Source organism: Bos indicus, chromosome 7, assembly GCF_029378745.1.
Source record: "Bos indicus isolate NIAB-ARS_2022 breed Sahiwal x Tharparkar chromosome 7, NIAB-ARS_B.indTharparkar_mat_pri_1.0, whole genome shotgun sequence".
NCBI classification, from domain to species: Eukaryota; Metazoa; Chordata; class Mammalia; order Artiodactyla; family Bovidae; genus Bos; species Bos indicus.
Window position 1 is genome coordinate 14787519 of NC_091766.1, and position 51893 is coordinate 14839411.

General features: G+C 51.5%; 4 protein-coding genes and 1 long non-coding RNA gene across 10 annotated transcripts; 1 reads left to right on the forward strand and 4 right to left on the reverse strand.

Moving 5' to 3' along the window:
- Nucleotides 1-15765: 15765 nt before the first annotated feature.
- On the reverse strand, nucleotides 15766-18169 carry LOC109561198 (uncharacterized). The gene is made up of 2 exons (XR_002181004.2): nucleotides 17859-18169; nucleotides 15766-16114 (listed from the first exon to the last, which is right to left on the reverse strand). It is a non-coding gene; the product is annotated as an uncharacterized lncRNA (long non-coding RNA).
- Nucleotides 18170-18322: 153 nt separating this feature from the next.
- On the forward strand, nucleotides 18323-26925 carry ATG4D (autophagy related 4D cysteine peptidase). Its single transcript, XM_019964158.2, has 10 exons — nucleotides 18323-18848; nucleotides 19676-19759; nucleotides 19839-20012; nucleotides 20642-20915; nucleotides 20991-21055; nucleotides 23767-23897; nucleotides 25187-25265; nucleotides 25348-25424; nucleotides 25506-25625; nucleotides 26384-26925. The coding sequence occupies exons 1-10, from the start codon at nucleotides 18617-18619 to the stop codon at nucleotides 26564-26566; spliced, it is 1419 nt and encodes a 472-aa protein (XP_019819717.1). The 5' UTR covers nucleotides 18323-18616; the 3' UTR covers nucleotides 26567-26925.
- Nucleotides 26595-36222, reverse strand: KRI1 (KRI1 homolog). 3 transcript variants are annotated; one of them, XM_019964157.2, is made up of 19 exons: nucleotides 36071-36222; nucleotides 35881-35954; nucleotides 35169-35274; nucleotides 34374-34479; nucleotides 33683-33737; nucleotides 33548-33594; nucleotides 33133-33229; nucleotides 32964-33041; nucleotides 32386-32522; nucleotides 31237-31363; nucleotides 31039-31134; nucleotides 30779-30949; nucleotides 29877-29952; nucleotides 29700-29788; nucleotides 29494-29620; nucleotides 29279-29409; nucleotides 28295-28359; nucleotides 28081-28179; nucleotides 26595-27454 (listed from the first exon to the last, which is right to left on the reverse strand). In XM_019964157.2, the coding sequence occupies exons 1-19, from the start codon at nucleotides 36162-36164 to the stop codon at nucleotides 27115-27117; spliced, it is 2115 nt and encodes a 704-aa protein (XP_019819716.2). In that variant the 5' UTR covers nucleotides 36165-36222; the 3' UTR covers nucleotides 26595-27114. The 3 variants fall into 3 exon arrangements, with proteins under 3 accessions (XP_019819716.2, XP_019819715.2, XP_070648918.1); XM_019964156.2 differs by having other exon boundaries at nucleotides 33548-33597; XM_070792817.1 differs by having other exon boundaries at nucleotides 33548-33597; nucleotides 36109-36145.
- Nucleotides 36223-36636: 414 nt separating this feature from the next.
- Nucleotides 36637-39090, reverse strand: CDKN2D (cyclin dependent kinase inhibitor 2D). Of its 2 annotated transcripts, XM_070792818.1 has the most exons (3): nucleotides 38989-39090; nucleotides 38556-38711; nucleotides 36637-37587 (listed from the first exon to the last, which is right to left on the reverse strand). In XM_070792818.1, exons 2-3 carry the CDS (start codon nucleotides 38694-38696, stop codon nucleotides 37228-37230), a joined length of 501 nt encoding a protein of 166 aa, XP_070648919.1. In that variant the 5' UTR covers nucleotides 38697-38711; nucleotides 38989-39090; the 3' UTR covers nucleotides 36637-37227. The 2 variants fall into 2 exon arrangements, with proteins under 2 accessions (XP_070648919.1, XP_019819718.2); XM_019964159.2 differs by lacking the exon at nucleotides 38989-39090 and having other exon boundaries at nucleotides 38556-38934.
- Nucleotides 39091-40593: 1503 nt separating this feature from the next.
- Nucleotides 40594-51410, reverse strand: AP1M2 (adaptor related protein complex 1 subunit mu 2). Of its 3 annotated transcripts, none has more exons than XM_019964163.2 (12): nucleotides 51252-51410; nucleotides 49830-49986; nucleotides 49566-49633; nucleotides 47437-47567; nucleotides 47178-47325; nucleotides 46946-47072; nucleotides 46111-46253; nucleotides 45959-46030; nucleotides 43256-43414; nucleotides 42565-42690; nucleotides 41445-41520; nucleotides 40594-41015 (listed from the first exon to the last, which is right to left on the reverse strand). In XM_019964163.2, the coding sequence occupies exons 1-12, from the start codon at nucleotides 51291-51293 to the stop codon at nucleotides 40993-40995; spliced, it is 1272 nt and encodes a 423-aa protein (XP_019819722.2). In that variant the 5' UTR covers nucleotides 51294-51410; the 3' UTR covers nucleotides 40594-40992. The 3 variants fall into 3 exon arrangements, with proteins under 3 accessions (XP_019819722.2, XP_019819721.2, XP_019819719.2); XM_019964162.2 differs by having other exon boundaries at nucleotides 46111-46259; XM_019964160.2 differs by having other exon boundaries at nucleotides 46946-47325.
- Nucleotides 51411-51893: the final 483 nt, after the last annotated feature.

A 51893-nucleotide genomic window follows, 5' to 3' on the forward strand; every position in this document is an offset into this window, starting at 1 on the left:
CCAGATGCCATGATCTTAGTTTTTTGAATGTTGAGTTTTAAGGCTGCTTTTTCACTCTCCTCTTTCTAGTTCCCTGGCCAGGGAATCAAACCTGTGCTCCCTGCATTAGGAGCTCTGAGTCTTAGCCACTGGACCACCAGAGAAGTCCCTCATGTCAACTCTTTAGTGCAGTTCCTGGCACGGAGTAGGGGCTGTATTTATCGGGATTTGCTTAGCTGAAAGTTCCAGAAAAAAAATTAAGGCCAACTCAAAAACAGCTCAAACAAGCATGGAAGCTGTGGTTAGGAATGAACTGACTCCTGTAGCTGAAAATCTGGGGATCTGGGAGTTGGGTTAACTTCAGGCATGGCTGGATCAAGAAGCTCTGATAGCACCAGAAATCCAACTCTCTCTTGACTCAGCTGAGCTTTCATCTCATCAAGCTCCCCTTTGGGTGGCAGAGATTCTTCCTGGTGCTACAGATTCATTATTCCCACTCAGTAGCAATTTGGAAAGAGATATCCAATTGCTCTAGGGTTCCACCGGAAGTCCCAGTACTGAATCTCACTGGCCGTTCTAGGATCACATGTCATAATTTAACCAATCTCTTAGCGCGGGGTTGGGGGTGGGGTGGGTGGGGATGGACTACTCTGATTGGTCAGGCTGGAAAATGTGGGCGGGGTCAACCCAAAGTTGATCTGAGCCTGTTCATGTGGGCCATTAGGAGTCCCCAAATCTTGCTAGGTTGTTTTTCAGGAATCTGAGATGGGAAGGTCACGGAACACAAGAAAAGGCAAAAGTTAAATTCTGGGAGTTCAGTTTAGGGCCAGTTCAGTTTGAGATGCCTCCCAGCCATCAGGTGGTATCACTGAGTCATCAATTGAATATGAGACATGCATTCATCTGGTGTCTTGGTGGCGCAAGTTGTTTTTTTTTCTTTCAGTGTTACAGCTCCATTTTATTCAAGTTGTTTTTATTGATTTTATGGAAATATAATTTCCTTTTGAAGGATACCCTTAAGTGTAATTATTATGATATATAATTTCTCCACTGGAGTTAATTTCCTTTTTTTTTCTTTGGTTCTCTTTCTTAGAAGTTCTAGCAATTTATCTCAATTCAATTTTCCATATGATAAAATTCATCCAATAATCTAGAGGTGAATGTGTGCCTGCTAAGTCGCTTCAGTGACGTCCACCTCTTTGTGACCCTATGGACTGTAGTCCTCCCACCCCCAGGCTTCTCTGCCCATGGGATTCTCCAGGCAAAAATACTGGAGTGGGTTGCCATGCCCTTCTCCAGGGGATCTTCCCGACTCAGGGATTGAATCCGTGTCTCTTATGTCACCTGCATTAGCAGGCAGGCTCTTTACCTTTAGTGCTACCTGGGAAGCCTAATATAGACATAGCATTCTGTTTTCCTCCTGGGTCCTTTTTGTTGGGGATTTCTTCCTGTCATGATCCTAGGAATTCTCTTTATTGTTTAACTGGGTTTTTTCCCCCAATCAGTTAATTTATTTTTGCTTGTGTTGGGTCTTAGTTGCTCCTTGAAGGATGTTTGTTTCCCAGCATGGGCTCCAGAGTACTTGGACTGAGTAGTAGGTGCTTGGACTTAGTTGCCCCAAGGCAGGTGGGATCTTAGTTCCCCCACAAGGAATGGAACCTGAATCCCCTGCATTGGAAGGTAGATTTTCTTAACCACTGGATCACCAGGAAAAGCCCCCAGGAACCCTCTTTATCCCTTTCCTAAGTCAGAATTCTTTCCTCACTCTCCTGTCTTCTCTTTTTCTTTGTTTATGCTTCCGTTGCTGTAGACTGCTGCTGCCGTGCTGTGCTCAGCTGTATCTCACTCTTTGCGACCCCGTGGACTGTAGCCCACCAGGCTCCTCTCTCCATGGGGATTCTCTAGGCAAGAATACTGGAGTGGGTTGCTTTTCCTCCTCCAGGGGACCTTCCCAACCCAGGGATCAAACCCAAGTCTCCTGAATCTCCTGCATTGGCAAGCGTATTCTTTACCACTGAGCCACCTGGGAAGCCCTGGTGGAGTTCATCCCACAGTAAATTTCGAAAAACATAAGGGCGCGAGAGAGAACATTTTTGAGCCCTTGTTTTGGAATGTCTTTACTTGCGCCTCATGTTTGGTTGACATTTTGGCTCTAGATAGTGATCTAGATGAAATATGGTTTTCTGTCAGAATTTTGAATCCATGTCCCCATTGTCAAAGTCTGTAGAGTCAAAACTGGGGTTTTTCCAATAGTCATGTATGGATGTGAGAGTTGGACCATAACGAGGGCTGAGTGCCAAAGAATTGATGTTTTTGAATTGTGGTGCCGGAGAAGACTCTCGAGAGTCTCTTGGACAGCAAGGAGATCAAACCAGTCAATCCTGAAGGAAATCAACCCTGAATATTCATTGGAAGGGCTGATGCTGAAGCTCCAATACTTTGGCTACCTGGTACAAAGAGCCGACTCATTGGAAAAGACCCTGATGCTAGGAAAGATTGAGGGCAAGAGGAGGAGGGGAGGACAGAGGATGAGATGGCTGGATGACATCACCAACTTAATGGACATGAGTTTGAGCAAACTCTGGGAGATAGTGAAGGACAGGAAAGCCTGGTGTGCTGCAGTTTATGGGATTGCTAAGAATCAGACACGACTTAGCGACTGGACAACAACCCATTGTCTCTTTGTTTCTGGTGTCTTTGAATGTGTTATTTGTTTTACCAGGAATGCACTTCCTTCCTCTCTTTTCTTATTTATTTATTTGGCTGTGCTGTCTTCATTGCCGCATGTGGGCTTTCTCTAGTTGAGGCAAGTGGAAGCTACTCTCTAGTTGTGGGGCTTCTCTTGTTGCTTCTCTTGTCCTACTTCCCTGGTGGCTCAGACGGTAAAGCGTCTGTCTACAATGTGGGAGACCAGGGTTTGATCCCTGGGTCAGGAAGATCCCCTGGAGAAGGAAATGGCAATCTACTCCAGTACTATTGCCTGGAAAATCCCATGGACAGAGGAGCCTGGTAGGCTACAGTCCATGGGGTTGTAAAGAGTCAGACACGACTGAGTAACTTCACTTTCTTTCTTTCTTGTTGCTGAGCACCAGCTCTCGGGCATGTAGGCTTCAACAGTTGCAGCACTCAGGTTCTAGTGGGTGGGCTCAGTAGTGGTGGTGCACGGCCTTAGTTACTCTGCAGCATTGTGGGATCTTAATTCCCGGACCAGGGATTGAACCCATGTCCCCTGCATTGGCAGGCGGATTCTTATCCACTGGACCACCAGAGCAGTCCTCCTCTCTTTTTCTAATTCCCACCATCTTTTAGCTCCTATGATAAACATTTTTAGAGATCACTATCTTTTGAATGAAAAACAACTTCAATTCGGTGACTCTCTTGACTATTTCTGGCTATTAAAATGTGAGTGGAAATGACACTTCACTTCTGTATGTCAGTCACTTCTGAGGAGGCAGGAAAAAGCCCATAGAAGCTTCTCCTGTCTCTCTCTTGTCCCTCCGTGGCAAATGAGACAGTGATTTCCTCCTGATGGTGCAGCTGCAAGATGGTGAATATCTGGGCAACCTGGACCCTAGCATGACTGTGTGCAGCTAAGCCCCTGCAGCTCATGTACAATGAGTAACACGAGGGAGAAGTAAACTTCGGTTGAGTTGAACTACTGAACTTTGAACTTGTTTGTTACTGCAGGGAAATTTGACCTTTTCTGACTAACGTCAGCCTCTTCTGACTAATAGGCTTCCTCAGAAGTCCTCCTGAATCGCAGCCCACGAACTATACTGTTTCCCACCATTGCAAGCTTTCATTTTCCTATGTGACCCATATTGTAATCATTAACTATGTAATTATCTGTGTAATGAATTCAATATCTATCTCCTGGGACTTCCCTTGTAGTCCAGTGGCTAAGACTCTTCATTCCCAAATCAGGGGGCTGGGGTTCAATCCCTGGTCAGGAAATTAGATCCCACATGCTGCAACTACGTCTCAGTACAGAAAAAACGAAAGAAAATAAAGAAAACATCTATCTCCTTTATCTCACCTCCAGAACCCCAAGAGGAGACAAAGGTGTTTTTGTTCTTGTTAATACCTAGCACAGAGCTTGACACACAATAAATGCTCAGGATACACTTGTGCTTTTTTTTGGTTTTTGTTTTCATAGCAGTGTTTTAATTTTTATTTTAATTAACATTTGTATTGATGTAGAGTTGATTTACAATGTTGTATTAGTTTCAGAAGAACAGCAAAATGATTCAGTTATATGTCTATATATGTATGGGCTCAGATGATCAGTCGTGGGTATATGTATTCTTTTTTAGATTTTTTTCCATCATAGGTTATTAAAAGACATTGCATATAGTTCCCTGTCCTCTTCAGTAGGTCCTTGTTGGTTGTGCTCAGTAGCTCAGTCATGTCTGACTCTTTGTGACCCCATGGACTATAGCCCGCCAAGCTCATCTGTCCATGGGATCTTCCCAACTCAGAGATTTAACCCGGGTCTCCTGTGTCTCCTACATTGGCAAGTGGACTCTTGACCACTAGCACCAGCTGGGAAGCCGCATTTTATTTATAGTAGTATGTATATTTTAATCCCAAACTCTTAATCTGTACCTCCCCACAAGATACATTTGCTGAATGAAAGAAGAGTTTGGCATTCTTTCAGCCAAAAAGGGGAGAAGGCAATGGCACCCCACTCCAGTACTGTTGGCTGGAAAATCCCATGGATGGAGGAGCCTGGTGGGCTGCAGTCCATGGGGTCGCTTAGAGTCAGACACGACTGAGGGACTTCACTTTCACTTTTCACTTTCATGCATTGGAGAAGGAAATGGCAACCCACTCCAGTGTTCTTGCCTGGAGAATCCCAGGGATGGGGGAGCCTGGTGGGCTTCCGTCTATGGGGTCGCACAGAGTCGGACACAACTGAAGCGACTTAGCAGCAGCAGCAGCAGCCAAAAAGGCAGCTGTAAACAGAGAGCTTCCCTGGTGGCTCAGATGATAAAGAATCTGCCTGCAGTGCAGGAGATGCAGGATCGATTCCTGGCTTGGGAAGATCCCCTGGAGAAGGAAATAGCAACCCACTCCAGTATTCTTGCCTGGAAAACTCCATGGGTAGAGGAGCCAATCAGGGTACAGTCCATGGGGTCACAGAGTCGGACATGACTAACACACATATACAAGCAGAGTTCATTTCTAAAACATTCTCTCATGCAAATCTCATGGGTAATAGAAGCATGAAAGACAGAACAAGGTGGCTCCAACAAGCCAAGGAAGTTTGATGAGGAAAATGATCTCTCATGAGAAAGCATCTTTGCACGTATTTGTATTTCTTTCAAGAGTGTGTAATTTAGTCAGCTCAGCCTGGGGGTGGGGGAGGTGATTATTGCAGAAAAGAGCATGGGAACTGGGTGGAGAGACACAGAAACATTCCAGAAACATTCCTGGAATTGCTGAGGAACCCAGGATGAAATTCATGCACTGAAGCCAAAATACAGTCACCAGAAGACAAGCCTACCTCATTGGATTCCACTCAAATGCAATTTTGTTCCTGTGTCTTAATGTTACCATAGCGATTTGTTCCTTCCGCTTTATTGGGGTGTCACTAACTTATAAAAAACTACCCCACTTTTTAAAAAAAATTTATTTCATTTTTTGTCTGCACTGGGTCTTCATTGCTGCGAATCGCCTTTCTCTAGTAGTGTGGGCTTCTCATTATAGTGACTTCTCTTGTTGCAGAGCACAGGCTCTGGGGTGTGTGGGCTTTAGTAGCTATAGCTCGCCGCCCGGGCTCTAGAGAGCAGGCTCAGTAGTTGTGGTGCACTGGCTTTAGAAGCTCCGAGCGGTCTTCTCGGACCAAGAATTGAACCCGTGTCCCCAGCATTGACAGGGGATTCTTATCCACTGGACCACCAGGGGAATCCTCTTCTTTCTTTTTCTTAATTGAAATGCAGTTGATTTAAAATATTAGTTTCAGATGTACAACATAGTGATTCAGTATTTTTGTAGAATACTCCATTTAAGTCATTATAGGAGGACTTCCCTGGTGGTCCAGTGGTTAAGAATCCACCTGCCAATGCAGGGGACAGGAGTTCAATCCCTGGTCAAGGAAGATTCCACATGCCTTGGAGCAACTAACCCCACGTGCCAGGATTACTGAAGCCCATGCGCCCTAGAGCCTATGCTCCACAACAGGAGAAGCCACTGCAATGAGAAGCCCACACACTTGCTGCAATTATAGAAAAGCCCACGCAGCAGCGAAAACCCAGTGCAACCAAAAATAAACAAGTATACAAAGTCATTGTAGGGAGTTCCCTGATGGTCCAGTGGTTAAGACTCCATGCTTCCACTGCAGCAGGCATGGGTTCAATCATTCGTTGAGGAATTACTACACAAGCCACGTGGTGCGGCCAAAACATTTCTTTTAAAAAGTCATTATAAAATATTGGCTATCTTCCCTGCATTGCACAATGTATCCTTGTAGCTTATTTATTTTATAGAGTAGTTTATATCTCTTAATCCCCTATGCGTATGCTGCCCCTCCCTCCTTCCCCAGCCCACTGGCAAGCTCTAGTTCGTTCTCTACAAGTTTGTTTCTGTTTTGTTATATTCATTTATTTGCATTGCTTTTTTAGATCCCACCTGTAACTTTTTTCTTTGTCTGTCTGATTTATTTCACTAAAGCCTGATACCCTTCAGGTCCATTCATGTAGTTGCAAATAGCAGAATTTCATTCTTTGCCAGGGATGTTCTTGAAAGAGTAATGGAGTTAGGACCACTGTGATTCTTGTCTTCATGGAGCTTCTGCTCTCACAGGAGACGCTAGGATTAATAAGCAATGACACAGTTGATTGTAATGATGGAAGGTGGCTCAGCAGTGAAAGAATCTGCCTGCAATGCAGGAGACACAAGTTCAACTCCTGGGTCGTGAAGATCCCCTGGAGAAGGAAATGGCAACCCACTCCAGTATTCTTGCCTGGGAAATCCCATAGATAGAGGTGCCTGGCAGTCTACAGTCCATGAGGTCGCAAAGAGTCGGACATGACTTAGCGACTGAAACCATCACCACAGTAATTCATTTGTGTTAGGAGGGGCCTGAAAATAAAGAGAGCCTGGCCCAAGCTGGAGGTCAGAGCAGATCTCTAAGAGCGTGCGATAGGCAAGCCAAGACCTGATGAAGAGAAGAAATAAACAGGCTGCATTGGTTTCCTAAGGATGCTATTCCCACGGACCGTGTGTCTTGAGACAGAAGTAGATTCTCCCACAGGGCTGAGAGTTGGAGGTGCAAAGTCAAAGTTATCAGCAGGGCTAAACTCTCTCTGAAGGCTTGAGGGGAGAATCATTCCGTATCCTGTCCTAGCTTCTGGTGGTTACTGGCCTTCTTTGGTTTGCATGCAAGCACATCACCCGCGGAGAAGGCTATGGCACCCCACTCCAGTACTCTTGCCTGGAAAATCCCATGGACGGAGGAGCCTGGTAGGCTGCAGTCCATGGGGTCGCTGAGGGTCGGATATGACTGAGCAACTTCACTTTCACTTTTCACTTTCATGCGTTGGAGAAGGAAATGGCAACCCACTCCAGTGTTCTTGCCTGGAGAATCCCAGGGATGGGGGAGCCTGGTGGGCTGCCGTCTATGGGATCGCACAGAGTCAGACATGACTGAAGCGACTTAGCAGCAGCAGCATCTCCCGAATCTTGGCTTCTGTTCACATGACCTCCTTCCTCTGTGTCTGTCTGCATCTCTGTCTTCTCTTCTTATAAAGACAGCAGTCATATTGGACTCAGGACCCACTCTAGTTCAGTATTAATCTCATCTTAATTAATTACATCTGCAAAGACTCTATTTCCAAATAAGGTCCCAACCATAAGTACCTGGGGTTTGGATTTCAACACATCTTTTTTGGAGAAACAATAGAGACCTGAAGACAGGCTGGTCTGTGACAGTCATTGTTATTTGGAATCTGAGGTAGTGGCCCCCCGGGTGGATCCAGACAAGCCTGGGGTGGCCTAGTGGGGGTGCCTGGCATCTGGTTTGCTTAAAGCAGTGGGACCTTGCAGAGGAGGAGAGAAAAGAGGAGAAGGGGTTCAAAGAGCAGACTCAGCACCTAATTGACTCTGTTAGAACATCTCAACTCTGCCTGGCCATATTTCAAGTTCTCCATGACCACATGCAGCTAGTGGCTAGTCTGAAGGTACAGACGGGGGCATTTCCCTGGTGGTCCAGTGGTTAAGAATCCACTTGCCAATGCAGGGGACACAGGTTCAATCCCTGGTCTGGGAAGATCCCACATGTTGCAGGCAACTAAGTCCAACTGCTCCAACTGCTGAGCCTGAGCGCCACAAATACTGAAGCTCATGCACCCTAGAGCCTCTGCTCTACAGCAAGAGAAGCCACTGTCATGAGAAGACCTCTCACTGCAGCTAGAGAGTAGCCCCCTCTTGCTGCAACTAGAGAAAGCCCACACACAGCAACAGAGGCCCAGCACAGCCAAAAAATTAATAAATAAAAAATTTTTTAAAAAGAGCAGTCAGAACCTTTGAAGATACAGCTTGGGTGCCAACCTTATAGCAGGTGGTCCACCCTGACACAGGCAGAGGTTGTCTGGGAACATAGAGGGAAGAACCCAGGGTTCCAACTGTACCTGGCACGTCTCATGTCATCACCTGGGCTGTAGTTACATTTTCCGCACAAGTACAGTAGCCACTAGCTGCGTGTGGCCATTGAGAACTTGAAATATGGCCAGTCCGAATCGAGATGTTCTGTGGTTGTAAAACACACGTGAAAGGTTATCAGGCTTAGAGAACACTACCAAGAAAAGATAAAACAGCTCCATAATAATTTTTATACTTGTAACATGCTGAAATGATCATATTTTGTGTATATGGGGTTAAGTAAAGAGAATTATTGGGAATTTCCTGGTGGCCCCTTGGTCAGGACTCCGTGCTCTCACTGCCAAGGGCCTGGGTTCAGTCCCTGGTGGTGGTTTAATTGCTAAGTCATGTCCAACTCTTGCGTCCCCATGGGCTGTAGCCTACCAGACTCCTCTATCCATGGGATTCTCCAGGGAAGAATACTGGAGTGGGTTGCCATTTCCTTCTCCAGGGGATCTTCCTGACCCAGGAATTGAACCGGGTCTCCTGTATTGCAGGCAGATTCTTTACTGACTGAGCTACAAGGGAAGCCTGTAATCCCTGATTGGGGAACTAAGATTCTACAAGCCATGTGCTCCTCCCCCCTAAAAAAAAATAGTATTAAAATTAATTTCACTTCTTTAATTTTTTTATGAAGTTGGAATTGACATGTAACACTGTATTCATTTTTAAAGTATGCAACAGTACAATTTGCTATATGTATATAATCTGGAGTGTTCACAATAAGTTTAATTAACATCCACTACCATATATTTTGGGCTTCCCTCATAGCTCAGTTGGTAAAGAATCTGCCTGCATTGTAGGAGACCCAGGTTCGATTCCTGGGCTGGGAAGATCCCCTGGAGAAGGAAATGGCAACCCACTCCAGTATTCTTGCCTGGAGAATCCCATTGACAGAGGAGCCTGGCGGGCTACAGTCCATGGAGTCGCAAAGAGTCGGACACAACTTAATGATTAAACTAAACCACCACCACATATTTGGACTTCCCTGGTAGCTCAGCTGGCAAAGAACCCACTTGCAATGCAGGAGACCCAGGTTCAATTCCTGGGTCGGGAAGATCCTCTGGCGAAGGGATAGGCTACCCACACCAGTATTCTTGGGCTTCCCTGGTGGCTCAGACAGTAAAGAATCCGCCTGCAATGTGGGAGACCTGGATTCAATCCCTAGGTTACGAAGACCCCCTGGGGAAAGGAACAACTGCCCACTCCAATAAAGGGCTTCCCTTGTAGCTGCCTGTAATGCAGGAGACCTGGGTTCGATTCCTGGGCCAGGAAGATCCCCTGGAGAAGGAAATGGCAACCCACTCCAGTATTCTTGCCTGGAGAATTCCCTGGATGGAGGAACCTGGCAGGCTACAACCCATGGGGTTGCAAGAGTCAGGCATGACTTAGCAACTAAACCACAACATATAGTTCAGTTTTATTTCTTGTGATGAAGATTTTTAAGAACTACTCTCTTAGCAACTTTCAAACACAATACAGTATTAACTATAATCACCGTGCTGTACATGACATTCCTTTGACTTATTTGTCTTACAACTGAAAATTTGTACCTTTGACTCTGTTCACTGATTTCATCCACCACTCATTGCCTCTGGCAACCACTTATCTGTTCTCTGCATCTGAGTTTGTTTGTTTGTTTACGATTCCACATATAAGTAAGATTCTGCAGCATCTTTCTCTGTCTGTATATTTACACAATATAAATTTATATATATGAATATATTTATATTGTTATTGTTCAGTCGCTCAGTCGTGTCCGACTCTTTGTGATCCCATGGACTGCAGCACGCCAGACTTTCCTGTCTTTCACCATCTCCTGGAGTTTGCTCAAACTCATGTCCATTGAGTCAGTGGTAACATCCAACCATCTCATCCTTTGTTGTCCCCTTCTCCTGCCTTCAATCTTTCCCATCATCGTTTCCAATGAGTCAGCTCTTCACATCAGATGGTCAAAGTTTTGGAGCTTCAACTTCAGCATCAGTCCCTCCAGTGAATATGCAAGGTTAATTTCATTTAGGATTGACTTGTTTAATCTCCTTGCTGTCCAAGGGACTCTCAAAGTCTCCTCCAGCACCACAGTTCAAAAGCAGCAGTTCTTCAGTGCTCAGCTTTCTTTATGGTCCAACTCTCACATCCATACATGACTACTGGAAAAACCATAGCTTTGACTAGATGGACCTTTGTTGGTAAAGTAATGTCTCTGCTTTTTAATATGCTTTTTAGGCTTGTCACAGCTTTTCTTCCAAGGAGTAAGTGTCTTTTAATTTCATGGCTGCAGTCACCATCTGCAGCGATTTTGGAGCCCAAGAAAATAAAGTCTGTCACTGTTTCCGTTGTTTCCCCATCAATTACCATGAAGTGATTGGATCGGATGCCATGATATTCATTTTTTGAATGTTGAGTTTTAAGACAGTTTTTTCAGCCTCCTCTTTCACCTTCTTCTTTAGTTCCTCTTTGCATTCTGCCATAAGGGTGATGTCATCTGCATATCTGAGGTTATTGATATTTCTCCTGGCAATGTTTCTCCTAACTTGTGATTCATCTAGCTCAGCATTTCGAATGATGTTCTCTGTATATAAGTTAAGTAAGCAGGGTGACAATATACAGGCTTGATTCCTTTCCCAGTTCTGAACCAGTCTGCTGTTCCATGTTCAGTTCTAACTGTTACTTCTTGACCTGCACACAGATTCCTTAGGATGCAGGTAAGATGGTCTGGTAGTCCCATTTCTTTAAGAATTGTCCACAGTTTGTTATGACCCATACAGTCAAATTTATATATTAATATATACATATATATATAACTTTTCCCCCATACTTCTTGGCTTGTGGGATCTTAGTTCTCCAACCAGGGATCAAACCCATGCCCTGGAATGGAAGTGCCAAGCTCTAACCACTGGACTGCCAGGGAATTCCCCTATATCACATTTTCTTTATCCATTCATCCATTGGTGGAAATTTATGTTGCCTGCTTCCACATGCGGGCTACTGTAAGTAATACTGTAATAAACATGAGGGTATGCATATCTTTTTGAGATAGTGACATCATTTTTTTCAGATAAATATCCAGAAGTAGTTGGATCATATGATAGTCCTATTTTTACTTTTTTGAGGAACTGACATAGAGTTTTCCATAATGGCTCCACTAATTTGCATTCCTACCAACAGGGCTGAAGGGTTCCTTTTCTCCACATTCTCACCAACACTTGTTATCTCTTGCCTTCTTGATAATCATCATTCTAACAGGCATGAGGTGCTATCTCATTGTGGTTTTGGTAAGCATTTCTCTGATGATTAGTGTTGCCCAAGCACCTTTTCACACACCAGTTAGCCATCCGTATGTCTTCTTCGGAAGACTATCTATTCAGATCCTCTGCCTGTTACTGGAAAACCTGCCTCTTGGTGAGTGTCGAGCCCAAAGACACAACCAGGGATCTTTCTCAAAGCAGCAAAATTGGGGACCTTTTATGCTAAGATTTTGTACATATGCATGAAGCGGGTTGAGCAAAGGAGAATTCAGCATAGAATTTGGACAAAGGTTAACAGAGTCCAAGCTTTGAAAATGAAAGTCGCTCAGTCGTGTCTGATTCTTTGAGACCCATGGACTATATAGTCCATGGAATTCTCCAGGCCAGAGTACTGAAATGGGTAGCCTATCCCTTCTCCAGCAGATCTTCCTGACCCAGCAGTCAAACTGGAGTCTCCTGCATTGCAGGTGGATTCTTTACCAACTGAGCTATCAGGGAAGCCTAGTCCAAGCTCTAGTTAATTGAAATCAGGAGGATTAGAAAAGATCAACATCATTGTTCCTTCAGTTCAGTTCAGTCGTTCAGTTGTGTCCTACTCTTTGCAACCCCATGAACCACAGCATGCCAGGCCTCCCTGTCCATCACCAACTCCTGGAGTTTACCCAAACTCATGTCCATTGAGTCGGTGATGCCATCCAACCATCTCATCCTCTGTCATCCCCTTCTCCTCCTGCCCTCAATCTTTCCCAACATCAGGGTCTTTTCAAATAAGTCAGCTTTTCGCATCAGGTGGCCAAAGTATTGGAGTTTCAGCTGCAACATCAGTCCTTCCAATGAACACCCAGGACTGATGTCCTTTAGGATGGACTGGTTGGATCTTTGTGCAGTCCAAGGGACTCTCAAGAGTCTTCTCCAACACCACAGTTCAAAAGCATCAATTCTTTGGCACTCAGCTTTCTTTATAGTCCAACTCTCACATCCATACATGACTACTGGAAAAACCATAGCCTTGACTAGACAGATCTTTGTTGACAAAGTAATGTCTCTGCTTTTTAATATGCTGTCTAGGTTGGTCATAACTTTCCTTCCAAGGAGTAAGCATCTTTTAATTTCATGGTACAGCCATGAAAATCACCATCTGCAGTGATTTTGGAGCCCCCCCAAAATAAAGTCAGCCACTGTTGCCACTGTTTCCCCATCTATTTGCCATGAAGTGATGGGACCAGATGCCATGATCTTTGTTTTCTGAATGTTGAGCTTTAAGCCAACTTTTTCACTCTCCTCTTTCACTTTCATCAAGAGGTTCTTTAGTTCTTCTTCACTTTCTGCCATAAGGGTGGTGTCATCTGCATATTTGAGGTTATTAATATATCTCCCGGCAATCTTAATTCCAGCTTGTGCTTCTTCCAGCTCAGCGTTTCTCATGATGTACTCTGCATAGAAGTTAAATAAGCAGGGTGACAATATACAGCCTTGATGTACTCCTTTTCCTATTTGGAACCAGTCTGTTGTTCCATGTCCAGTTCTAACTGTTGCTTCCTGACCTGCATACAGGTTTCTCAAGAGGCAGGTCAGGTGTCTGGTATTCCCATCTCTTTAAGAATTTTCCACAGTTTATTGTGATCCACACAGTCAAAGGCTTTGGCATAGTCATAAAGCAGAAATAGATGTTTTTCTGGAACTCTCTTGCTTTTTCAATGATCCACTGGATGTTGGCAATTTGATCTTAGGGTCTAGTTAATCTGGTGGTTGAGTGCTTGAGGGAGGTTTGAATTTTACAAAATGCTTCAAAAAGTGCTTCAGGCTAATCCTTACCACTGAAACAGAACTGAAGTCTTTACAACTAATTTATTACCTTCACTGTTGTTACTTCTCTTGCCTGATAACAGTTGTATGTTTCTCTATCTTTCCTTCCCTTACAATCATTAATTACTGAGACTTGATCAAGGGCAAGCTTGTAGCCAGGTTTAGATCACAAAATGACTCAGGGAAAAAATAAATGGCTTCTCTTATGTCAAAGGGCTTCCCTGGTGGGTTAGACAGTAAAGAATCTGCCTGTAATGCAGGAGACTTGGGTTCAATTCCGGGTTGGGAAGATCCCCTGGAGAGGGGAATGGCTACCCATTCCAGTGTCCTACCTTGGGAAATCCCATGGACAGAGGAGCCTGGTGAGCTACAGTCTCTGGGGTCGCAAAGAGTAGGACATGGCTGAATGACTTTCAGTTTCACTTTTCTTATGTCAAAAAGGGGTATTTGGTTCTTTTCCTCCAGGGATCTCTACCCTGTCTGCTTAAAGCCCACTTAAATTTTTTTTTTAATTTAGCAGTAGCGGGTCTTCCTGGAGAAGGAAACGGCAACCCACTTCAGTATTCTTGCCGGGGAAATCCCATGGACAGAGGAGGCTGGTGGGCTACAGTCCATGGGGTCTCAAGAACTGGACATGACTGAGCACTTGTCAGCAGCAGCGGGTCTTAGTTTCGGGATCTTCATTCCTTCACACAGTATCTTTCGCTGTCTCACTCGGGCTCAGTTGCCCCAGCATGTGGGGTCTTAGTTCCTCATGCACGCATGCTTGCTGTGTCACTTCAGTCCTGCCCGACTCTTTGCAACCCTATGGACTATAGCCTGCCGGGCTTCTCTGTCCATGGGACTCTCCAGGCAAGAATACTGGAGTAGGTTGCCATTTCTTTCTCCACTTAAATGCTCAACCAGGATCAGACCTATGTCCCCTGAATGGCTAGGCAGATTCTTAACCACTAGACCACCAGGGAAGTCCCACATGCCCACTTTTTAATCCAATTATCCACATTTTTTTTTACATGGCTACTAGAATATTGAAAAATGTACTTCATGTTTCTGTTGAACAATGCTGCTCTAGATTTTTGTGTGTGTGGTGGAAATTGTTCAGGAAAATAATTTTATATATAGGCATGTTCCTAGGACTTCCCTGGTAGTCCAATGACTAAGACTCTGAGCTCCCTATGCAGGGGACCCAGGGTCTGATAACCTGGGAACTAGATTCCATATGCCACAACTAAAGACCTCACGTGCCACAACTATCAATAATAATAAATGAAACAAACCTGCTTGCCATGACTAAAACTCCCACATGATACAACAAAGATCAAAGATCCTGCATGCCACAACTGAGACCCAGTGCAGCCAAATAAAGAAATATTTAAAAAGAGTTTTTTCCAACTGTTGTGTGGTTTTGAAGGGTCAACGATGGCATGCAGGAGGCCAAGAAGGACACAACAGTGGTGGTGGGGGCCGGACCTCAGAGGGCAGTGGTGGGAGTAAGAATGACAACAGCAGTAACAATTCACAGTAAAGTGGTAGTTGCTGTGTTTTAAGCATTTTGCATGTTAATTTCATTCTTCTCCGAAGCCCTAGGAAGTAGGAACAATTACTACCCCATTTGGCAGATGAAGAAACTGAGGTACAGAGAAGCAAGATCATCTGTTTAAGACACCTGGTTGCAGCCTATGCCCCTATGGGGACATGAGGACAATTACAGACAGATTAGTAGGTGGACTGAGAGACCCTGGGAAGGGAGACAATGAAGCCTGGGTATGGGGGAGCCAAGGGCATGGAAGGAAAAGCCAGTGGTGGTGAAAGACAGGATCAATTAAGGGTGCACCAAACCTGGGGAGCCTGGAGGACCTCCAAGGGGGGATACAAGTGGCAACTGGATGCTGGGTGGGGACAGACACCAGGTGGACAGCTGAGGTTGTGGCTATACTTGCATGAAATGGGGGTAAAGGGAAGGAATTGAGGGTCACAGTAAATCACTGCCCTCCTCCAGGTAGAAACTGTTGCAGGAAGGGGGACCCCTTCCAGGGCCCAAGAATGGGCTCTTGTCTAACACTTGGAAATGAATTGTCTGAGGAGACACATGTGGTGACAAAGTAGAAGACTTTATTGGCAAGGCGCACCCAGGCAGAGAGCAGCAGGGTAAGGGAACCCAGGAGAAGTGCTCTACCACATGGCTCGAAGTCTCACGTTTTATGGTGATGGGGTTAGTTTCCGAGTTGTCTCTGGCCAGTCATCTTGCTTGGCCTGTATTTGATCTGACTCAGGGTCCTTCCTGGTGGTTTGAATCTCTCAGTCAAGAGGGACTTTAGCGCAAAGGATCATCGGAGGTTGGTAGGACATATGATGGACTGGCATCTCCTCCCTCCTTTTGGCTCCTCCGGAATTCTCCTGGTTAGTTTTGCTGGCAGCGTTGTAGTCTTTATTGGAATTTCCTGTTGTGAGACCATGCATGCAAGTGGTTATCATCCTGCCTGGCCAAGGTGGGCAGTTTCCATCAACAGTGGTGGCCGTGGTGGAAGGGGGTCCAGGGAGGAAATCAGACAGAAGGGGGTCACCTGTGGCCACCCCAGTCAGTCTGCCCCCAAGAGGCTATAAACTCTCCTTGCATTCCACAAGTTGCTTGAGCACCTATGTAAGCCAGGCCCATGTTGAGTGTTGAGGAGTCAGCAGTGACCAAGATGGACAGAGACGTCTTCCCTCGTGGTGTGGTAGGGACAGTGGATATAACTTAATATGAATTATATATAAATAGAAGATCAGTGCTTTGGTCTGAAAGTTTGTGTCCCCCCTCCCAAATTCATATTTTGAAATCCAACTTCCTTATGTGAAGTTATTAGGAGGTGGGGCCTTTGGGAATTGATTGGGGTTAGATGAGGATTTGAGGGTACAGCCCCCATAATTAGATTAATGCCCTTATGAAGAGAAAGAGAAACAAGGTATTTCTTTCTGTGTGCAATGCACCAAGGAAAGGCCATGTGAGGACATAACCAGGAACAGGGACTTCACCAAGACCCCTGCAGTGCTGGCACCCTGATCTTGGACTTCCACCATCCAGAACTATGTGAAATAAACGGCTGGGAATTCCCTGGTGGTCCAGTGGATATGAATCTGCCTGCCAATGCAGGGGACAGGGGTTCTATCACTGGCTCAGGGAGAGCCCACATGCCATGGAGCAACTAAGCCCGTGGGCCACAACTACTGAGAGCCTGCATGCTGCAACTACTGAAGCCCGTTAAGCCCTCGGGCCTAGAGTCTGTGCTCTGCAACAAGAGAAGCTACTGCACTGAGAAGCAGCAATGAAGACCCAGTGCAACCATTAATAAATAAATGTCTAAACATTTTTTAAAAAGAAAGAAATGTCTGTTACATAATCCGCCCAGGCTGCCCTATTTATTATAGCAGCCCCAGCTTACTCAGACAATCAGTTTATGATAACTGCTCTGGAAAAAAAAAAAAAATATATATATATATATATATATATATATGTAGCAGGGAAGGGAGAAGGGTCCCAAGGGCAGGGATGGGGTGGAATTTTGAAGATGGTCACACTGCAGTTATGAGATATGAATAAAATCCTGAAGGAGGCTGAGAGAGCCATGCAGACATCTCAGGGAACAGAGGTGTAGGCAGAGGCAACAGCAGGTGCAAAGGTCCTGAGGTGGGATGGTACCTATTGAATTTGAGAAAGGAGGCAGGTCTTCACATCACACAGCCTTGTCCAGATCCTTCATCCAACTTCCTTCAGCTGGCTGGGGACACAGCCCTTGAGCTGGCCACTAGAGGCCACCCTCTCTGTGGTTTCCAGGGTCACTACACTCATTCTGCCTGTGAGGTCACGACTGGCTTTCGCTGAGCCCTAACTGTGCCTCAAATGCCACGCTAAGCGCTTTAGAGAGATGAACTCAGCTGTCTTCCAAACGTTCCTCTGAGTTAGATGCATTGAAAACATTTATTGCAGTTTTATTGAGTATAAGTGACACATAACAAACCACACACTTTTAACGTGCACAATCCGTTGAGCTGGAAGCAATCACCATAATCAAGATATTAATACTAAACAAATCCTAGTTCTTTTTTTTAATCCCTCCCTCCCACGTCTCCGCACCCAACCCCCAGGCAACCACTATAGATGAGGTTGCATTTTCTAGAGTTTAAATAGAACCATAGAGTACATACTTTTTAAATTTTTGGTCTGGCGTCTTTCCCTCAGTAAAATTAGGAAGATTCATTTGTGTTGTATTTTCGAGCGCCTTTTTGCTCCTGGGGAAACTGAAGCACGTAGAGATGTGGCTTGAAGGGGGATTTTGGTGAATTGGTGTCACGCACAGATTGGGGCCCCGGTGGAGGCGGGTCCTGGGTGCGCAGCTCTCGGAGGGGCGCTCTGATCCCTCGGGGGACGCGGGCAGGTGCAAACGGCATAAGGGGCCCCGCCTCGCGGGCAGGGGGTAGTCAGTCCCTCAGCGCCTGGAGGAGGCGGGGCCGGGGCCGGGCAGGGGCGGGGTCGAAACCGGGGGCGGGGCGGGACCAGGGCGGGGCATCCCGGCTCTGGGGCCTCCGATAAGTAGCTGCAGGGGCTCGGTCGCGCCTGGGCGCTGCGATAAGGCGGGCGGCGGTGAGGGTCGCGTGGCGCTGCCGGGAGGTTCCGCGTCAGGAGGCCCCAGCGCCGCCACCCGGGACCGGGGCCGGGGACCCAGGCTGGGGGCCGGGCCGGGGCGGGGCGTCCGGCCGTGTCACGCCCGCCTCCCTCCCGGGGCCAGGGCCGCTAAAATGGCGGCGGCGGCGGCGATAGCGTCCCGCACCGGGCCCGGGGGCCTGGTCGCCGCGCCGGGGCCCCACTAGCACTTTCCTGGGCGTCCGCGTCCCGGCCGCGTCCTGGCCTCTGGGGCGCTCGCACGCGGCCCCCGGGGCCCTCGGTCCGCCCTCCCGGCGCGCCCATGAACTCCGTGTCGCCGGCCGCCGCTCAGTACCGGAGCGGGAGTCCGGAGGACGCGCGCCGCCCGGAGGGCCGCAGGCCGCGGGGACCCCGAACCCCGGACCCCCACGGCCTGGGGCCCTCCGGAGCTAGCGGCCCCGCTCTTGCATCGCCCGGGACCGGCCCCGGAGAGCCGGACGAAGTGGACAAGTTTAAGGCGAAGTTCCTGACCGCTTGGAACAACGTCAAGTACGGTGAGGAGGGGGCGGGGCCCGGGGCTTCGATTCTGACGTGAGAGCGAGCTGAAGTTCAGGCGGGCAGGGCTAGGAAGTCGGTGGGAGTCTAGGAGAGCCAGGACCCTGCCGTTGCCAAGTATTCCACCCTTTGTTCCCCTCCTGTGAGTCACCTGTGGGTCGTCTCCCGCCCTGCCCAGCCCAGGGCGGGCCGCTGGCTGGCAGGTCCAAAGGGGAATGTGTTTTCAAGTCTCAGTCGACTCCTCAGTGTGACCTAGGACAAGGGTTTTTTGTTTCCCTGTGCCTCCATTTTCCTCCTCTGTAAAATGGGTACAATAATCAGACCTGCTTTGATTCATCCTGAAATTAGTAGCAGACATGCGTGTGGCTTCCCAGGTGCCGCAGTTGGTAAAGAATCTGCCTGCCAGTGCAGGAGACTCAAGGGACATTGGTTCACTCCCTCGGTGGGGAAGATCCCCTGGAGGAGGAAACAGGCAATCCACTTCCATGTTCTTGCCTGGAGAATCCCATGGACAGAGGAGCCTGGCAGGTTACAGTCCATAACTGTGGTGGTAGAGTGTTGTCCATACCCTGTATACACAGCTGGGGTGGTATAGTGTTGTACATGACTGAGCATGCACAGGCAGCACATGTGGCTGTTACCAGGGGCCCCGCCTCCATCTGAGAGGAATGTAGCACGGATGCCCCAAGAGCCTACCCTGACATAAGAACTAGGAGAGTCCCCGTGTCACACGTGGGGGCACATAAGCGCTGTTGCTGTCCTGTTAGGGTGTGTGTCTGCCAAGCAAGTGCTTCATCTTGCTGGGGGCTGCCCTGTGTCTCCCCAGGTTGGGCAGTCAAAAGCCGGACCAGCTTTAGCAAGATCTCCAGTGTCCATCTCTGTGGCCGCCGCTACCGCTTCGAGGGCGAGGGTGAGCTGGTGGCCCCTGACTAGGGTTGGAGGAGGCCCCAAAGGGGTGTTTCTGGTGGTTAACAAGCCTGCTCTTGCAGGTGACATCCAGCGTTTCCAGCGGGACTTTGTATCTCGCCTATGGCTCACATACCGCCGGGACTTCCCACCCCTTGCGGGAGGCAGCCTGACCTCAGACTGTGGCTGGGGGTGCATGTTACGAAGTGGGCAGATGATGCTGGCTCAGGGCCTTCTGCTTCATTTCCTGCCCAGAGGTGAGCGGTGGTGGAGGGGGAAGGGCACAGTAGGAGTAGAGCGCCAACCCCAGGTCAGCAGTGTTAACAATGGTTTGTAAACCAAGAATTTCAAGGCCTGTTAGAATTGTGTGTAAAGTTAAATTTGGGGGTGGAGTGAGAGTTGTTTATAAAATAAGTTTAAGGGGGCTTCTCTGGTGGCTTAGACGACGGTAAAGAATCCACCTGCAAAGTGGGAGATGTGGGTTTGGTCCCGGATTGGGAAGATCCCCTGGAGAAGGGACTGGCTATGCACTCTGGTATTCTTGCCTGGAGAATTCTGTGGACAGAGGAGCCCAGCAGGCCCCAGTCCATGGGGTCGTGAACAGCTGGAGATGACTGAGCGACTTTCACTCACTCCTGGTGGCCCAGGGGTTAAGACTCTGTGCTTCCATTGCAGGGAGCTAGGTTCAATCCCTGGTCAGGGAACTAAGCTCCCGCATGGCATCAGTGCAGCCAAAATGTAAAAAATAATAGTTAAGTTTAAGGAATGTGAAGAGTGTAGTTAAACACGAAGGTTTCTAATGGAGCATCAGTGTTGTGTGTGAATCATGGGAACTGCCCCACCCCCCATGCCATCGCCATTTGACTATTTGCTGCATCCCTACCAGACTGGACGTGGTGCCAGGGCGCAGGCCTGGGCCCCTCCGAGCCGCCGGGGTTGGGCTCTCCCAGCCGACGCCGGGGGCCTGCGCGGTGGCTGCCTCCGCGCTGGGCCCAGGCCCCTGAGCTGGAGCAGGAGCGCCGGCACCGGCAGATCGTGTCCTGGTTCGCTGACCACCCCCGGGCCCCCTTTGGCCTACACCGGCTGGTGGAGCTGGGGCAGGGCTCAGGCAAGAAGGCAGGCGACTGGTATGGGCCGTCTCTGGTGGCACACATACTCAGGTGAGGGCCGCGGCAGGGGGCACGGGAGCCCCTGGGTGCCCCCCGGGGAACTCAGGCCTTTCCTCCCATCCCCAGGAAAGCGGTGGAGAGCTGCTCAGAGGTCACCCGCCTGGTGGTGTACGTCTCTCAGGACTGCACAGGTAAGGGACTGGGGGCTGAGGTCACGGGGTTCTTACCCTGAGCCAGTCACTGCCTCACCCGCCTATTAGGACCCACTTTCTTCAGAGGCTGAAACAAGTTCTGCAGCAGAGGGGCCCTTGGAAAGGACTGGAGGCCCACACCGGGCAGCGGGGGCGCTGCTCAGCATCCCTTCATTCTCTCTGGAATCAGGAGAGGAGGCTTTAGGGGCTTCTCTGAGTAATAGAATAAAGGACAGAAGGAATTCCTCTCTCAGGTCCAACTCACTCTTTTTTTAAAAAGAATGACTATTTTTGGCTGCAGTGGTTCATTGTTGCTGTGGGTGGGCTTTTTTCTAGCTGTGGTGAGCAGGGGCTACTCTCTCTTACTCTCTAGTGGTGCATGGGCTTCCCATTGCTGTGGCTTCTCTTGTTGCAGAGCACAGGCTGCAGGCACTCAAGATTACGTAGTTGTGGCGCATGGGCTTAGTTCCCTCGGTATGTGGAATCTGCCCAGGCCAGGGACCAAACCTATGTCTGCATTGGCAGGCAGATTCTTACACAGGACTGCCAGGAAGTCCCCAACTCACTTTTACTTTGTAAACAGTGCTAACGCATACGAAAGTCAGGTCTCCTCTGCCTCACAAGGTTTTCATGAGGATTAAGTGAGTCAGTGATAAACGTAACTCTTAGGGGCTTCCCTGGTGGCTCAGTGTGCTAAAGAACCCGCCTGCCAATGCAGGAGAGATGGGTTTGATCCCTGATCCAGGAAGATCCCACATGCCACAGAGCAACTAAGCTCATGCGCCACAACTACTGAGCCTGTGCTCCAGAACCAGAACTATCGAGCCTAGGGGTCACAGCTACTGAAGCCCTCACTCTGGAGCCCGTGCTCCACAACAAGAGAAGCTGCTGGCGATGAGAAACCTGTGCACACAACTAGAGAGTAGCCCCTGCTCTTTGCAGGCAGAGAAAAGCCAGAGCAGCAATGAAGACCCAGCACAACCAAAAATAAATAAAATTTTTAAATTTAAAAAAAAAGGAACTTTTAGAACAGAGCTTCTCATATAGTAAGTATTCACTGAATATTAGCTCTCATTGAGTGAAAGTTGCTCAGTTGTGTTTGACTCTTTGACTGATTCTCTACACCAGAATACTGGAGTTGGTACCCTTTCCCTTCTCCAGGGGATCTTCCCAACCCAGGGATCGAATCCAGGTCTCCTGCTTTGCAGGCGGATTCTTTACCAGCTGAGCCACAAGGGAGGCCTGAGAATACTGGGGTGGATAGCCTATCCCATCTCCAGCGGATCTTCCCAACTCAGGAATCGAACTGGGTTCTCCTGCATTGCAGGCGGATTCTTTACCAACTGAGCTATCAGGGAAACCCCCCTCATTGTTATGCCCTCCCAATCAGTTTATAAAGGGAGCTTTTGTGGATTGATATCAAGGAATCTACAGATCCTATACATTTTAATGAAAAAATATAGATGTTTGGGGCAAGGTGTAATTTTTCACAGAGAGCCTGTTTGTTAGCCTGTTAGGGCTGGTATAACGAAAAGACCATAGGCCAGGGAATTCCCTGGTGGTCCGGTGGTTAGGTGCTTTCACTGCTGGGACCTGGTTTTGGTCCCTGGTTAGGGAACTGTGATGCCACAAGCTACACAGCATAGCCAACAAAACAAAAAAAGCACCCACAGGCTGGGTGGCTTGTAAACAAGGTCTTTATCTTTTATAATTCTGGAGGCTGGGAAGTCCAGGATCAAGGCACTGGCTGTTTGGGGGTCTGTTGGGGGCCTACTTCCTGGTTTGTTTCTCTGTATCTTCAGGCAGCAAAATGGGCAAGCATGCTCTCTGGGGTCCCTTTTACCGGGGCAGTGATGTCACTCATGACCTCATCACCTCCCACTTCCTCATTCCATCACTTCCGGGGGGTGGGGGGTGGGGGTTAGAATTTCAACATATGAAATGGGGGATGGGGGCGGGGGAGGGTGCTTCCCAGGTGGTGCTAGTGGTAAAGAACCTGCCTGCCAATGCAGGAGATGTTTAAGAGACGCGGGTTCCATCCCTGGGTGAGGAAGATCCCCTGGAGGAGGGCATGGCAACCCACTCCAGTATTCTTGCCTGGAGAACCCCCTGGACAGAGAAGCCTAGCAGGCTACTGTCCATGGGTTTGGACATAGGTGGACATGACTGAGACATTCAGACCATTGCAGCTCTTGTCTCCAGGAAAGATTGAATGTATTTTTCTGGGAGTCAGGAGGGGGTTACGTAGCCACGAGGGAGATGACAGGAAAGCAGAGACCAGCGGATGAAACTTGAGGGACACACAGGGACATCCAGCTGACTGACGAACTGCTTGGTGCTCCCATTTCCATCTCGGCAAACCCAGGTGCCGAGGAGGGGAAGACTGGTCAGGCCCGGGCTTGGGCAGGCACTCTGGGCTGTGGGGAAGGCTCTTTACCTCCCTCTTGGCTTTACACTCCTTGTCATAATCTCAGGACCTCAGTTGCCCTCTGAGGCAACTGAAATGGAGGTGTCCATACCTGCCTGGCGTGCCTGGGATTGTCTGAGGGAGTTTGGGGTGGAGGGTGGGGAATGCTGGAAAGCGTTTCTGCCAGCAACAGGAGTGTCATCCAGGGAGGTTGCTCAGGTGAGGTTGGGCCCCAAGGATGGAGGTTCATACAATGAGACTTGGAAGGCGGGCGAGAACGTGACCTGCTGCCCTGTCCTTGCAGTATACAAAGCGGACGTGGCACGCCTGGTGGCCCGGCCAGACCCCACGGCTGAATGGAAGTCCGTGGTCATCCTGGTACCAGTGCGGCTTGGTGGAGAAACTCTCAACCCCGTGTACGTGCCCTGCGTGAAGGTAGGTTCTGCCAGGCTCCCCCGTGCCTCCCCGCACAGCCCCCCTCACTGGAGCCCTGCAGACATTTTCAGCTTGGGTTAGGGGTTTGTGCTTCCTTTGTCTCTTCGTTGGATTATCCAGTAGTTATGAAGCAGCTGTTTTGTGCCAAAAGCCCTTTCAGCTGCTGAGGACTCAAAGGTGAACAGGCAGCAGTTCATGCCCTCTGGGAACTGACATTCTAGTGGGGGAGTGACAGGCAGTAGGTGTGGGACCCGGTTGACAGCTGTGGCATTGCAACTCGCACGCTAAAGGAACCAAAACTAACATGGTGAAGGGCAGGTGGGGGTGGCTGCCCAGCCTCGGAAAGCCCCTCTCTGGCCAGAAGCAGATGAGAAGCCAGGGGAGTAGGTGTCCAGGCAGAAGGAACAGCTAGGCTGCAAAGACCGCAGTGTGTTTACACTCAGAACAAAGGCCAGCGATCTCCCCATAGCCCACAAGGCCCTCTACCATCTGCCCACACTCTCCACCTCACTTCACTCTGCCCCAGCCACACAGGCCTCTTTTCTGTTCTCAGAAAACACCTGCCTCAGGGCCTTTGCACTTTCCATTCCTATCACTTGGCGTGCTCTTTCCCAAAACGATTTCTGAATTCCCTTAACTGTTTGCTGAAACATCATCTCTCACTGAGGTCTTTCCTGACTCCCCCTGCTTAACACTGCAAAGCCTTCCCTCTTTTTATTCTCCAGAGAGCTGCCACCTTCTGACACATGATAGATCTTACTCCTCTTGTTCTTCCTTCTCCCACACTAGCACATAAGCTCCATGGGGACAGGGTTTTGTCTGTCTTGGTCACTGCCGCCCCCCAGGGCCCCGGCTTGGGTTTGCACACATTGGGCCTTTGTCTTTTTTTTAATGATTTTATTTATCTGTTTTTGGCTGTGCTGGGTCTTTGTTGCTGAACAGGTTTTTCTCTAGTTGTGGCGAGCCAGGGCTACTCTTTGTTGGGGTGTGCAGGTTTGTTATTGCAATGGCTTCTTGTTGGGGAGCACAGGCTCTAGGGCACGGGCTTCAGCAGTTGCAGCTCCCAGGCTCTAGAACACAGGCTCAGTAGTTGTGGCGTATGGGCTTAGTTGCTCTGTGGCATGGGGGGGGTCTTCCCCGAGGAGGGATCCAGCCCATGTCTCCTGCATTGGTGAGCGGGCTCTTTACCACTGAGCCACCAGTAAAGAAGCTCTGGGGTTTTGCGAGGCATTTGGGTGCCTGACAGCACCTGCTCTGGGCCCTCACTCCACCCCCTTTCCTTCCCGCAGGAGCTCCTTCGTTCAGAGCTGTGCCTGGGCATTATGGGCGGCAAGCCCCGCCACTCGCTGTACTTCATCGGCTACCAGGGTAGGCCCACACCATGCTGCTCCATGGCATCCCCCCACCCCCCTTTCCACCGCCACCCCCACCTCACATGTCCTCCCCACAGATGACTTCCTGCTCTACCTGGACCCGCACTACTGCCAGCCCACCGTGGATGTCAGCCAGGCCGACTTCCCCCTGGAGGTGAGCGAGCTGGGATCCCCAGGGTGGGGTTGGAGGCGTGTGGAGGGAACCCGCTAAACCTCCCTCGTCTATCCACCCCAGTCCTTCCACTGCACCTCACCCCGCAAGATGGCCTTTGCCAAGATGGACCCAAGCTGTACCGTGGGTTTCTATGCTGGAGACAGAAAGGAGTTTGAGACGCTCTGCTCAGAGCTGACCAGGGTGAGCCGGGTGTGCTGGGGGCTGGGGGGGCAAGGGCAGGTCTACAGCAGAAGAGGAACAGAGGCCATGAGGCCAGCAGACCTGGCCATGTTGTCAGGATTATTATCCTGCAGGAGCCCTACAGTGTTTTTCAGCTTGGGTTAGGTCTGATTAGCAAAAAGCGTCATGAAATGAAAAATTTAAGGGAACAGCTGCTCCCCAGAGGCTGAAGTGGCAGGACCTGCCTTGTCCTTTGGTTCTGTTGTTCTATCGGGGATTTACCCTTAGGGTAGCAAGAAATGACCACCAGCTTCTCTGGGTGTGTGCATGTCCTCAGTCATGTCTGACTCTTTGCAACCCCATGGACTGTAGCCTGCCAGGCTCCTCTGTGTATGGGATTTCCCAGGCAAGAATACTGGAGAGGATTGCAATTTCCTTCTCCAGGGGATCTTCCCAACCCAGGGAACCTGGGATTCTTTATTGCTGAGCCACCAGGGGAGCTGCCCCCCACTATCTAGTTCAGTGGAAAGAGCCCCATGTTCTTAGCAGAGAGAAAATCCCAGGGCTGTGGTTCATTGGTTGCACAAGGTCACATGCTCATTACTGAGCCAATCACTGTAGCCAGAGCACAGACGGTGCTGATTGGCTGCTCTGCGTCACTGTGCTGGAGGGGTGGAAGTTGAGTTCAGGAAGCACCTGGTTAAGTATGGCTGTTAATTGTATCTACTTGGATAATTACCATGGCTTCGGGACTGAGCTGCTCGCTCTTCTCCCAACAGGTCCTCAGCTCCTCCTCAGCCACAGAACGATACCCCATGTTCACCCTGGTCGAGGGCCACGCTCAGGACCACAGCCTGGATGACCTCTGCTCCCCGCCCTCCCAGCAAACACTGCGGCTCCCTCGCAGTGGCCGGCTCCTCAAGGCTAAACGCCCAAGCTCTGAGGACTTTGTGTTTTTATAAAGGGAGGGAATAAGGGAGAAGACACAACCCTATTTATTTTTTAATTTATGTCATGTTAGGTGTGGGAGCTTGAACTCCCCCCTGACAAGTGCAGCTGAGAGAGACCAGTCCAGGAAGCCTCCGGGCTGGGGCCGTTCAGCCAGGAACAGAGCCCGCACACCTGCCTCCCACCAGCTGGGCCCTCTTCATGGGGCAGGGAGGGAGGCCCCCGGGCACCCACTCAGGGCCTGACTCCGTACTGTAGTTTGCACTGGACCGTCCATGCCCCTCACTGGTCACAAAGCCCCTATCCTGCCAAGAGCTGGTGGGAGCGAGGAGGGGCCGTGGCTGCTGGGGGCTAATAAAGCCGTTTGACTTGACTGTGCTATTGCTGGGCCCAGCATATGAGGGTGGCTTGCGGGGAGGTTTCCTGAGTCATCTGGGGAAGCTTGTTGAGTAGGCCTCAGCTTCCACATCTCTAAGATGGGAAGACTCCCTAGCCTACAGGTAGATTCGAGGGTCCATACAGTTGATAAGAAGGGAAGGGGCCCCTGCAGGCTCCCTTGAGCTCAGTGGCTGCTCTTGGGCCCCTGCTGCTTCCTCCGTTGTCGGCCCAGCTGCCGGAAGTGCAGCCGTTTGGGGTTGAGGCCAAAGGCCTGCAGTCTCTGGCGGCTGAACTCACGTCCCCCAAGTGTCACTGTGGGGCCCAGGAGACGGGCCTTCTTGCCCCTCTTCCGCCTCTGGGGGGCCAGCTTCTCCGTGGGTGTCACAGGATCTGCCTCTTCCTCTGCTGGGGTGCTCTCAGGCTGGGACCGCTTGCCACAGGCCCCATCAGGTGCTACCAGCTGTCCTGATGAGCCAGCTCTGTCTCTCTGTGGCTTCCCTGTGGCTTCCGTGGGCATCTCTGCCCTGGAGGAGGAAAAGTCATGAATCAGCCCAGGCCGGTCACAATTTTTATAGGCCGGTTTTTATAGATGAGAAAAGGGGCAGCTCAGAGAAGTGGCCAGAACAATTTGGGGGCCTGCCTGCACTCAAACATGGGTCTGATACCACACTGGGATTTTTCTACTCTGAAGCTGGAGTGGGTAGATAGATGCTCTTGATCACTTAGCCTGTGCCTACACTAAGCTCTTCACACAAACTAACTCATTTTAGCTTTATGTCAGCTCTGTGAGCACTCCTGATTTATAAATCAGGAAATAACAGGCATAGTAACAGTAACAAGAGCTAATAGCTATCCAGCATTTATTGTTTTAAGCACTTTACATGAATCGATTTATGTAATCTTCAAAAAAAGAAAAACCCAGCAAGAAGTGAGCCATCTGTATCTCCATTTTGCAAATGAGGAAACAGGCCCAGAGAGGGAAAATGACTTGCCCAACATCATACAGCTATGGCCCAGCCAAGACCTGATGCCCAGGTATTGGAAAGGAAACCCTACCCCCAGGGTCATGTGACAAACAGCTGACAAAGCATGACTCAAACCCTGGGCCTGACAGGGCTCCGAAGCCCACCTCTCCACCAGCCATACTCACTCCTCTGGGCAGAGTGACTTGAAGATCTGCTGTTTTTTCCATACGTTCCGGGCCTTCTGGCTGTACACCCTCTTGTCCTGCAGTTCTTCCTGCTCCGACCTGCCGGCCCCCAGCGGACATGTCTGTTGCTGGGTGGTCTCAATGGGGCCCATGCTTGCCTGCCAGCCTGCTTGCCCCTCCTCCTGGGGCACCCAGCCCAGCCCCACCCCATCACCTGTACATGCAGGTCTTCTTCAGGGAGCACCACCGATTCAGCTCCTTGTCATCGGCAGCGAGGATCTGCAAGGGAAGGGAGGGTGGGGTCCTGCTAGTGAGCCCCAGGGGGCCCTGACTCAGCCTTAGTCAGCTCATGGGTCAAGGCAAGGTAATGCTAGTTCCACCGGGCAGCAGTGTCCCGATGGTGAGGAAGAACTGATTTCTGCAGAGGCCAATGGAGGTTTTTTTGTTGGGGGCATCAGATGGGGAAACAGGCCCAGAGAAGGGGATCCTTACCCCAAGTCACATGGCCAGGAAATGGCTAATGTCAGATTACAATCTGGGCCCTGACCGGTATATTGTGGTCCCAGCAGACTCAAACCAGGGGAGGGGTCTCCGTGCCAATGACCAGCTTTGCTAATACAGATGAGACCCAGGTTCCCAACCTTAAGACCTTAAGTCTCCTCACTTATGAGTTGGGCAACCCTCTCAGAACCTACTGGAAGGTTATCAGGATGAGGAAGTGAATACAGATGGTATAAGCTCAATCATCATTGGCTATTTTTACTGCCAAGCATCCACAGCCATCATGGCTAGGGCACAGTGACATTCAAAGCACATTTGTTTCACATCCACAGTCATAAGGTGGGGCTGTTATAAGGCCCATTTTACAGATGGGGAAACCAAGTTACAGAGCCTTAAGTCATACGTCCAAGGTTATACAGCTGGTGAGTAGCCCAGTCAAGATTTCAACTGGTGCCAAGTCTTAATGGCCACGCTGCTGCCAATATACAGAATTAAACTGATATTTACTGGGGCTTCCTGTGGACAGCACTGTTTGAGCCCCTGCCTCACAGAAACCTTTGTGGCAGGCGATATTACTAGTATTATCATTAGCACTGTTGGTCCTGGTGTTCTGGAGATAAAGAAATAAATAGGCTGTGTCACAGCATGCCCAGTTCTGGGCATCCCCGCTTGCTTCTGGGGTACCCCGGGGTCCCACCTCCTCAGTGCTTAGTCCAAAGTCGCAGGGCACCACCGTGCGGTACTTGAAGCGACACGGCAGGTCATCAATGATGTCCTCGTAGTCCAGCCGGTAATACTCATCCAGGTACTCCTCGAATGTCTTGTCCCCTAAGTGGGGACAGAGCCAGGCTGTCGGGGTGTGCTGGGCCCAGCGAGCCCCTGCCCACCCACCGGCACCCGCCTGGGCCTCACCAGGGTCAAACACAGGCTTCTCCTGTCCCACAGCCGTGGCGAAGGGCGACTTCCGCTTCTTCTTGCCCAACGAAGGGGCCTCTCGCTGCTTCTTCCGGGGCTGGCTGGGGTCATAGTCGGCGTCCATCTGCCAGGACACATAGGTCAGGCCTGCCAGGGGACCCTCTGAGGCGCCCCCCGCAGGTTCCCATGCCCAGGGCACCTACATTGAAGTCGGGGTCCTCGCAGTGTGGCTCCTGTTGGCTCCAAGCTCCACCTTGCTCCGGCCCAGCCCACGTGTCCCAGTTCCAGTCGTCTGGTTCAGGCCAGACAGGCAGGGGGTGAACAGGGGATCAGTAGGCCAAGCACCCCCACCCCCAGCCCGGTACCCCAAGTGACCTCACCTTCCAGCCCTTCTTCTTCCTCAAACTGCGGCTTCTCCTCCTCCATGGCGCCATAGTACTCGTCCCCGAAGCACTTCTACAGGGTCGGGGCCGGGAGGGTCAGCAGAGCCCATTCCCCACCAGACACTGGTGCTCCTGCAACTTCTGTGGCTCCCCAGCACCACCCCCCAGGACCCAGCTCCTGATGTGGGGAGAACCCTGTGTGTCTAGGTCCCTGTACCCCCACTTCATGGCTCATCTTGCCCCATCGACCCTCCCGCTCTCTGCCCCCCTGTTCCACTGGCTAGGAAAGGCAAATATTGCTAACTGTGCCACTTATAAACACCTACTACATGCCCAACACTGGGCTGTGTCTCACTGCATTCTCACAAGCACCCCAGAAGACAGAAACTACTAACTAACACAGAACCTGAAGCTCAGGATTAAGAAGCTCCTAGAAAGTGAAGGTTTAACTTCAACTACACAGCACCTACCCACTCCACTTTTCACCTGGCCCATCTACTCATCCTTACTCTCCCTTCCATGAACCCCCAGGCTGAGTCTGGGTCCACTTTTTGGTGCCCGGGGTCCCCACTGCGGCTCCCATCCAGGCCTCACTGCCTGTTTCCATGGACTGAACCTGTGTTCCCCCTCCCAATACAACAATCAACACTAATGGCTCGATAAATGTGTTTAAAGAAAATATAGCAGCCCATGGTTCCTTGAGCATTTACCAAGCTAATTAGCATTTAGTATTTCTCACAGCCCTGAGGGAAATGCTGCAGTTTGGACCCACTTTACAGACAAGAGACACAGGATTAGAGAGGTCAGGTCACTTCTCTGAGCCAGAAAAGGACTGCTTGCTCCAGAGCCACACTCGGAGCACTCGGCTGCACAGCCAGGCTGGGGCTCTGGGGATGCACCTGCATGAGCTGGTCGTGCCGGGCAGGGTCGAAGTCACCCTCCAGGTCCTGCTCTTCAAAGCCCAGCGTCTCGTTGCCCGTGACTTGCCGCAGCCTCTCCAGCTTGGCCAGGATCTCCTTCCTCTTCAGGTTCTTCAGCTGCTTGAGTTCCTCCTGCTTCCTCGCTTTCTCCTGCAGGCGGCAGGTCAGAGGATGTCAGCAACACCCCCAACCCCTGCAGGCTGCACGTCCCCCCAAAGGCCACCCTGAGAGCCACTCACCCTCTTCTTCCGCTCCCGTGTCTCCTCCCTCTTCTCCTTCCTGCGCTCGTCCTTTCGGCGCACGGAGGAGGCGATGCTCCGAGGGTAGGTCTTGACCTGTGGGCACCAGAGATGATTCTGGGTTCCTTCCCTGGCCTGGGACCCTCTAGCCAGGTCCTCCCCAGCCCCCAGCCCCCAGCCCCCGGCCCGGCTACCCACCGAGGCAGAGTCTGGCTCCTCAAAGCGGAAGTTGTATTTGAGCTCAAAGTCCTCCTGCTTCTTCAGAAACAGTTCGCCCTCGTCTGAGGAATCGTCCACAGCCAGCTGGACCGGGGGACCAGGGACCCTGAGGGATGAGATGGGGTGGGGCTGGGGGGTCAGCAGAGCTCCTGCACACCTATGTACCAGCGTGTTCACACATTTAATCCTCACAAGAACGCTCTGCTAGGGAGCCACTGTTACCCCATTTTACTGATGTGGAAACCGAGGCATGAAAGTCCAAGAGCAGGGCCCCCTGGCTTCAGAGACCACACTCTGGGTCTCCCTCAAGAAAGGCCAATTCTGGGGACTTCCCTGGTGGTCCAGTGGTTAAGGCCTGCGCTTCCAGTGCAAGGGGGCACAGGTTCAACCCCTGGTCAGGAAACTAAGATCCTGCATACCGTGTGGTGCAGCCCCCAAAAAAGGGCTAACTCAGCTGTTGGTGTTCAGTCGCTAAGCTGTGTCTGATTCTTTGCGACCTCATGGTCACAAAGCCAGGCTCCTCTGTCCTCCACTGTCTCCTGGAGTTTGCTCAAATTTATGTCCATTGAGTTAGTGATGTCATTCAACCATCTCTTCCTCTGTCGTCCCCTTCTCCTCCTGCCTTCAATCTTTCCAACCATCAGGGTCTTTTCCAATGAGTTGGCTCTTCACATCAGGTGGGCAAAGTATTGGAGTTTCACCTTCAGCATCAGTCCTTCCAGTGAATATTCAGGGTTGATTTCCTTTAGGATTGACTGCTTTGATCTCCTTGCTGTCCAAGAGACTCTCAAGAGTCTTCTCCAGCACCCTAGGCGATCTTCCCGACCCAAGGAAATGTGTCCTGCACTGGCAGGCGGATTCTTTACCACTGAGCCACCAGGGAAGTCCCTAATTCTGTTACTGCTGCTGCTGCTGCTAAGTCGCTTCAGTCGTGTCCGACTCTGTGCAACCCCACAGACGGCAGCCCACAAGGCTCCCGTCCCTGGGATTCTCCAGGCAAGAACACTGGAGTGGGTGCCGTTTCCTCCTCCAGATTCTGTCACCGTCTGTGTGATAAAGTGAACACCCAGCGCCTTTTCCTTTCTGGCCAGTGCTGCCTCCAGGCCCCTGGGGGACAGGGGCCCTCACCTTTCCTCCTCTTCGTCTTCCTCCTCCTCGTCTTCCTCCTCCCCTTCTTCCTCATAGCGTTTATTGAGGATGTAATCTCGCAGGAAGCGCTCCCCCTCGTCCAGCTCTGGGTTGTTCCAGAATTCCCTGAGGTGAGTCTAGGGGTGAAGGGTGTGTGATAAGACCCAGGTGAAGGACTCAGGGTCAGCGAAGCAGGAGGGTGGGGCCGTGGATTGTGGGCAGCCAGTGGATGTAAGTGACTGCAGCTTCACGTCCAGTCTATGAAGTAAGCGCCATAATCCCCATGTTATAGAAGCTGAGGCCCAGAGATGCAGGGCCCCCATCCTCAAAGGATGTGCTCCTGGGGACTCCTCTGGGGGTCCAGTGGTCAAGACTCCACGCTTCCACTGTAGGGGGCACGGGTTCGATCCCTGGTTGGGGAACTTAAGATCCCAAAGGCCACACGGTGCAAGGGAAAAAAAAGGAACAGACGAAGTGCTCCTGGCTGGCCACTCAAGGGTGAGTTTCCAGGAAAAGGCTGGATGGAGGCAGACCGGGAAGTTTAGGGGGTCAGTAGCCACGGATGGGAACTCACTCACCAGTTCTTTCAGGGTGTCGGGGTTCTGAATCTCCTTCTGCCCCTTCAGCCACTCAATGTAGTCAGCATCCTCCTGGGCCTGAGGGATGGCCAGCGATGAGGATCTGCCGGACACTCCTGGTGCCCCCTCTCCGCCACCACTCCCCGTCCCACTGGGACCCGGCACCTACCTTCTCCTCTTTGCTTTTAGCACGTTTCTGCAGCAACCCGGAGCCACCTTCCTCAGCGCTGTCTTCATCCTCACTGTCCTCCACAAACGCCCGGAAGCTGCCCAAGCAAGAAAACAAGCCTCAGGATGGGTGCACTGGCCCTGCCCACTGATCCAAAGATGAGCCCTATCTACTAATAAGCCCTGAGCTCCTCCTGACCAGCCCAGAGCAGTGCTGTGACATACAGCCCATGATCAACCCCATTTCACAGATACAGAAACTGAGGCCCAGAGAACAGAAAATGACAGGCCCAAGGGCACACAAGTGCCCATTAAGTGGGCACATTAAGTGACAGAGCTGTATTTGAACCTGGGCCTGCCAACCTCAGAGCCTCAACTCTCTTCCACTTGGCAGCTCAGCCGGCTCCAGGGCTCACCTTTCCTTCAGCTGTTTCTGTTCTTCCACGTAACTCTTCGACGAGCTCTGCTGCAGATAGAGTGACAGGGGCCTCAGACCCTGCCATGGGCCCCTTAGCCCCTGAACCCTCCCACCCAGCCTCCATCCCACACACCTGGAGTCTCTGATTGGAGGTTTCCCCATCTGAATTCTCCTCATCGACATATTTGCTGGGCAAAGAAGGATGAAGGTTTCAGAACAGACTTCCCCGGGCCTGTCTGTCACTGTGGGGTAGGGGGCTCTTAAGAGCAACAGCTGGGGCCTCCCTGGTGGCTCAGTGGTAAAGAATCTGCCTTCCAATGCAGGAGGAGACACAGGTTCGATCCCTGATCCAGGAAGATCCCACATGCCTTGGAGCAACTGAGCCCTTACGCCACAATTATTGAGCACATGCTCTAGAGCCTGGGAACCACTACTGAGCCCACATGTTGAAACTATTGAAGCCCAGATGCCCTAGAACCCGTGCTCCACAACAAGAGAAGCCTCAGCAATAAGCCCACACACCACAACTAGAGCGTGGCCCCTGCTTGCCGCAACTAAAGCAAAGCCCCTGCAGCAATGAAGACCCAGCACAGCCAAAAACTAATAAATAAATAAAAATGATTAAAAGAGACAAAAATTCAAAAACAGAGCACCAGCTGGGGGGTGGGGACAGTGGGATGCAGGCAGGTCATCAAGCCTCCTGCTCTCTGAGGTTCCCCCAACTCTGGTGGGTCATTGGCTTCTTCCCACCCCCACCCCTAAGTCCCCCATGTGTCCACCTGCCCTGGGAAGGTGGAAGCAGAGGAGTTAGGCTGTCTCCTCACCCTCCTTTCTCCAGGATAACCTTCCTCTCGTAGTCCTTCAGGTACATGGGTTGCACCTTCTTTCGCTTCTCAGCTGCTGGCTCCTCTTCACTGTCTGAGGACGATGCTACAGGGCCACCAAAAGACGTCTGTCATCACCCACACCCACAACCCCCTTCCTCCCCCAGGCAGAGAATAACTGCTGGACCAGAATCAGATGGAGGTTTCAAATCCCCGCGCCACCAGTTCCCAGCTATCAAATAGGCATCACACTTGCTACTACCTGGTAATAGCTGGTGGTGATCACTCAGTGAGTAATTCACACTCAGAACAGTGCCAGACACACAGCCATTATTAGTGACAACAGTTGATAACCCTGGACACTCTTGGCTGATTAGTAATCAGTTTTTTTTCTTTTGGCTGTGCTGCGTGGCATATGGGATCTTAGTTGCCCCACCAGGGATGGAAGTGCAGAGTCTTAACCTCTGGACGACAAAGGAAGTCCCTCTGCTAATCAGTTCTGACTTGTAGATGAAAAAAAAGTGAAAGTGTTAGTTGCTCAGTTGTGTCCAACTCTCTGCACCCTATGGACTGTAGCTTGCCAGACTCCTCTGTCCATGGGATTTCCCAGGCAATAATACTGGAGTGGGTATCCATTCCCTTCTCCAGGGGATCTTCCTGACCCAAGGATTGAACCCAGGTCTTCTGCACTGCAGGCAGACTCTTGACTTTCTGAGCCACCATGGAAAGATTAAATAGCCACAACAGCTTCTAAAGCCATGAGGACCCAGGGTCCCATGAGAAGCAGCCCCAGACCTGTTCGCTGATAGAAGGTGGCATCTTTCTGATAAATGCGGGGGTCCTTCTTCTTCAACAAGGAGAGAGTCCTATAAAAGTCACGCTCTTGCTGGGGGTCAAATTCCTAGAGCAGAAAAAGGGGGTGGGGACAGATTTCAGAAGGGGGCTCTGATGGGGGCAGTAAGCAACAGGGGCAGGAGGGCTGAGAGGGTGTGGGAATTAGGGTGTAGGGAGGGGTACAGGTTAGAAGATGGCAGAATCCAGCTGGGTAGAGGCAGGTGGGGGGAGGGCTGGAGGGCTGGATCTGAGTGGAAGGGAGGGTCAAATGGGTGGGAGAGGGGACCCCGTGGGGGTGGACCACACATGAGTAGAGAATAGGAAGCAAAAAAAGGTAGCAGGCAAGGGGGTGGTGGTGCTTCCTGGAATCAATAAGGGATGGATGATACAGGGGCAGGTGGGCAGAGAAGGCATATGAAAAACAGAGAGGAAGGGCTGGATGGCTCAGTGAGTCTGGGAAGATCAGGGCTGGTGTGGGGAAAAGCTGGGTGCTCCACGGGGCAGAGGGATGCCCCATTTTGGGAACAGAGGCAGACAGGGAGAAATGGTTAGACTGTCAGGGATGAAGGCGCGATGGGGTTGGAGGTTAGCTGCCCCCTGTAAGTCCGGGCCAGGATGAGACAGGGCTCTTGGACATCTCCCGCAACTCCAAGACGGAGGCGAAGAAGCTCACCACGTGCTCGTCGCTGGAATCAGACTCGGAGCTGGAGTCGCTGCTGCTGTGCCGGTCCCCGTAGCGATCTTTCACTGTGGGACAAAGATGCGAGCCCCCCACCCAGGTGAGCCTGGGGGACCAGATCAAACCCCACCTGCGGACCGCCCGACACGCGCCGGCCCCCCACGCGCATGCGCCCCGCACTCACGCCGCTGCAGCTCCTCTCGCTCACGGTAGCGGCCGTACCTCGCCGCGAACGCCGCGTTCACCCGCAGGGGCGACGACCCGCGCGGCTCCGGCATGGCTGCTCTCCAACCTACTGCGCACGCGTCAGGAAAGCACGGCCTCCCTGGAGGTGGGGCTACGCACAGTTGACTTTAAATAGGGGCGGAGCCTCCTGGGCCGCACGTAACCTTGCCCCCAGCCCTTCCGGGATCCCTGGCCCTGAGACCGCTGTCCCCGCCCACAAGTCACGCCTCTGCGGGGAAGGCTGCAGCCACCGCCCATCCCACTCCCCCACCCTCTGGGCTCCAGGCACCCAGCTGACATCTGGGGGCCCTTTCTCCACTCGCGGTTTCCTGCCTCCCTTCCGTTCCGACAGCGTAAACCGCTGCCCCACCCAGCTCACTTACCCCTGGCGCCCTGGGAATTACCACTCTCTCCCCTCCTCCAAAGCATCCACGATCCTCGACCCCCAGGGCCCATCCCCACAAACATCCTGGATACGCGACTCTCCATCGCCCCCTCAAAAATGACAAGCCACCAGCGCTGTGGTCATGCACAAGTCTTAATTTAATGGGTAAAAACATTAAATTACACACACAACAATATTTTCCATAAAGCTTAATAAATAGACTTTTTTTTTTTAAACGCTGTACAAGGGACTGGAAATGAAGCTTTCAACAAAATATGAATGAACTCATACTACCCTTTTATCGATTTGGAACACTCCCCCCTCCCCCATGCCGGAAAGCAGTGTGCACACTTGAGGTCTTCTCTCCGTAAGCCGGCCAAGGTCGACAGGTTCCAAGAGCCTTGGAAGAGATGACCTCACTCTCTCACTCTCGAGGGCTGGGGTTTTAAACGCTCTGCCCTTGGGACTCAGTCTGTAGGCGTGGAGGAAACTGAACCGTTTAGGTGGCTGTTTGCCTGTAGGAGCCCTTCTCTGCCCAACACACCGAAAGGGGTGAGAAAAAAAAAAACGAGAAATGCACGTCAAACACACACACCCCAGAAATCAACACCAACAAGCCACAAACCGGTGCCCCTCGGCAGCGGGCAGGAGGAGCAAAGGGAGAAAGTGTTTCTTCCCTCTTCTGACACAGAACTCAGCTGGGTCCTGCTGCTGGAGTGGGTGGCCCCAGGTCACAGGGGTGCCACCGTGTGCCGCTGCAGTATGTCCATGAGCTCTTGGGCCCCTCTCCCCCGTGCCAGCTCTAGGGGTGTGAGCCCCGTGGCGTCCCTGTGATGGAGATCAGACTCGGTAGCCAGGAAGCTGACCACAGAAGTGTGGCCCTCTCTCACTGCCAGGTGGATGGGGAGCGCCCCGGTGCCATCGGGTGCGTTGACATCGGCGCCGTGCTCCACCAGCACTTTTAGAGTGTCGAGGAATCCAGTGCGGGCTGCATCGTGGGCCGGAGTGGTGCCCGAGGCATCCTGGACGTTGGGGCTGGCGCCTTGCTTCAGGAGTTCCAGGGCAATGGTGGGACTGCCAAACATCATGACCTGGTGGGGGGATGGGGGTAGAGAAGGGTCAGGGAGTCTCCAAAGGAGGGGGTCTGGGGAAAAGGGTGACTGGAGACAGGGGTCATTCGGGAGTTGAGAATGCCAGATACAAGGTTCTCAAGAGAAGGAAAAACTCCGGGGAACATAAACTTCCAGGCAGCTGTTGAGACCCCAGAGAACAAGATCTTCTGGGAATAAGGACCTTCAAAAAACGGGTCACCTCCCGCTAGGGTATAGCCCCCGTGGAAATTTTCAAGGAACCTAAGACCCTCCCTCAAGGAACCAGAGACACTTCTCCCCACAGATGGGAAATCATCAGGAAATATGAACCCCACCAGGAAACAGACCTCAGAGAACAGTCCCCTCCAGGAAATGGAGATGGCCAGGGAATTTAAAACTCCTCCAAGGAATTTCCCCCTCCCATATAGTAGGGATGCTTTCTGATGAAATGGGGTTCCCCTTTTGTAAATGTCCCCAAGGGAACAGGGACTCCCATGTAATCTGTGACTATTCCCTTACTGGTAATCCCCCTCACCAAATATGCCAGTATGAAAACCCCGCGGGAATAGAGATTCTCCCCCACAGGAAACTGGATACCTTTCAGAGAACCCCCAGAAAATGGGTACACCTTGGAAATAGGAATCCTTCCTTCCTACGGTCGGATCGTTCATAGATGCTCCAAGACATTGGAGCCGCCTTCATGAAACTCGGATCCAAAGAAGGTGAACCCTCACACACGGAATAAGAACTTCTCCAGGGAAACCGAATCCTTCGCAATCAGAGAACAAGGAATCCTCCAAAGATGGAAAGCTCTCCCCTCCCCCAATCTAACCCCATCCACCACCCACCTAAGAAAGGGGACATCAGGGAGCCAAGTCAGCCCAGAGATGCAGGAACAGACCTCAGTCGGCTACCAACGGGAACAAGGTGAGAAGAGAGAAGGGGTCTGCGAGTCGGCCCGGGCTCACCTGCAGCGCTGTCTTGCCAAAGCGGTTCAGAACGTCTGGGTGCACCAGCTCGCTGTGCAGAAGGCGGCGCACCTCCTGCACGTCTCCTCGGGCCGCCGCCCCGCTCAGCCGGTCGCCGGCGTGGACCTCTTCCAGCAGCATGTCGATACTGGCGGCCTGCGAAGCCCCCCGCCCCACCCCGCGGCGGTCAGTGCGGGGGAGCCCACAGGCGCTGGCCCGAACAGCCCTCCCGCAGCGTCCCCGGCCTGCAACGAGGCTCCGGGTCGGACTCTCCCGTCCGGGTCTCGGGCGCGACCCCCGCCCTCCCGGCCGGCTCCTCCCCCTGTCAGACGGTGGGTAGAGAGGGGCTGAGAGCCCGGGCCCAACCCTCCACTAGCCCGTAGGGCCCTGCCCGGCGCCCGCCCCTTGGGGGCTGGGTCTCCCCCCAACTCACCCTCCCTCCTCCTCGACGGGCGGGGTCTGTTCTGAGCCGGCTTCTCCGCCGCTGCGGAGCAGGCCTCTAGGGGGCGGAGCCAGAGCTCTCGCGGCCCCGCCCCCAAACGCCGCGGATTTGTTTTCTTATGAACTTGCTACGTTGTAGCCCAGCCGCGTTGCCCAGCTCCCGACCCTGTAGTGCTCCGCCCTCCTGGCCAGCGCAGCCAATGGCCACGCGTTGCCAGGGAGGCTTTGCGCGCCGGAGTGGGCGGGCCCGCTTCTGATTGGACAAACTACGGCGACCGGTGAACCGCGAACAATGGCGGGGTTTTCGGTTTTTCAAAAGCGACGGGCGGGCGGGAAAGAGGGCCGGTTTAACTGACCCAGGGGAGAAAGGTCAGGCGCAGGGTAGCGCGGGCTGCTCCGGGACCTCGGCACTTCCGAGAGGAAGGGAGGTAGGGCTGGGGCCGCCCAGTTTGGAGTTATGCGGTGCGATAATATTTGTTAGTTCTTACTGTGCAGAGTGCTTTATTTCATTCATTCACTGTGTGCCAGAGCCGTTCCTGGCGCTGGGGGGCCTGCATTCGAGCTACTAATTTTAGTGTTAAGCACCGTGAGGAAAATAAAGCAAGGAAATGGGGTGAGTGAGAAAGGAATCACGTTTGGCTCAGACTGCGCCAGCCCTGGCACAGCAAATGCAGGGGCGTGGAAGAAAGTTCATTCTCCATCTGCCACGTGGGTGAGCCTGGGAGGCGAGAGTGGTGTCGGAGGCTCTTAACAGAGGCCTTCAACAGCGGGGCCTTCACACATTTACTGACCCGCTACCGTGTACTAGGCACCCCAGTGGAAAGCAAGCCGGATGCCTCCTGGCTGCTGGATGCTTACCTTTTAGAGCTGGAGACGACAATAAGTATTTTCCGAGTGCTATACACTGTGGAGCTGACAAAACGAGATAAATAATAGTGTCTTGGGAAAAGAAGGCTTTGAAATAGAGAGGTCGGGCATGGCCACCCTAAGAAGGTGACATTTGATTTGAGACCTGAAGGTGAGGGAAGGAGCCATGTGTCTCTCTGGGAAAACATACCAGATGGAGGGGCTACAGATTCGAAGGCCCTGAGCTGTAAGCATGTCTAGTAAGTCCAGGAAGAGACGTATAGAGAGGGAGAGAAGGGTGAGGAGGTGAGGGCTGAACAGGCTTGTGGGCTGTGGTGAGAACTTTTACTTTTTAAAAAGAATGGGGAATTTCCCTGGAGGTCCAGTGGCTAAGACTCCGCGCATCCGCTGCAGGGAGTCCAGGTTCAATCCCTGGTGGGGGAACTATGGTCCCGCATGCTGCCCAGAACGACAAAAATCAACGGGTGAAACCCTGGGAAGCTTCTGTATTGAGGAGCCACGATCTGGTTTAGGAGTTAATAGGCGCCCTCTGGTGGCTATGATGCGAACTGGCTGTCATGGGAGAGGGAAGCCCAGAGCAGCCTGGGAGACCAAGGTGGGAGCAATTGCGAGGGCCTAGCTGAGAGATGACCAGGGCTGAGAAATGGATATATGTTGCCCACTCTTATCCCAGCACTCCAGGACACCCCTGGCATCCCCAGCGCCCAGCCAAGAAGTACATAACAGCAGCTAGATTCATCTTTTTAATGCCATCCTAAAACTCAGAAATGGGCCAGTGGGGCCTCTGGGTTCAGCAGCTGTGGAGGAGGGACTCCCCACACCTCCTAAGGCAGGTCACTGCAAGAAGGCACTCGTGAGGGGGACTTCAAGCCCCTCTTCTATTTCTTCATATAAAATTGGGGGAGGGGGAGGGGGAGGGGTGAGAGTCTGAGAGCTGGGGACTATCACTCCCAGCCTACCGGTAAAGGAAAAGGGTAGGAGCAAGTCGGGTGCTGGGAGTAACGAACTAATAATTCAAGGGCTGCCCTCTCACACACACACACACCCCATCTTCCCTCCTTCTCTAGTGGAGTCTGCAGCTGGGGCCTGGGGAGAAGACAGCCCAGGTTCAGGCTCCCACTTCTCCCTTCTAGCTGGTACGAAGTTGATAATCTGCAGGGAAACAATGAGCAGGGACCATCTCAGAATTGGGGGAAGGAGACAGGACAGCACCCCCACCCACAACCCATCCCCTTCCGCAGTGCTCATGATCAACCCCACAAGTATGTAACAGGGCTAAGGATGGGCTCAAACATGGCGACTGTAAACACAGCAACATGCCTGTCTCCAGGCAATAGATGGGGCTGCTGTGTGTTCAGTTGCTTATCCAAACCCCACCACCACTACCCTGGAACTGGCAACTGTCCCCATTTTAAAGACAGGCAAACCGAGGCTCGGGAGGGCACACTGACAAAGATAGGATAGACCTGGGGGCCACGCCTGTCGGTTTTGGAGCCCTCTGAGACAAGATGTTTCAAAGCCCCAAGGCCATCCCCATTCATGTCCTTGTCCCTGTCATCTCAGGGAGCCGGGCCGCCTTACCGCCACTCTGGGTGATATAGCGGACCCAGGGCAGGGCCTGGTAACCACTCTTCTCAATGATCTTCATGTATCGGACCTGGAAAGGGATGAAAGGAGGTGGCCCAGGATAGGGGGAAAGAGCAGGCTGGGGCCAGCGGAACATAACACAACTTCCGGGAATAAGAAAGCACAGCCTGGGAGGAATGAAGTAACGAGGCTCAGGGCAAAGATGTGACCAGGACAGGGTATGTGTGTGGGGGAGATCAGGTGGTCCAGGACAGAGGGAAAGATGGCACATTCTAAGAGAAGTGACACAATACAGTTTAGGCACAGGGCAAAGTTAGGGGGGAGGGGAAGGGGACCCAGGCTGAGAGCAGAAGAGGCAGCACCGTGGGACTTCCCTGATGGCTCAGTGGTTAAGGGTCTGCCTGCCAACGCAGGAGACACGGACTCAGTCCCTGGTCTGGGAAGATCCCACATGCCCTGCAGCAACTAAACCCGTGCACCACAGCTACTGAGCCTGTGCTCTAGAGCCCAGGAGCCACAATTAGTGAGGCCACATGCTGCAGCTACTGGGCCTGTGCGCCCTGGAGCCCGTGCTCCACAAGAGAAGCCACCAGTGAGAAGCCCACACACCACAAGCAGAGAAAAGTCTGTGCAGCAGTGAAGACCCAGCCCAGCCAAAAATAAATAAATGAAATCATTTTTGAAAAAAAGCATCTGCCTGCCAATGCAGGGGACATGGGTTTGTGGGATGTGGGACATACGGGATCTTCCTCGGTCCAGGAAGATCCCACATGCCAAGGAACAACTAAGCCTGTGCTCTGCAACTACTGAAACCCTCGGGCTCTAGAACCCATGCTCTGCAACAAGAGAAGCCACCGCAATTAAAAAAATAGCCCCTACTCACTGCAACTAGAGAAAGCTCACTCACAACAACGAAGACCCAGCACACCCAAAAGTTGAAATTAAAATGTTTGTTTAAAGAAAAAGCAACACTGTTCCAGAAAAAAAAAAAAAGAATGACTGTAAAGGAGGAGATGAGCCAAGCCAGGGAACGGAGGCGGTCCAAGCCAAGAAATGAGAGAAAGGGGGACCCACCAAGGTCAAGGAGAGGAACCACCCTGCCCCCTTCCCTCACCTGGATCCCAGAGACAGTGAAATAGGGGATCTCAAACTTCACCCCAATAGGGGGCCGGCCCTCTACTTCCTCCTTCTCCACGCTGGGGAGGCCAAAGTGGGCCCGCATCAGGTACTCCTTGCCCCCCTGAGGGAACATGGGGGTATCAGACACATTGAGGGCCCCTATACCCCAGACCACTCCTCATGGCAGCCCCCTGGGGGCAGGCTTTGCTCTCAGCCCATCTGACAGACCAGAAAGTAAAGTTTCCTGGCCAAAACTCACAGACGAAGCTTCTGACAGCAAAGCCTAGTTGGGGGCCTTCTGGTGATCATCTCCCATTTTCCAGGGGCCGATGAACATCCCCCAACCAAGATCCCAAAGAGACCAAATCCTCCAGCAGCCCAAGGACGTGGGTAGCATGATCCTGTCTATTTCACAGATGGACACGCTCAGGCTTCATGAAGGGAAGTAGGGTCCCCAAGGCTGGGAAGCTCAGAGAAACAAGGGTGAGGAATCTGAACCCAAGGCTGGTTTCCTCAAGACCTAGGACAAGGAGAGCTTAACCATGCTGAGAGCTTAACCACCATCAGTTTTATCATCTACAAAGGACAGCCACGTGCATGCATATGTGGCTCTGATTTATCCTCTACTTCGCCCTCACTCATCAAGGGCTGGTCCTCCAGTTCCCCGGTCCATCCCCGAGGCTCACCGGGAAAGACTTGATGCTCCAAATAACCGTGTTCTTCTCTGGCACATACTTGGCGCTGCCCACACTGGTCTTGAAGCGAGGGGAGTCGGCATCGCTGGGTACGGGCACCGATATCTCTACGCCGTTAGCTACAGACTGCTTTTTAAACTGCCCCTTGGCCTGTCGGTGGAGAGAATGTGGGGTGTGAAGAGTGCATTCACGCAAATGGAGACCAAGCCCTTTCCACGCACCATTTCATCAAGAGCCCAGAAGTGGGGACCACGATCCTGTCCATTTTCCAGATGAGGGAACAGTGGCACAGAGAACTTAAGGCATTTCTCTGGAGACACACAGCCAACAAGGGGCAGAGTCACACCCACAAGAGACTCCAGTGGTTCTGCTTTTGGCACCTTCCGTTTGGAAAGTATCATATACCTTTTCCTGCTTCAAAATGTAATCCCTCATTTGAACAGCTCCTAGGGCCGGCTCACCTCAGCCCATTTCACAGACAAGATAATAAAGGCTCCTGGTCAAGACACACACTCACACCTGCAAAGCCAGGATGGGACCCTCAGTCTATCAGAATTTTCTTTTTTTTTTGGCAGCACTGCAACATGCAGAATCTCAGTTCCTCAGTCTGGGATCGAACCCATGTCCCCAGTAGTGGAAACTCAAGAGTCCTATCCAATAGACCACCAGGGAATTTCCGAGTTTTCATTTGAAAGCTGGCATCTACGGAGCCCCTACCATGTGCAGGGCCCTGTGCCAAGTACTTAACCCTCTCACTAATTTTCTAAAGTAGGAGCCATTCCAAAGGTCCATTTTACAGATGAAGAAACTGAAGCCCAGAGAGAAAGAGCACTTTGCCTGAGTTGTGTAGCTGGTAGCCGGCACAGCACAGAGATTTGACTTGAGCCTCACATGCTCTCCCTACAGACAATAAGTTATTACATTAGAGCTAGATCCAGATCCATTTTGACATGCGCAAGCTTTTAACACAAGGACTCTAAGTGTCCCTGTGCAGTAGCTAGCACCGTGATAGCTGCTCTTAATCATCTGGTGCCAGGGGGCGGGGATATATGAGGCAGGATTGGTGCACAGGACCTGGAGGCAAACAGGGCAGGGGATGTTCTTTTTTAAAGGCACCAACTTTTTAGTATTTATTTTTATTTGGCTGTGCTGGGGCTTAGTTGCAGCATGTGGGATCTAGCTCTCTGACCAGGGATCAAGTCCCGGGCCTTCTACACTGGAATTTCAGAGTCTTAATCACTGGGCCACCACAGAAGTCCCAGGAAGGCACCAGCTTTAGTGGCCCCTTCTCTTCTTCCTGCCTATAGAGACAGGGACTTTGGGGGCACCAACACCATGCCCCCTCCCCCCCGCAGTGACTGTCTACATCATGTACCAGTTCCTCTGAGACTCTAAGACTGGGGAACAAAGTTAAATCTGAGAACACAGACTCTTGAGGCAGGCAGACCCAAGTTCAACGTGACCCCTCCCTTCCTAGATGAATGACATCTGAGTTCTTCTGGGCCTCTTTCCCCATCTGTAAAGGGCGCTAAGGACTTCCCTGGTGGTCCAGTGGTTAAAACTCTGCACTCCCAACGCACAGAGCACAACTTAAATCCCTGGTCAGGGAACTAAAATCCCGCATGCAGTATGGCATGCCCTCCCCCGCCCCTGCAACTTTCTTAATTAAAAAAGAGACTGGGGGAAAAAATTTTTTTAAGGGCCAGGAGGGACTAATTTTATGTTCTGGAGAAGCTCTTGTTTGGGGGACTGGGGACATGCACAAGGCTATCCATGGCAATGTGAACCAGAGAAGCCAAGAACTGAAAACAACCCAAGCAAGATACAGGAGAGAAAATTCTCCTGGTGGAATATTCTACAGTCACTGAAATGGATGCCCTATGCTTCAGGTCCTGGGATTCCTCTTAAGAGTTGACATTACATGAAGAAAGCAAATTATACAAAAAAGTCATACAGCAAGAGTTCACGGATATAAAGGTCAGAGACTGGCAGAATGAAGTATTTGCGGTTTACAGATGAGGGTGGCAAAATTACAAACAAAAGCAAAGAAATGACTCACATGATATTCAAAATTGTGATCACCTGTGGGCAAGGGTGGGGGGAGCCATGATCGGCCAAGGGGCAGGTGGGGGTTCAGAGGTGCTGGTTGAGTCAGGGACATTCAATTAAGCTGTGTGGTATGATATGATATGATATGATGATACGGTATGACAATGATAACATTGAGCTTTAACACACTCTATGGTTTATATACATATATGAATATAAATGCAAATTCATAAATTTCAATGTAAATGTAAATTTATAAAGTAGTATGAATGTATATTTTTAAAGTAAATTAATTAAGTAAAAAGGTCATGTGTCACACGGTGGTGGTTCAGTATTAAGGGAAAAAACAGAGCAAAGAAGGGAGGTGGAGAAATCAGGGAAGGCTCCTCTGAGGAGGTGACACTGAAGCAAAGAACTGAAGGAGGTGAGGGAAAGAGCCAGGGGGATATCTGGGTGGCTGGGGGCAGAGTGATCCAGGGAGAGGGGATACTCAGGGACCATGCCTGGCATGTTTGAGACTCAGCCAGGAGACCTGTGTGGCTGGAAGGAAGTGATGATTGGGGAGGGAGGTGGGAGATATGGTTAGACTGCTGAGGGCGTAGGAGGGGCAATCTGAGCACTGTAATTATTACCCTGGGGGCCCACCTTGACCATGATCTCCACGCGGCTGTGTGAGAATTTCTCAATGACAGATTCAATCCAGATGAGTGGCTTGACCTGTAGACAGAGGAAGAGGGAGTTCTCCAAGGCTCTGGGGTCAACCCTCACCTCCAGCCAAGGGCTCGACCCTGCCTTACCTGGGTGCTAAGGCGGTAGGACATGAGCTCAAAGTCACCGTCGGGCGGGATGAAGGAGATGGTGCGGTCATTGTCAAAGCGAGAAAGCCGCACGCACTGGTGGAATTTCACATCCTCCAGTTCCACAGACTTGTTCTTGCTCCCTGAAACTCAGAGCCGAGTTAGCGGGGTGACACTGGAGCCCAGGGCAGGGTCCTTATCCTTACCTCCCCTTCTACTGCTATGATCACCCCCATATTACAGATGAAGAAACTGAGGCCCAGAGAGGATGAGTAACTCGCCCGGGGTCACCCAGCTGGCCAGGAACAGAGCTGGGATCCCCAGGCAATCAGGCCCTTGCTGTCAGGTTGTTATCCTGTGAGTGTTAGCCGCTCAGTTGTGTCTGAATCTTTGTGATCCCATGGACTGTAGCCCACCAGGCTCCTCTCTCCATGGTATTCTCCAGGTAAGAATACTGGAGTGGGTAGCCATTCCCTTCTCCAGGGGATCTTCCCGACCCAGGGATCGAACCCAGGTCTCCTGCATTGCAGGCAGAGTCTTTATTGTCTGAGTCACCAGGGAAGAAATGTAATGCTATTCTGTCTCCTACTCCCACTAGAACGTCAGCTCCGTGAGGGCAGGGATTATTTTTTCTTTTCTGCCATGTGCTTGAGCCTGGCACTCAATGATGAAGCAGAGTTGTTTGCATTAAGGCACGAGCAGCTGCAGTACTGGTCAAGACCAGTAGAGGGCAAGCGAGTACTATTTCAGAATTGACAGCAGGTCTCTGGGTACCACCCACCCCAGATGAGGTGAGGTCTCAGGCTCCCCATCGCACCCCCTTCCAGAAACTTACGGCCAGTGAGCTCGAAGAGTACACGGTCGTTGAGGCCCAGCCGCAGCTCTGGCATTCCCGACAGAAACACCTTGAGCTTGATACTGCCCACGATCTCGCTCAGCAGGACACTGCCGTTGGCATTGACCTGAGGATGCAAACATTGGTGATGTGGGAGGCGGTTAACAAGCATAGGGCTCCCTCTCCTGGCCCTTGGCTGTAGCGAGGGTGGGGCAGAGGTGTGGAGGCTCACCAGCAGGTTAACTGACTCTATGACATCGATGAAGACCTCATTCTTCTTGTACTTGATGCCCTCCGAGCGCCAGGACACAGCATTGGTGACAGTGGGTGGCACTCGTGACTTGCCCGTCTCCAGCTTGTTGCCCTGCTGCGTGATGTACCTGGCAGGGGGGGCAGGGAGATGAGCAGATAGGCCCAAGGATACTTCCCTGACCCTCCCCAGGTTTCTTCCACCCATGGCCCACCCTGTGGCTGACCCACGGCCCACTCACTCCTGCAGGATTTTGCTGTCTGTGGTCTGTGGGAAGCCAAAGTCCATGAGCTCATCCAGCAATTCGTAGACGATGACAAAGTTGTCTCGGATACTCTCCTCCTCTAGCTCCTTAAAGTATTCGGAGAATACCTGGGGGTGTGAGGAGACCAACACCCACAGAGATGTGTCTGGTGTAGCTCTTGGGCTGGGTTCCCACTCATCCAGCCAGCCACCCAATAAGCAACTATTAAGTACCTACTGTATACCAGTGTCAGGACATTAACGGTGAACAAAGCCAAGAAGGTCTTTGCCCTCCTGGAACAGTCTTGAGGGGGAATGGACAGGTAGTGGGACTAATATTATCCAACATGTAGAGTGCAATAATGAGGAAAACAAGTGAAGTAGGAACCCAGAGGCAGGGAGGTCCAAGAAGACTTCCTAGAAGAGGGATTGGAAGGACTCAGAATGTTTTTTTGGTGTGTGAATCATGGGATTGCCGTGTATCTGATGATGTTAATGGACCCACCTCAGAATAAGGTTTGTAATGCATGAAATAAAAGATACACACACACACACACACACACAACACAAAAGACACAATATGGGAATTCTCTGGCACTCCAGTGGGTAGGACTCCACGCTTCCACTGCTGAGGGCCCAGGTTCAATCCCTGGTTGGGGAACTAAGATCCTACAAGCGAAGCCATGCAGCATGGTCAAAACAAAAACAAACCAAAATAACCCCATAAGATGGCAAAGGAAAACTGTTACACTACACAGAAACACATCTAAGTTCATGGATTCCTTGAATTCCATCCAGGGGCCCTTGGGACTTGGGGGACCCCCAGATGGGAGCCCTTGGGAATTAGTAAGTATCTCCTTAGCAGAGAATCTGTCATCCATCCAACACTGGAAACCCATCCCTCATCCTGCTCCAGCTTCTGTGGCCCTTTCCTGTTCCCACCTCAGGGCCTTTGCACACGCTATGCTCACTGCTCAGGATATTCTCACACAGGCCCCTTGTGACAGGCCTTACTCCTTGGTGAAGCCACCACTATCCCTTGACCCCTGTGAGTATCAGGGTGAGACTAGCACCTACCCAGTCACTGGTTAAAACAATGTCCCCTTGAATATCCTTCATGCCCTTTAACTCCTGAGCACAGGCCAGGACCGTGCTTGCCTTATACACAGCTGTGTGTCCCTCCTCTGCCTGGCAGAGAGGAGACAAATCAATACAGATCTCTTATTTGTTGAAAAGTATCCCAAAAATCCCTCTGGGAATTCCCCAGCAGTCCAGTGGTTAGGACTCAACCCTTTCACTGCCAAGAGCATGAATTCAATCCCTGGTCGGGGAACTAAGATCCTGTAAGCCAGGAGGTGACCTAAGAAAAAAAGTAACTTTCTCAGCCACTTCTTCAGGATCAGCCTGCCCTCACACCTTGGGGGTGTACTGTCCTTTGTTTACCAAATAAAATTCTGAGCAGTTAAAAAAAAAAGTACTTTCTCAACCATTGAGAATGACATATAGCAAGTGCTCAAAAGATTACTATGGGATCATATGATATGACATTAGTGGTAATGCTAACAATAATATCAAATCTTTATTAAGCACTTACTGTATACTAAGCACTGTTTTCGGTGCTCTAGAGGTTTGAATTGGATTGAATTATTTTCTACAACAACTCTGAGGCAGGACTAAACCTGGCTTATATAGTATTTCTTTTCTTTTTTTTTTTTCGGTTGTACCTTGCAGAAGGTAGGATCCTAGTTTCCTGATCAGGAAATTCAAGCCCCTTGCAGTAGAAGCGTGGGGTCTTAACCACTGGACCGTCTGGATTAAACCCAGGTTAGAGGCACAGAGAGAAGTAACTTGTCCAAGGTCACACAGCCAGTAAGCACCGGAGCTGGGTCTGGAACCCAGTATCCTCGGGTTCAGATTTGAGCAGTACACCCTCTCGGAGACTTCCTTGCTTCTTGCCCCATAGGGAGAGTTGATCCCACAACAGCTGATGAGAACAGAGTGATGGGGCTTTGATGGTGGCACCCCCGGGGATTCAGGGAAGGCTTCCTAGGTGGGATGGATCCCGAAAGAGGCGGGCAAGACAGGTGGACAGACAGACGAGCCGGCCAATAGAAGGCCAGAACCTACCTCCACTATCTTGTAGAGGAAGGAATACACGAGGGAGGCGTTGGCATTCTTCAGTGTGGTGGCCACCACTGCAGGCAGCGAGGTTAAGGAAAGGCGGCATTTTGGAGAGTTCCAATGGAGCTTAGACCCGGAAACGCCACCCTGTCTGCTCCCACTCTCCAACCTGAGCCACGCCATGTCGTGCACCTCTCGTCCCAGCCCATCATCTCTGGGCCTGAGATGCCACCACCCAAGGCCGCCAGGGACCCGCCCATGGCTGGATACAGTAGAGGTTGCTGTATTTGATCCACAGGAAGTGGACCCGTCCGTGACTCAGCAGTGGGGTCAGGGCGCCTTCCTCCTCCCGCTGCATGAGCAGAGGCATGAAGTGATCGATCTCGCTCATAGCCACATCACCCTTGTAGTTGCGGCTGATCAGGGGCTGAAGATGAGCAGAGAAGGTCTGGTCATTGCTGGGATCCAGGGACCTTCCCCCCCGGGGGCATCAGAGTGCCAGGTTCTGACCCTACTTGCTGGTTGAGGGGACATGGACAAGGCTCTGCCTCTCGGCATGTCGGTTTCCTCCTCTGGAAAGTGGGCTGGTGACAGTGACAGCCAGAGCGTCTAGAGCCCTCACTGACACCTCAGCCGTGCTCTGCTAAAACCTGGATGCTTGCTTACTTATATCGTTGTCACCACAACCCTGTAAGGTAGGCGGTCTCACCATCTCCCTTTTACACATGGAGAAACTGAGGTATGGACCCAGTCCATAGCCAGCAAGGAAGCTGGGAACTGAGCCAACACGCCCTGGCTCCAGAATTCCTGCTCTTGAGCAAGGTTTCATAGGCACCAAATCAGCGAGGTAGGGGCGATGAAAGAAAAGAGAGAGAGAGGAAAAAAGAAAAAAAAGACATTATATCCATTTATCACTCATAGCTCATATAGCTCTGCCTGGCAGGCAGTAAGTGGTTAATCTTAATAATATTTACCTGAGAGGTTTGTTTAGTCCAGTGTTTAGAAGGAAGCAGGTACTCAGCAGGTGCTCACACATCTTAGCCCTAACTAGGTTTATTATCAGGAATATTATTCTCATCACCACTGTTACTATTGCTGGGTTTCCCAGGTGGCATTACTGGTAAAGAACCCACCTGGCAGTGCAGGAGACCAAAGAGATGCAGGTTCGATCGCAGGGCCCTGAAGATCTCCTGGAGGAGGTCAGGGCAACCCACCCAGACAGAACAAGATGAATGGGAGGGGGCGCCAGAAAGAGACAAGGCAGCCCCACAGGGGAAGTACGGTCTTCTGCCCCGGCTTTCTTCCCCAAATATCAGTACAGTGGATGATGACGGTGATAGAAATAATAATTTCAATTGCTTGAACGCCTAATGTTTGCAGCAGGGTCACTGTACTAAGTGGTATACACTGCATACGGCTGTATTAATTCTTCTTGGGTGGGGACCTCTGTTATTCCCATTTGTACAGACAGGGAGACTGAGGCTCAGAGAGGCGAAGCCCCTTCCCTCAGACACGCCGGTAGTAAAAGCGGAGGTGGGGTTCGACGCGGGAGTCCCAGGAATTGGGGGAGGGGTGTTCCCACGCCCCCAGAGCTTTCCGGGGCCTCGCTGCCTGCAAGGAGGGGCCGCCCCCTGGGTCCGGGAGGGAGCAAGCTTCACCTGCCGGCCTCCCACTCCCTGCACCCAGCCTCACCTTGCCCTTGACGTCGAGGATGAAGACAGCCGAGGCGGACATGGTGGCGGCCGGCGGACCTGGGGGGTGGGGAGGGAGCGCCGGGAGGCGACGGTGGTGGCGCCGCTTCCTTCTTCCTGCGGAAGCACCCGCGCGCAGGTGAGGACCCAGGTGAGCGCGTCTTAAAGGGGAGGGCCACCAGGTGAGCGGTGCCGTCGGCCGACGGGAAGACGCTGCGGGGGCGGGGCAGGGCGGAGCTTAAGATGTGACAACTGCCCCGCCTCACTTTTCCTTCGCGCCCTGGAGTGAGGATGGGAGGAGACCCCAGACCAACCGATTCTCCCTCCAAGGAACCGAATATCTATCCATCCATCCATTCATCCATCCAACCACCCAACCACTCATCCATCCACCCATCCACTCATCTGGTTTCTCCTGACTTTGCCACACTCACATCCACCCCAATAGAGCAGGGGCTTAGTCCTTTTCATGTCTGTGTCCCCAGGGCCCAGTGCTGGGTGCTCAATGTGTGTGTAATTTATTAATACATGCCATAAATATTTGCTAATTAATTTATTCTTTCGTTCAGTGACAAGAACTATGAGTTACACTCTCAGCAGGAAAAACGTAGCTGCCTTTTTTTTTTTGGGTGGGCCAAGTGGG

What these genes read in the sequence shown, in the direction of transcription:
- ATG4D (XM_019964158.2), top strand. Translation starts at nt 18,617, where the DNA reads ATGAACTCCGTGTCGCCGGCCGCCGCTCAGTACCGGAGCGGGAGTCCG. An exon ending in CTGGTGGCACACATACTCAG is followed by an intron (nt 20,916 to 20,990) that starts GTGAGGGCCGCG and finishes TCCCATCCCCAG; the next exon opens with GAAAGCGGTGGAGAGCTGCT. An exon ending in AGGCCGACTTCCCCCTGGAG is followed by an intron (nt 25,425 to 25,505) that starts GTGAGCGAGCTG and finishes TATCCACCCCAG; the next exon opens with TCCTTCCACTGCACCTCACC.
- CDKN2D (XM_070792818.1), bottom strand. Translation starts at nt 38,696, where the DNA reads ATGCTGCTGGAAGAGGTCCACGCCGGCGACCGGCTGAGCGGGGCGGCG. An exon ending in TTGGCAAGACAGCGCTGCAG is followed by an intron (nt 37,588 to 38,555) that starts GTGAGCCCGGGC and finishes TCCCCCCACCAG; the next exon opens with GTCATGATGTTTGGCAGTCC.
- AP1M2 (XM_019964160.2), bottom strand. Translation starts at nt 51,293, where the DNA reads ATGTCCGCCTCGGCTGTCTTCATCCTCGACGTCAAGGGCAAG. An exon ending in CCTACCGCCTTAGCACCCAG is followed by an intron (nt 46,031 to 46,110) that starts GTAAGGCAGGGT and finishes CTCTGTCTACAG; the next exon opens with GTCAAGCCACTCATCTGGAT. An exon ending in GGAGCATCAAGTCTTTCCCG is followed by an intron (nt 42,691 to 43,255) that starts GTGAGCCTCGGG and finishes ATGTTCCCTCAG; the next exon opens with GGGGGCAAGGAGTACCTGAT.
- KRI1 (XM_019964156.2), bottom strand. Translation starts at nt 36,164, where the DNA reads ATGCCGGAGCCGCGCGGGTCGTCGCCCCTGCGGGTGAACGCGGCGTTC. An exon ending in ATTCCAGCGACGAGCACGTG is followed by an intron (nt 35,275 to 35,880) that starts GTGAGCTTCTTC and finishes TTTCTGCTCTAG; the next exon opens with GAATTTGACCCCCAGCAAGA. An exon ending in CAGAAACAGCTGAAGGAAAG is followed by an intron (nt 33,230 to 33,547) that starts GTGAGCCCTGGA and finishes TTGCTTGGGCAG; the next exon opens with CTTCCGGGCGTTTGTGGAGG.